The sequence below is a fragment of the Seriola dumerili genome, unplaced genomic scaffold (assembly GCF_002260705.1).
Source record: "Seriola dumerili isolate Sdu_G_001 unplaced genomic scaffold, Sdu_1.0 BDQW01000081.1, whole genome shotgun sequence".
Classification (NCBI taxonomy): domain Eukaryota; kingdom Metazoa; phylum Chordata; class Actinopteri; order Carangiformes; family Carangidae; genus Seriola; species Seriola dumerili.
Genome location: NW_019174336.1, coordinates 4,473,546 through 4,545,634, shown reverse-complemented (window position 1 = coordinate 4,545,634; position 72,089 = coordinate 4,473,546). Strand labels below are relative to the sequence as shown.

General features: G+C 39.1%; 3 protein-coding genes across 5 annotated transcripts; 1 reads left to right on the top strand and 2 right to left on the bottom strand.

Annotated features, from left to right (window-relative positions):
• Nucleotides 1–14,055: 14,055 nt before the first annotated feature.
• Nucleotides 14,056–31,000, bottom strand: LOC111221161 (phosphatidylinositol 4-phosphate 5-kinase type-1 beta-like). Of its 3 annotated transcripts, none has more exons than XM_022744508.1 (16): nucleotides 30,917–31,000; nucleotides 27,104–27,149; nucleotides 26,934–27,005; nucleotides 25,915–26,045; nucleotides 24,532–24,649; nucleotides 24,255–24,407; nucleotides 23,160–23,456; nucleotides 20,934–21,118; nucleotides 20,353–20,433; nucleotides 19,513–19,561; nucleotides 19,298–19,382; nucleotides 19,061–19,201; nucleotides 18,867–18,957; nucleotides 17,182–17,278; nucleotides 16,341–16,410; nucleotides 14,056–15,177 (listed from the first exon to the last, which is right to left on the bottom strand). In XM_022744508.1, exons 3-15 carry the CDS (start codon nucleotides 27,003–27,005, stop codon nucleotides 16,372–16,374), a joined length of 1,539 nt encoding a protein of 512 aa, XP_022600229.1. In that variant the 5' UTR covers nucleotides 27,104–27,149; nucleotides 30,917–31,000; the 3' UTR covers nucleotides 14,056–15,177; nucleotides 16,341–16,371. The 3 variants fall into 3 exon arrangements, with proteins under 3 accessions (XP_022600229.1, XP_022600230.1, XP_022600231.1); XM_022744509.1 differs by having other exon boundaries at nucleotides 27,104–27,146; nucleotides 30,917–30,984; XM_022744510.1 differs by lacking the exon at nucleotides 16,341–16,410.
• Nucleotides 31,001–34,761: 3,761 nt separating this feature from the next.
• LOC111221244 lies at nucleotides 34,762–37,125 on the bottom strand. Its single transcript, XM_022744625.1, has 4 exons — nucleotides 36,728–37,125; nucleotides 36,215–36,415; nucleotides 35,733–35,843; nucleotides 34,762–34,990 (listed from the first exon to the last, which is right to left on the bottom strand). The coding sequence occupies exons 1-4, from the start codon at nucleotides 37,031–37,033 to the stop codon at nucleotides 34,934–34,936; spliced, it is 675 nt and encodes a 224-aa protein (XP_022600346.1). The 5' UTR covers nucleotides 37,034–37,125; the 3' UTR covers nucleotides 34,762–34,933.
• Nucleotides 37,126–51,954: 14,829 nt separating this feature from the next.
• On the top strand, nucleotides 51,955–59,036 carry LOC111221178 (zinc finger protein 436-like). The gene is made up of 5 exons (XM_022744535.1): nucleotides 51,955–52,281; nucleotides 54,479–54,665; nucleotides 54,771–54,866; nucleotides 55,306–55,365; nucleotides 56,185–59,036. The coding sequence occupies exons 1-5, from the start codon at nucleotides 52,051–52,053 to the stop codon at nucleotides 57,528–57,530; spliced, it is 1,920 nt and encodes a 639-aa protein (XP_022600256.1). The 5' UTR covers nucleotides 51,955–52,050; the 3' UTR covers nucleotides 57,531–59,036.
• The last annotated feature ends 13,053 nt before the right edge of the window (nucleotides 59,037–72,089 follow it).

Below are 72,089 nucleotides of genomic sequence, written 5' to 3'. Positions count from 1 at the left end.
AATCTCCTGATAGACAGCTGCGTTGACTCTGGACTCAAAAAAGCACAGTGGACCAACACCAGCAGATGACATGGCTCCCCAAACCAACACAGACTGAGGAAACTTCACACTGGACTTCAAGCATCTTGGATTGTGTGCATCTCCATTCTTCCTCCAGACTCTGGGACCTTGGTTTCCAAATGAGAGCAAAATTTGCTCTCATCGGAAAAGAGGACTTTGGACCACTGAGCAACACACCAGTTCTTTTTGTCTTTAGCCCAGGTAAGATGCTTCTGAGGAATAAGAGGAATACGACATTTGAAGCCCATTTGCAGGATCCGTCTGTGTGTGGTGCTCTTGATGTACTAACTCCAGCCTCAGTCCACTCCTTGTGAAGTTCCCCACACTTTTGAATGGCCTTTTTCCTAACAATCCTCTCCAGACTCCGGTCATTCCTGCGGCTTGTGCACCTTTTTCTTCCCACATTTTCCCTTCCAGCTAACTTTCTATTAATGTGCTTTGATACAGCACTTTGAGAACATCCAACTTCTTTTGCAATTACCTTTTGAGGCTTTCCCTCCTTTGGGAGGGTGTCAACGATGGTTTCTGCGCACAACTGTCAGGTCAGCAGTCTTCCCCATGATTGTGAATTCTACTGAACCAGACTGAGAGACCATTTAAAGACTCAGGAACCCTTCACAGGTGTTTTTGGATTAATTAGCTGATGAGCGTGTGACACTTTGAGCCTATAGTATTGAAACCTTTTCCAAATATTCTAAATTTTCTGAGATTTTGGAATTTGGGTTTTCAAAAACTGTAAGCCATGATCATCAAGATTATAACAAAATAAAGCCTTGACATATCTCACTTTGCATGTACTGAGTTTATATCACATGTTAGTTTACAATTTGAAGTTGAATTGCTGACTTGAATGACTTTTTGCACGATATTCTAATTTTTTGAGTTTCACCTGTAGATCTGTGACGCACCTGTTTTTGTTCTCTTTATCCACGTTTGTTCTGCAGGTGGCATCACTTTGTTTTTATCAGGGCTGCACGATATGCAAAACAAATCATATACGAATTTTGGCATATACTCCGATATGTGATTTCAGTTAAAATGGTTGTTTTTCATTTAATTTCCCTGTAAAAATATAAAAATAATGATAATGTGATTTTGTTGGGCCGTGTACCCACAAAACTGGGGTCTCTCTAGCAAGCGCAACGCTTATAGTGCTAGCAATGCACAACATTTCACCTTTATCAAAAACATTTTTTTTGCAGCTCCTACGATTTGGATACTGCACTTGGCCATATAGCGATTTCAATTATATTTCAATTAATTGTGCAGCCTGACTTTTTATAGATCAAAAGAACAAAAATATAGGAGAGTCTGGTCTGTCTAGCAGCTGAAGAGCTCCATGTTTTTCTCAGGAGTTGCTGGAGAAAAAAGGATATTGAATAGTAATGCTGCTTTTTGTTTGATGAATGTGGACATAGGCCGTTATTTGCTAGTATGTTAATAAGGGTTAAACAATATGCAAAAAAAAAAAACTAATCGCGATTATTTTGCCAGATATTGCAATATTGAGTCACCATTTCATTTGGAATGGTGATTTTTACATTTCATTTTCACAGAAAAAAAAATATAAAAATGATGATAATGTGATTTTTGTTGGGGGCTACACCAAACAAACATGTTCCCTTATGCCTGGAGAATATGATTTGCAGGCCAGGGCATCACAAGACAGCACCACAATGCTTCATTAAGCATGCTGTGACATATTTGACCTTTATCAAAAAAATTGCACATCCTGTGCTTTGGATGCTGCATTTGGCCATATTGTAATTTTGTAATATTTTGATTAATTGTTCAGCCATAATGTAAACCACATAATACGTTCATATGAGTCTTAATAGGCATTTCAACACAGCCAGAAATGTTAACAACTACCAAATAAGTCCAGTCTTCTGCCTCAGTCTGCACTCTTAAATCAAACCTGATAAAACAACGCTGACTGACTAATATCAACATTCACATCTTCCAGTTTAAGTTTGCACAGATGGTTGCATGATGATTGTAGCTATTTCCTGGCCAAGATCTGATGTCTTACTTATCAAGAACAACATGTAAGCTTCTTGGCTTTTTTTTTTTTTTTTTTGGGGGGGGGAGGGGGGCTTTTCATAACTGCAACATGAAACACTTTAACCTTTGGCTTTGCATTTTTCCTATTTTAAATCATGCCTTTTTTTGTTTCAACAGCAAAAATCAAGCCAATATAAAACAGCAGCTAGATATACTTACATGTGGATAATACATATAATTTTTTCTCTCTGTTTTAATCCTTTTATTTATATCTTTTTTTGGTTGACCTGCTTCAGACCTGCAGATTTACTGGTTAAAAAGGCTCCAGTTTTAATTATGAAAGAAGTCGGAGAGTGATTCCCTCTCCCAGCTAATCCCTTTGTCACTGCATGTTTTCGCTTTTAATGAACTCTGAGAAGGCCTTCTATTTTTTCCCTCTTTTTCTGCAGGGCGAGCAAATGTAGCTGGAGTTGTTTGGCTGTCTTAATGCTTTTACATAAGCAGTTTGTTTCTCTGCCCCTTGTCACTTCCACACGTGTTGCGAGTAGCGCTGTGATGCTGCATCACTAAGGCCCAAGGCCATTATGCAATGTCCATATGCAATGCATGTGCGAGCCAGATGGAGGGACACATGCCACTCACAAATCTGTGATGAGAGTGTGTAGAGATGAGAGAGAGGAGAAGAGAGAGCAAAGAGAGAGAGAGAGAGAGACTGACAAACACTAAGGAGAGTCAGTGTGTGCACGTGCCCTACACAGGTATAATTCATTATTATAATTATTATAATTATTATAATCATTAAAATTCAGGGAACGTGAAGTGACGGGAGAGGCAAACTGATTTATTAATAATAACCTATTGTTTCTAGGAATTTGTTGGTTATAACAACCTGAAGCAGCATTTAGACAACAAGTCAGCAGGACAAAGTGTATTACATTGGTTCTCGTTTCCACATTCACTCCCGTGACAGTGAGCTGCCATTCAGAGAACTGGCCTGGTCACCAGGTCAGGACACTTGGACATGTGGTCAGGAGAAGTCAAACCACACAACCAAAACTGTGCTATCAGTGGGGACATGTGGTACCTCGCTGAGCGACAGACCCCACCAGAAGGCTTTTTTTTCCCCATCGAAGACACTTTGATATGCACAGTTGATTAAAATGATTGGTTGGATTCTATTTAGTTGCTTCTGTTTAAGGTTACTGGTATTGTGCATGCTAGCTCGCTGTTAACATGTAATGGCTTCTGGTACACTTGAACTGAAAGGAGCCATTTTAATGTTATTATACACCTATGTATTTCCTGCTATGAAAAGTCAAAATGTTCTCTGTGAAAGGGGACTGTTGCAGAGAAGGCTTTTTCAAACTACAGTGCATCCTACAAAATGACCATACAGTTGAATCTTAAACAGGTGCTACCCTCATTGATATAAAACAGGGTGGACAAAATAATAGAAAAAACTTAGTATAACAGAATATAATTCAACAGTTCCAACAAACTGCAGCCTTCAAAATGACCATAACTTTGACTGGAACACCTCTCTTAAAAACAGTTTAAACAACAACTGAACATTAACCATCATGAAAGCTGGGTTATTTTCACAGGGCTATTGTATTAGACTGTAGTTTTAGCTAGGTGTACCTAATAAACTGCCAACTGAGTCGTATACTAGGGTATGATAGACTTAAACATTAAAAACACTGCATAGCACAAATGAGTAGAATCAAATTTAAGATTAAAATTCAACGGCACCACAAACTCCCTACAAAAATTACCATAAAGTTAACTCAACAACAGTTGAGTGAACAGTTAAAATTTAACATGTGTAACTTTAAGTAAGCAGTACTGTAAGCTACTGGCCTGTGTATTGCTGGGCTGTTATTTTAGCCTGCATTATTTTAGCTGGTAATAAACTGGCAACTGAGTGTACAGCCTGTAACCAGTAACTCTTAATATCAGGCATGTAGTGGAGTAATTAACTATAATATTACCCTATGAAATTAAAATGGAGGAGAAGGTAGTCTAATCAGAAAGGTGTATTTAGTCACTTCATAAAGGTAGCGTACTTTAAACTTTTAAAATAAGTATATTTTCACACATCTGTAAACTAAGTTAAGTTGCTCAAAATAACTGGTTCCTATCCGGTTGAAACACACGCCACACCACTGGGAATACAGAAGACTTTGTGTGTATGTGTGTATGTGTGTGTGTGTGTGTGTGTGTGTACTGGGGCTTGGTACAAGGCATGACATGAGCCACAAAGCAGAAACTGCAACAGCAAACCTGAGGCCTGAACACATCGTAACTAAACATTTGTAGTTTGGCTTCACAAGAAACTGTCAAATAAACGCGGGTAAATAACTGAGTTTTTTTCTCTTTTACACAAACGATAGAAATGCTATGACTTTAAAGTATAGACGAGTGAGCACAGTAAAATGTCCTAATTATGGCAGACAGTGCAACGAGACACCGGTGAAAACATGTCGACATCATGGCGAAACACAGTGGATCAACTTACCAGGTGAAACTCCGTCTGCTTCCTCTTTATGTTGACCACACAGAATAACACAGGCAGAGCTGGGATGAGAAGGAGGCTGAGACGATGCGAGTTGTAACGAGGACAGATTTTTCTGGTAAGTTATTTTGATTTGCCCGGTCCAAATGAAGCGATTTTCTCTGGGTTTCTCGCAGGTATATGGGCTGGTTTAGAAAACTGCAGGTGTGTTGCGTGCAGGCCGCTGCAGCTCTGCTGTTGACTCCCTGGGTGCGAGAGGGCTGTCATTCCTGAGTCACTCATACTGTAACCTAAATGTGAACATATGACTCAGTTTAACGACAAATAAACGGAAATCTCGAGCTGACAACACAAGGTAATTGAATGTTTTCACTTTAAACAAATTCCGCATAGTTTCCTATTTTCACCACAGACTGTGGACTTGACGGGCTGATGATGTTCTGTTATTAATCCCATTAGATAAACAGATGTCTATATATTGTTTTTTAATTCCATCAAAAGATAATATTAAAATACCAGTTTAATGTGTGTTTCATGTGGAGGACAACAGGTGAAAATGAATAAAAAAGCATTCTATCAATTCATATATAATTTGGACACTAAGAAGAAGGATTACTAAAAGATTGACACACATTTATAAAGATTTATCAATCAGCTTTCAGTTTCAGTTGATCAGTTGATAATTAGAATTGGACAATAAAAAGCTTCAAATGTTATCATCCATTAGTTTAGGTAGAAATTAAAAAGGGTTTATGAAAATGAATCTATCACACATGAAGGTGTATTTTACATGTGATTTCTTACATTCACATGTGAAATATCGTCTCATGCTGTATATCATTTGTCCAATTAGATTTTTTTTTTCTTCTTAGAAATCCCTCTGAATACCAAATGCATTTACACATTGAAAGGGACAGGCAAACATTAATTAACCACACATGGTTTCACCTCTGCTGACATTTGTTCCATAGTTGGATACTAATCATGTAGTACCTATGTGCATGTATAAGATGAATGAAACTGTGGGGCTATGATTTTAAATTGTTTGTCTGACTGGTTGAACCTGTTCAGGTTCAGACACTGAGGCATGTCTGATGTTAGAAACAGAAAAGCCCATCCAAAACTGTTATAATGGAAACTTGAGAGATGAATAAACACAGATTCAGTCCTTTTCAAGCCACTGAGTCAATCTGCAGAATTTAAATAAAGCAGAGGGTTACATCCCTGATGTATTAAAAAGGCAGTTTAAAAGAGAAAAAAAAGGCACTTATAGTTAAATTGCTAAATTCTCAACTAAAGGAATGCAGATACTTTTTAAAATATACATTGAAAACAGATGAGGAATGAGGAAAATGCACTCAGTTAAATTTCGCACCTCTGGCAGGATTGTTTACATCCAAGTTCAGATAAGCTACAATCCTCTAAACGTGCGGTGTTGGCTTCAACTCTCGCGCATTAAAACAGCAAGTAGGGTGAGACACACTGACGCAGAACATCACTGCACAAATAAAAATGACATTGTTGGTGAATGTAAGCAGTCAGATCCACACTTTAATAAAAGCTGGATGGACAAAAATACATTTCATAATATTGATAACCCCGAAAGAATGGTGCAATTCACTCTGTAAACTCAGCTGTTTGAAAAAAGATTCCATTTTACAGCCTTTAACCAGGATGAAGTAGTGTCAGACCCACTCAAGAACAAAACTTCATTACCATACTTCTGTTTGTCGTTTGCTATGATCTGTATATCATTGGCTGCCGCCCCCCTTCGTGTCTAATATAAAATATGGACATATTGATTCTTATTATATTACAAATTTCCCACCAAAATGTAAATATTGTCTTAATGGCGTCCAATAATAATAGTGGCTGCAATAGAATGACACCCTTTTTTTTTTACTTCAGTTATATATCCTTTACTAGGAAACTTAAATTATACTGATATTTTCCCATTTAAAATCATTTAAGTCGTAACTGTAATTTAATACTGTATAACTGTTATTGAGGTGTAGATAATAATAATATTTATTATTTTCAAGAAAGGATACAAATATCAATCGTAAGGGCATTAAATATTAGTTTACTTTCACAGATACAAGCTATTGCTATAATACAGTTGTAGACCTATAAATCACCATCAAAGCACACATTGTATACATTCCTTTTTCAAGGCATATGTGGCACAAAAAAGAAAAGACAGCTACTAATATGGTCCATTATTTACCCGCAGGAATTCAGAGTTGTATAACAGTTTCATTAAATCCCAGTGAGACAAAATGCTACATTCTCTAGAGAAATGACACAGAATCACACAAAAAAAACTGAAAACTGTTTGAAGAAAATATGTGAATTATAGCATTTAATTAAGCATATCATTACATCCTGCTAGTTTTGAGCATCGTATTCATAGTACCCTATGAGTAGAATTATGTAAATTATAACATGAAAAACCTTAGAAACGCTTTTGTCATACGACACTGGGTCAGATTTTTTTCATGCTGGCAGCAGATTCTTCATTTTGATAATATTTAAACTAGATTACGTGTATCTGAATATTGATAGATTGTTTTATGGAAATTGCGGATTTAAAAATCACTTTGACATAAGGTTTGCAAGGTTTGTATGGAATTTTTCATGCGGACTGAAACCAGAAACATCTCAATAACATTCTCGTATAAATATATGATTTGAAAATAAACAGGAAAAATGTTTTCTTCTGTAACAGTATTAAGAAGGCAATGAAGACCAGTTATTTCTCAGGGATCCAGACCGTTGAGAAATGTGAACATTTACACAGAAAATCAGACTCCAAGAGCAGAGGACACACTGACACCAGTTTGTTTGTTAGCAGCAAATAGTACAAGAACAGGAGAAAGAGGCAGAATTGCATAGTGTTTTATATTAACACGGGGATGTCAGTGCATCCTAACACACAAAAAAACGCAGTATCTATGTGTTTGACTGTTTCCACATTCTGTTACTGATGGATTTTGGGCAATATTTTAGGTTGCTTGCAAAGGAAAGTCAAAGTGGCACGGATGTGGAGGCTCGCATCTTGGATTGTGTGCATCTCCATTCTTCCTCCAGACTCTGGGACCTTGGTTTCCAAATGAGATGCAAAATTTGCTCTCATCGGAAAAGAGGACTTTGGACCACTGAGCAACACACCAGTTCTTTTTGTCTTTAGCCCAGGTAAGATGCTTCTGAGGAATAAGAGGAATACGACATTTGAAGCCCATTTGCAGGATCCGTCTGTGTGTGGTGGCTCTTGATGTACTAACTCCAGCCTCAGTCCACTCCTTGTGAAGTTCCCCCACACTTTTGAATGGCCTTTTCCTAACAATCCTCTCCAGACTCCGGTCATTCCTGCGGCTTGTGCACCTTTTTCTTCCACACTTTTCCCTTCCAGCTAACTTTCTATTAATGTGCTTTGATACAGCACTTTGAGAACATCCAACTTCTTTTGCAATTACCTTTTGAGGCTTTCCCTCCTTGTGGAGGGTGTCAACGATGGTTTTCTGCACAACTGTCAGGTCAGCAGTCTTCCCCATGATTGTGAATTCTACTGAACCAGACTGAGAGACCATTTAAAGACTCAGGAACCCTTCACAGGTGTTTTGGATTAATTAGCTGATGAGCGTGTGACACTTTGAGCCTATAGTATTGAACCTTTTCCAAATATTCTAATTTTCTGAGATTTGGAATTTGGGGTTTTCAAAAACTGTAAGCCATGATCATCAAGATTATAACAAATAAAGCCTTGACATATCTCACTTTGCATGTACTGAGTTTATATCACATGTTAGTTTCACATTTGAAGTTGAATTGCTGACTTGAATGAACTTTTGCACGATATTCTAATTTTTTGAGTTTCACCTGTAGATCTGTGACGCACCTGTTTTTGTTCTCTTTATCCACGTTTGTTCTGCAGGTGGCATCACTTTGTTTTTATCAGGGCTGCACGATATGCAAAACAAATCATATACGGATATTTTGGCATATACTCCGATATGTGATTTCAGTTAAAATGGTTGTTTTTGCATTTAATTTTCCCTGTAAAAAATATAAAAATAATGATAATGTGATTTTTGTTGGGCCGTGTACCCACAAACATGGGGTCTCTCATTAGCAGCGCAACGCTTATAGTGCTAGCAATGCACAACATTTCACCTTTATCAAAAACATTTTTTTTGCAGCTCCTACGATTTGGATACTGCACTTGGCCATATAGCGATTTCAATTATATTTCAATTAATTGTGCAGCCTGAATTTTTATAGATCAAAAGAACAAAAATATAGGAGAGTCTGGTCTGTCTAGCAGCTGAAGAGCTCCATGTTTTTCTCAGGAGTTGCTGGAGAAAAAAGGATATTGAATAGTAATGCTGCTTTGTGTTTGATGAATGTGGACATAGGCCGTTATTTGCTAGTATGTTAATAAGGGTTAAACAATATGCAAAAAAAAAAAACTAATCGCGATTATTTTGCCAGATATTGCAATATGAGTCACCATTTCATTTGGAATGGTGATTTTTACATTTCATTTTCACAGAAAAAAAATATAAAAATGATGATAATGTGATTTTTGTTGGGGGCTACACCAAACAAACATGTTCCCTTATGCCTGGAGAATATGATTTGCAGGCCAGGGCATCACAAGACAGCACCACAATGCTTCATTAATAGCATGCTGTGACATATTTGACCTTTATCAAAAAAATTGCACATCCTGTGCTTTGGATGCTGCATTTGGCCATATTGTAATTTTGATAATATTTTGATTAATTGTTCAGCCATAATGTAAACCACATAATACGTTCATATGAGTCTTTAATAGGCATTTCAACACAGCCAGAAATGTTAACAACTACCAAATAAGTCCAGTCTTCTGCCTCAGTCTGCACTCTTAAATCAAACCTGATAAAACAACGCTGACTGACTAATATCAACATTCACATCTTCCAGTTTAAGTTTGCACAGATGGTTGCATGATGGATTGTAGCTATTTCCTGGCCAAGATCTGATGTCTTACTTATCAAGAACAACATGTTAAGCTTCTTGGCTTTTTTTTTTTTTTTTTTTTTTGGGGGGGGGGGGGCTTTTCATAACTGCAACATGAAACACTTTAACCTTTGGCTTTGCATTTTTCCTATTTTAAATCATGCCTTTTTTGTTTCAACAGCAAAAATCAAGCCAATTTATAAAACAGCAGCTAGATATACTTACATGTGGATAATACATATAATTTTTTCTCTCTGTTTTAATCCTTTTATTTATATCTTTTTTTGGTTGACCTGCTTCAGACCTGCAGATTTACTGGTTAAAAAGGCTCCAGTTTTAATTATGAAAGAAGTCGGAGAGTGATTCCCTCTCCCAGCTAATCCCTTTGTCACTGCATGTTTTCGCTTTTTAATGAACTCTGAGAAGGCCTTCTATTTTTTCCCTCTTTTTCTGCAGGGCGAGCAAATGTAGCTGGAGTTGTTTGGCTGTCTTAATGCTTTTACATAAGCAGTTTGTTTCTCTGCCCCTTGTCACTCCCACACGTGTTGCGAGTAGCGCTGTGATGCTGCATCACTAAGGCCCAAGGCCATTATGCAATGTCCATATGCAATGCATGTGCAAGCCAGATGGAGGGGACACATGCCACTCACAAATCTGTGATGAGAGTGTGTAGAGAGAGAGAGAGAGCGAGAGAGAGAGACTGACAAACACTAAGGAGAGTCAGTGTGTGCACGTGCCCTACACAGGTATAATTCATTATTATAATTATTATAATTATTATAATCATTAAAATTCAGGGAACGTGAAGTGACCGGGAGAGGCAAACTGATTTATTAATAATAACCTATTGTTTCTAGGAATTTGTTGGTTATAACAACCTGAAGCAGCATTTAGACAACAAGTCAGCAGGACAAAGTGTATTACATTGGTTCTCGTTTCCACATTCACTCCAGTGACAGTGGAGCTGCCATTCAGAGAACTGGCCTGGTCACCAGGTCAAGGACACTTGGACATGTGGTCAGGAGAAGTCAAACCACACAACCAAACTGTGCTATCAGTGGAGGACATGTGGTACCTGCTGAGCGACAGACCCCACCAGAAGGCTTTTTTTTCCCCATCGAAGACACTTTGATATGCACAGTTGATTAAAATGATTGGTTGGATTCTATTTAGTTGCTTCTGTTTAAGGTTACTGGTATTGTGCATGCTAGCTCGCTGTTAACATGTAATGGCTTACTGGTACACTTGAACTGAAAGGAGCCATTGTTAATGTTATTATAACACCTATGTATTTCCTGCTATGAAAAGTCAAAATGTCTGCTGTGAAAGGGGACTGTTGCAGAGAAGGCTTTTTCAAACTACAGTGCATCCTACAAAATGACCATACAGTTGAATCTTAAACAGGTGCTACCCTCATTGATATAAACAGGGTGGACAAAATAATAGAAACACTTAGTATAACAGAATATAATTCAACAGTTCCACAAACTGCAGCCTTCAAAATGACCATAACTTTGACTGTACACCTCTCTAAAAACAGTTTAAACAACAACTGAACATTAACCATCATGAAAGCTGGGTTTATTTCAGGGCTATTGTATTAGACTGTTAGTTTTAGCTAGGTGTACCTAATAAACTGCCACCTGAGTCTATACTAGGGGTATGATAGACTAAACATTAAAAACACTGCATAGCACAAATGAGTAGAATTCAAATTTAAGATTAAAATTCAACGGCACCACAAACTCCCTACAAAATTACCATAAAGTTAACTCAACAACAGTTGAGTGAACAGTTAAATTTAACATTGTAACTTTAAGTAAGCAGTACTGTAAGCTACTGGCCTGTGTATTGCTGGGCTGTTATTTTAGCCTGCATTATTTTAGCTGGGTAATAAACTGGCAACTGAGTGTACAGCCTGTAACCAGTAACTCTTAATATCAGGCATGTAGTGGAGTAATTAACTATAATATTACCCTATGAAATAAAATGGAGGAGAAGGTAGTCTAATCAGAAAGGTGTATTTAGTCACTTCAGTAAAGGTAGCGTACTTTAAACTTTAAAATAAGTTATTTTACACATCTGTAAACTAAGTTAAGTTGCTCAAAATAATGGTTCCTATCCGGTAGAAACACACGCCACACACTGGGAATACAGAAGACTTTGTGTGTATGTGTGTATGTGTGTGTGTGTGTGTGTGTGTACTGGGGCTTGGTACAAGGCATGAATGAGCACAAAGCAGAAACTGCAACAGCAACACTGAGGCCTGAACACATCGTAACTAACATTTGTAGTTTGGCTCACAAGAAACTGTCAAATAAACGCGGTAATAACTGAGTTTTTTTCTCTTTAACACAACGATAGAAATGCTATGACTTAAAGTATAGACGAGTGTAGACAGTAAAATGTCCTAATATGGCAGACAGTGCAACGAGACACGGTGAAAACATGTCGACATTCATGGCGAAACACAGTGGATCAACTTACCAGGTGAAACTCCGTCTGCTTCCTGCTTTAATGTGACCACAGCAGAATAACACAGGCAGAGCTGGATGAGAAGGAGGCTGAGGACGATGCGAGTTGTAACGAGACAGATTTTTCTGGTAAGTATTTTGATTTCGCCCGGTCCAAATGAAGCGATTTCCTGGTTCTCGCAGGTATATGGGCGTGGTTTAGAAACTGCAGGTGTGTTGCGTGCAGGCCGCTGCAGCTCTGCTGTGACTCCCTGTGGGTGCGGAGGCGGTGTCATTCCTGAGTCACTCATACTGTAACCTAAATGTGACATGATGACTCAGTTTAACGACAAATAAACGGAAATCTCGAGCTGACAACACAAGGTAATGAATGTTTTCACTTTAACAAATTCCGCATAGGTTTCCTATTTCACCACAGACTGTGGACTTGACGGGCTGATGATGTTCTGTTATTAATCCCATTAATAAACAGATGTTATATATTGTTTTTTTAATTCCATCAAAATAATATTTAAAATACCAGTTAATGTGTGTTTCATGTGGAGGACAACAGGTGAAAAATGGATAAAAAAGCATTCTATCAATTCATATATAATTGGACACTAAGAAGAAGGATTACTAAAAGATTGACACACATTTATAAAGATTTATCAATCAGCTTTCAGTTTCAGTTGATCAGTTGATATTTAAATGGACAATAAAAAGCTTCAAATGTATCATCCATTAGTTAGGTGAAATTAAAAAGGGGTTTATGAAAATGAATCTATCACACATGAAGTGTATTTTACATGTGATTTCTTACATTTCACATGTGAAATATCGTCTCATGCTGATATCATTTGTCAATTAGATTTTTTTTTCTTCTTAGAAATCCCTCTGAATACCAATGCATTTACACATTGAAAGGGACAGCAACATTAATTAACCACATGGTTTCACCTCTGCTGACATTTGTTCCATAGTTGGATACTAATCATGTAGTACCTATGTGCATGGTATAAATGAATGCAACTGTGGGGCTATGATTTTAATTGTTGTCTGACTGGTTGAACCTGTTCAGGTTCAGACACTGAGGCATGTCTGATGTTAGAAAACAGAAAAGCCCATCCAAAACTGTTATAATGAAACTTGAGAGATGAATAAACACAGATTCAGTCCTTTTCAAGCCACTGAGTCATCTGATGAATTTAAATAAAAGCAGAGGTACATCCCTGATTGTATAATATAGGCATTTAAAGAAGAAAAAAAAAGCTTATAGTTAAATTGTAAATTCTCAACTAAAATGGCAGATACTTTAAAATTACATTGAAAACAGATGAGGAATGAGGAAAATGCACTCAGTTAATTTCCACCTCTGGCAGATGTTTACATCCAAGTCAGATTAAGCTCAATCCTCTAAACGTGCGGTGTTGGCTTCACTCTCGCGCAGTAAAACAGCAGTGGGTGAACACTGACGCAGAACATCACTGCACAATAAAAATGACATTTGGTGAATGTAAGCAGTCAGATCCACATTTAATAAAACTGGATGGACAAAATACATTCATACATATTGATATACCCCAGAAAGATGGTGCAATCACTCTGTAAACTCAGCTGTTGAAAAAGATTCATTTTATCATCCTTTAACAGTATGAAGTAGTGGTCAGACCACTCAAGACAAAACTTTCCATTACCATCTTCTGTTTGTGTGTATGTCTGTATCATTGCTGCGCCCCCTTGTGTCTAAATAAAATATGACAATTGATTCTTATTATTATTACAAATTCCCAAAATGGTAAATATTTCTTAATGGGTCCAATAATAATAGGTGCTGATAGAATGCCTCCTTTTTTTTTACTTCAGTTATATATTTTACTAGGAAACTGTATAAATATACTGAATATTTTCCCATTTAAAATCATTTAAGTCGTAACTGTAATTTAATACTGTATAACCTGTTATTGAGGTGTAGATAATAATAATATTTATAGTTTTCAAGAAAGGATACAAATATCAATGTAAGGGCATTAAATATTAGTTTATTTCACAGATACAAGTATTGCTATAATACAGTTGTAGACCTATAAATCACATCAAAGCACACATTTATACATTTTTTTAAGGCATGTGGACAAAAAAGAAAAGACAGCTGACATAATGGTCATTATTTACCCGCAGGATTCAGAGTTTATAACAGTTTCATTAAATCCCAGTGGAGACAAAATGTACATTCTCTAGAGAAATGACACAAGAATACACAAAAAAAACTGAAAACTGTTGAAGAAAATATGTGATTATAGCATTTAATTAAGCATTAATCATTTTACATCCTGTAGTTTGGCATCGTATTGCTATAGTACCTATGAGTAAATTATGTAATTATAACATGAAAACCTAGAAACGCTTTTTGTCATAGGACACTGGGTCAGTATTTTTGTCATGGTGGCAGCAGATTCTTCATATTTGAATAATATTAAACTAATTACTGTGTATCTGAATATTGATAGATTGTTTTATGGAAATTGGGATTTTAAAAATCACTTTGACATAAGGTTTGCAAGGTTTGTATGGAATTTTTCATGCAGACACTTGAAACCAGAAACATCTCAATACACATCTCTGTATAAATATATGATTTGAAAATAACAGGAAAATGTTTTCTTCTGTAACAGATTAAGAAGCAATAAGACAGTTTATTTCCTCAGGGATCCAGCCGTTGAGAAATGTGAACATTTACACAGAAAATCAGACGTCCAAGAGCAGAGGACACACTGACACTCAGTTTGTTTGTTAGCAGCAAATAGTACAAGAACAGGAGAAGAGGCAGAATGATAGTGTTTTATATTAACACGGGGATTCAGTGATCCTAAACACACAGAAAAAACGCTATCTATGTGTTTTGACTGTTTCCACATCTGTTACTGATGGGATTTGGCACATTTAGTTTGACTTGCAAAGGAAAGTCAAAGTGGCACGGAGTGAGGCTCACTGTGGAGAGACTGACATCAACATGTTGCCGCCTGTAGTTTGTGTCACTTTTACACTGGTGTGAGGTCCTCATGTCTTGATGCAGTGGGACTGGGAGGTCAAAGGTCAGACGTACAGGTGGCTGGAGAGGACCCCATCACTCACTTTCCCTCACTAGAAGACAAAACAAACAAACAAAAAAGATATATTTTTTCCCATTTAGGTAACATAGGACAACAGTTGGTTTGAGAAATGAAGTAATTAAAACTTGAACAGTTACAAGGTATGGTGGTGGTGTCTGCACCCAGGGGCCCATTGTCTCTTAATCCATCCATTCTGCATCCTTATTTTTGCATATTGGAAATTCCAATGAGTGAGAACAATCTTTACATAATTTTAATGTTTAAATAATGCTTCAAACACACACACACACGTTTTTTTGAGAGTCTGTGTAGAAATTAGTCGTGCCCTGCATTTCATCGTTGTGTAATTTAAAGGCCCAGAACATTGTGTTTGCACAATTTAGCAGCAAAACCATTCAGACACTGTTACGATCCTTTAAATGACAATGAAATCAAGGGGTAAAGAACACCACTGTACTTACAGTCCTGCCTTAATGTTTTTTTTGTGGTTAAAGGTTAAAAACAGTGAGGATCATCTGTCTGAGCAAATAGGTAAAAATAAGTGTTAAGAAGACAAGTGGAGGCTGGCAGATAAATCACCATAGTTTACGAATCCCACTGTTTTCTGTCAGAGGCTTTGAGATTAGATTAACTCCGACGTCTGGAGGCTTCCCACAGAGTGAAAATGCTTAATGTGGGCTGAAGAACAGCTCTGTATAAGCCTGAATGAGGATTTTGTGCTTATGTAAGAGAAGTTCTGTAGAAAAGAAACTCATGGAGGTTTCTCAGGCTGACACACATGTAAGCTGAGTCATACAGTATGGACGTCACAGGATGCCAGGGCGGCCTCTAGGAAACCAAGTGCCACTACCACCAAAGAAGAAAAGTTACATGAAGATGAGAGAAATTGCATGCTGGGAGAATGGCAAGCGTTAAGCGGAAAGATGTAATCATTTAATGGATAGTAATCTCTCTAGGGTTAGGGTTGAAGGTCAGATTGTTATGTTCATGTCTACATGTTTCTACAGTGGTTATGATGAGGCAAAGCTCTGTCATCAGAAGGAAGCATGTGTCATTTGTTGATGACACAATCCAGAGGTGAAGCTGACATCGCCCAGTGAAACAGTGTCTTGTCCACAAAAGAAGATCAATAATAAATTTAAAAAATAAAAAAAAAATCAGTAGAAGAGTTTATGGATGTCATTTGCTGCTTACAGTTTATGGATGCTTGGACAGAAACGACTGATCAACTCCAGCTGAGTCGCCTGGGTGAGTCTGTGTGATGCTGAAAATGCAGAGACACCCAGTGACCCCTGAGTTCATCTGGAATAATGTTCCCAAATACACCAGTGCAAAGTATTAGGGCCAATGAAACTGATCTGAGAATATGAAAATGTGTACAGTTACGAGAATGTAGTTATTATTATTATGTAACAAGAAAACAAAAAGTAATATTACAAAAAAGGCTTCACACCTTAGAAAAGTTTTAATATGTTGAGAATAACCAATAATTAATAATTAATTAATTATTATATTATATATATATTATTATAATTAATAACCATTTGAGAACTGTAGAATAAGTAAACAGGTGAGGGCAGTCTGCATGCTCATGCGTCTAAATGAGGGATGAGGAGGACCTGATGTTATATTTGGGTGAAAAGTTTCACCAACAAATACCTCATAATCACTGTTTTAGGACGATAAAAACGGAGATTGATCTCCTCTAATTAGATTTCATTGCAGTTTTGGCAAAAACGATGATGACAATAATATTAATACTAAAATTATCTACAAACTAATGGTTAGCAGATTTCCGGTCAGTAGGATTGTAAAGAATGAGGCTGGTGATGTTCTATATTTTTCTTGGAGCTGAGAGACACAGACAAAGTAGGATGGACATTATTAAAAGTCGGACTTTGTTTCTTCTTCATTGTTCTTTGACTGGTTGGGATTTGTTGACAGTGAAATGAATATAGGATAATACCAGCCTCATCCTTTAAGACCTTGTAACAGAATTTTTTTGCAGATTGTATCGGTATGAAATACTTCCTACCAAGTAGACGTCCAGTTCAGACTCTGATTGGCTTCTGCTGAGGGACGGCAGAGGATCGTCCAGAGCGATTGTTGAACTTGAGGCTCGTCGGTCCTCACTGTAACATAAAAATACTAGTAAATATAAAATATACTAGTAAATAGTACTGATGTATGTTTGAACATTATGCTTGTAGCTTAAATATTGATGATATTCATAATTGTCTTTTACTCACAAATTCAACACAACCTCCAAACTTAACCTGTTTCCTTTCCAAAATGACTCATTTCCTACTGTATGACAAAAAAAGGATTCACATGCCCATTGTTTTTTATTTGCCTATGGATAAGGTGTGGTTAATTTATAAAAACAAGGTTAACAGTTGGTAGGAGACGGATCGCTAACAGCAGTCTCCAGGTTCATGGTCAGACCATCCACCCCGACCTCCTCTCTGAGAGGACCTACGACACTATGACGTAACAGTCACACACTACTTCCTCCTTTGCTTCTGAGAGACGCACAGTTACACGGCCAAAGGAAGTCACTTCTCAGGAAAACGTAAACACAGGTTAATGTAATAATGTTTAAGGGTTTGCACAAACTGATGCAACATTAGTCACCTCGATTCTACTGTATGTCAAGCACGAAGCCAAACCTCAGTTTCAAAATACTGAACCGGTTTTTCTAAATTCTGTATAAAAGAAAAATGGGACTCCTCAAACTTGTTCAAATTCCCCTAATACATGCATTTTCGTTCTGTTGATCAATCTGTCCACCACTTCTGTCCAGACTGTAATATCTTAACAACAAGTCCCTGTGTCCCCTCTCATGTTTTCTCTTTTGAGTTTTGAAGTATTTCCTGTTTTATTTTTGTGTCACTTACCTTTTCCTCCTCGTTTCAGATCCCCACTTCCTGCCTTTGTGTTTCCCACCTCTGGGATTGTCTGCCCCGCCCCTCATTTGTTGCACCTGTGTCTCATTGTCTCCCCCTCTCCTAGTGTATTTAGGCCCAATCCCAATGTCCACCCTCACAGACTGACAGACTTTGAGGTGCCTTCCTGCTAAATCCATGAGGGCTGTCCCACTGTTAAACTGTCAAGTCCGCTACGATTGTGTCTTATGCAACATTTTTTTTTTTTTTTTTTTTTTTTTTTTACAAAGGGAGGAAATACAAAATGTAACATCAAAAGCCCCAAGCCCACAATTGTGCGCACAATGTTTTGGTGTTGTCATAGTAACATGAATGCAGTCCCATTCCTATTATTATTATTTTTTTTTACCATTTCGAGCCCTGACAGCTTCTCACACTCAGTCACTTAACAGATGACGTCAATTACGACTACGAGGGTTCAGGGCTTAGTCTCTGTGCTCCTCTCCCTCTGTGCTACTTCGTCTTCATTCTCCATGACAAGCGTTTCAGCCTTTCCAAGTGTTGCAAGTAAAGACCTTGAATATTTTTGAAACCATGTTTTTGACTCGTGCATTCGTATCCTTGCCTTGTGGTCACCAGTTTTATCAACAACCTTCCCTTTAGGCTTTATGTTTCGCGCTGGTTAAACACATTGCTGAACTTTTATCTTAAATCACCACTGAGCTGCTAGCACGGCTGCTTCTGTGCATGTGAAGTTATCAAACTGTTATGAAGTCCAGATAAGCTCACTTAAAAGATACTTGGCTTAGATCTGAGAGCTGTACAAATACTCTACCTGTTTTCAAGGTCCTCTTCGTCATTTCGGGTGGACTCAAAAGAAACAGCAGTCCTCGGAAGAAGATCTGGTTGTTTGGAGGAACTATAAACTGTTGGAACAAGCAGTTCATCGATCAGTGAATCAAAGCCTCTCCTAAAAAAAAAAAAAAAAAAAAATACAAAAATGTTTGCTAAAATGTCATCTTAGCTTACAGTTTCCATCCAGGTTGTCCATGCTCTGCGCCTTCTTCTCCTCCTTCTTCTCCTCCTTCTGTGGAGACAGAAACTCCTGAGAGGCTGACTTTACTGCGTAGAGGGAACTCCTCTTCCTCCTTGAAGATGCTCCTCTTAAAGCTGAGAGACAGAGAAGGAGAGCATTAAAAGGAAAAACTTAAACCAATCTGTATAGAGAATACAGGACACAGGAGTTATGTTGGTGGAAGAGCTTACGGTGACTCTTTTTAAACACAGTCGATTCCATGAATTTCAGAAACCTGTCTGCATAAAAACTGGGCCTGTGAACCGACACCGTGTCCTGAAAAACAAAGAAAGCTCTTAGATACACACACACACACACACATACACACACGCAAACACAAAGAGATACATATAGTATTGATGTAGCTATATAAAGGTGCAGGTACAGAGGAAGTGAAGTTACATACCCCATCATGCACTAGAGCTTTCCAAGAGTGCTCCACTTTCTTAATGAACCTGCAAATGTACAACGTTAAATGGCAGTAATCATAAATACAGTATACTGTATGACTATGGAGTCAGGCGGGACAGACTCTATTGACATATTATGTCTACAGAATCTGGCATGGGCCAACAGAATAATTCTAGACATTTTTTTCAGTGTTTAAATACATTTAAAAAAGTAAAACTTAATTGATCATGAAATGGTGAATAGTAAATGCTGCACCCGGAGGAGAAAAAACCATGTGGGATAGAATATGACAGGCAGACACATGAGTAAATGTAATAATAAAAAGTGAAAATTAAAAGCTTTCTTCAAATTAAATTTTTAACTCATTTTAGAATTTGAATTTATCATTCATCGTTCAAAGAAAGAAGAAGGATACTAAATCAATGAACACAAAGTAGATTTACATTTTTTAGAATGAAAATGTTAAAATACAGTCTGTTTATTGATTGATTATAATTAAGCATTCAGAGATGAGACCAAACACTAAATGACCTACAGCCTCCGCACTGCCGCGTCTCTGGCGAAATATGAATGTGAGTAAACAGACTAAGGCTGTGTCCAAAGTCACTCACATACTCACTATAAACTCCTCTGTATAGTAATTTGTCATTTTATAGCGCTGCCTGAATGTATAATGAGAATACATTATCATACCCTATATAGTGGACACGTAGTATCCCACAATGCATCGTGAGAAGTAGTGTACAGTGCTCACTAACTAAGCGACATATACCATCATGCATTGCGCTTGTGCTGAAAGAAGGGGGGGGGTGGGCGGGTTGTACTGTGAGCTCACCTGTACGACTGAAGGATGTCGATGATCCCTAAAAAGATGAGCAGGTTCTCATCTTTATGTTTGGCAGGAATTCCACCAAATCTGAAAAGGAAAAAAAGTTTCAATGGATTTTTACAGTTTTTAATAAAAGAGTTCTCGACTTTATGATTTCCTACATTTTGGTAAAACTTTTAAACTTGTTAAAGTTTTAAGCTCTTGCCATAGCGACAGCATCACTACATTCGTTCCCATATTTGATTATTGTCATTTGGACCAAATCAAGTTTTTGTGCAAAATTTCATATGGGAAAGAAATTTGTGTAAGAAAACAGAAGAAAACACAGAAGAAGAGAAAAGAAAGAAAAGAAAGAGAAAAGAGCAGAGTAGACAGATCAGAGAAACACTGACAGACCTCATACACACTTTAACCGTAAAGAAATTTGAGAGTTGTTTTAGCATAATAAAGGCAACACCTGCACACTGAATAAAACATGACTGACAACTCATATGAAATCAAGCTGAAAAAAAAAACTGTATTTGTTCATATTAGAAGTGGTACAAGCACCGCACAGATAGGTAGTGTTCACAAAGAGGTTTTCTCACGTGTCGTCATCGGCCACAGGTTCGGGGTCCTTCACAGTCCCTTGGATGGACTCGAGGGCGGTGGAGTAGAGGACTTTCTGTCCCTTCCTGCTGTCACATCGGCTTCCTCTGCTCAAAGGCTTCCGGTCCAAAACATGAATCCCCAGGAGAAGACTGTAGTCCATGATCTTAAAGCTCTCTAAGACCTGATCAGAGGCAGAAACTGAATGTGATCAACCAAAATGAGAGGCAATTAAACTGAAAGATCAATTTAAAAAAGGCAGGGATGTTTAAGTATTACACGGGAAGACAAGGATGAATCCTCATTTGGAGGCTTAAGTTGTAAAAACTGCTGACAACACTGTTACAGTTTAGAGGCTCCTCCATATACGGAGGAAAAATGCAGCTTTTATTTTGAGCGACAAATCAGTGTATGTTCTACAATCTGGCCTTCAGAAGATGTCCTCTAAAAGGATCCTGTCCCTAAATTGAGACACAGCTTTGCAACCATGACCTCTGACCTCCATGTAATACAGTGCAAGACAAAAGAGAATTTTCCCTGTAGGGGGTAAATGGTCTCTAACAGTCATTATTTTGGGGGTAAGATCATCATCTTCTAGGTATTTGTGCAAATTAATAATCAGTATCTGCTTAATGAAATAAAACAAGATATTTAAAGGGTAAAATAACACCCGCCACCCACCATACACTTCTCTTAAACAAGCTGTAAATCGACCTCTCCGACGTCAAAACTGCTTCCAGTTAAAGGGACTAAACGTGGATCTACAAACCAAAAATACAGTACAATCCCTCTGACCAAGCTTTGATATCCTGAAGTAGCTGCTGTAAACAAAGAGGCCTTTACTTTTCAACTGTGTTACATAACACACTTACGGAGGTCACATACCGAGCCCCGATAAGAGCACATTACGCACAGACAGGCCAGTTTGTGCCGCAGAGTCCAGCTGCTCAGCCTGATTACACGAGTCAGGTGCTTCGCTTTGCTGGGGGTTAATACTCCATCAAGTGGCCACTATTGTTTCACATTAATGAAATAACAGGCAGCCACTAATGAGGTCATCATAACAACTAAAGCCCGAACGAAGGGGGCTTGTCATGGTTGCATAATGTTATCCAAGGGGTGGAGCTGTGCGGGGAATTCAGTTCAGGCTGTGACGAGGAAAGATTTAAAACCACTGTGAGTGGTCTTAGTGCTAAAACGATAAGTTCAATATTTAATCGGACAAACAACAATTTTGATTAGCGATTTATCGCTTAAGATTAAAAAAAAAAAAAAAAATCCAAACATTCTCTGGTTCCAATGTCTCAAATGTGAGTTTTTCTCTGCTTTATATCATTGAAATGATCTTAACCAGCTGCTAGCTGTAGCTTCATATTTAGCATACAGACCTGAGAGGGGTATGGATCTTCTCTTTTAACTGCTGGCAAGGATTGTTTCCCATTATGGGAAAGTGTATTTCATTTAATTCCAGCGCTCTAAACCCTTTCAATCTTAGTAAGAGAATTTTTTCCTTTAGTACTACCCTCAGGACAAAGTCGACATATTTAGTTTCTAATAACACTCTAAGAAATCATCCAGAGTGTCAGCCATGAGGCTGTTATTTTGTCTACTTGGTAGTGTTTAAGTTGTTGTCAGTGTCGACATTTTTCATATATCTTCTAGGATTTTGCTTGTGAAATAAATAAGGTCAGAATGATAAAATCTTCTTTCCAGCAATCATAAATATCTGTAATTCTGCTTAAATGTTAAAATCCCTACACTGTTTTTGCTCAGTACAGTGGTTCCCAACCTGTGGGGCTGTGGGCCGTTAGTGGACTGTGAAGGTATTGCAAGTGAGCTGACAAACCATTTGCAATACATGTTATTATATATAAAATATATAAACTGTACATAAATAATGTTTCCAATGTTTTATAACGAAATGATCTTTAAAAACATTAGAAATGTTTAAAAGCTCCTATGACTGTGATGAGCCACTGTGGAGACTGGAGCCTTCTACATGTTTCCTCTGCTTTCAGTTCAAGTGGTCAAGTGGTCAGAAAACTAATTATTTAGGTTCCATATTGTTATCGGGTCAGATGTGGGCTGCCAACATCTCTGAGAATTTCAAGTGGGTTTGGAAACCACTGGCTTAGTAGAACAGGCATCCTGAGCTTCATATTACCCAGAATGCCAACATCATGGTCTGCTGTGTTAATAGATATAAGATCGTTCTGTGAACACACCCGACAGTCCCTCTGCAGAGTCTTCATCAGGGCGTTGTATCTGTCCAGGTCAAAGTGCAGGCCTTCGTGCATCTCCTGGAAGTCCAGGTCTTTGAACGTGGGCGAGGATTTGGCGCGCTCTTTGCGCGAGGCACGCCGTTTGTACGAGGAACCCTTCAGGTCGTACTTGTAGTGCATCTTCATGGCTCGCGGCAGCACATTGTTCATCACCACCAAGCGGATGGTGGAACCGCTGCACTGGATGCAGTAGAGACCGTAGAACTTGGGCAGCAACGTCCTCCGGTTTTGATTCAGATTCTACAACAAAGACCAATATTTTTTTTGAGTATAATGTTGAACAGAGACAGCTGAGTCTCAGAAACTTATCAAGTTAAGAGAAACCTGAATTCTTTGCATACTTAACAGTGTTATTAACATGGTTTTTTAGATGTGTGTAGGTCCTTGAAAAAGACTTCCAGAAAATGACTAAATCCAAAGCCTGACAAACCTTGAGACTGAAACTAAAAGAGATAACCCTGAGTAACACAGCACATGTTATACATGTTCTCGGATGTATCACCACATCCTTATGTTTCTCAGCAGGTTGGACATGATGATGATGATTATCAGACTTCTGAGAAATACACTTATACACAGAACCAACTGAGGAGAAAAACGTTTTTCACTGGATGTTTATCAAGATGCTCACTCTACTGACAGCAGAGCAAAAATCACAAGCAGCAATCAACATCGTATGAAAATGAAAACTGAAAAAAAAAAATGTTATTTTCAAATATTACTACTGCTGTGGAGAAATGTTTTCTGAGTTAACCGTTATCTTGTTTTGTTATGTGCACGAGGACACACGAGGACAAACATGTGAGCAACGCGAGACTTATTCCTACTGCCAGTTTCATACTGTTCAGCTGATTAACAATTGCCAACAGTAACACACAAAGAACATGGTAATGTGTCAACCAAGGCCCAGACGGAGGAGGACCACAAGCAAGTACAACAAGGATGTAAACTTCAGGTTACAGATGTTTTGTTGTTTGATAAACCTGGGCCTTGGTGTGCTTGTGAAAAGAGAGAGTTTGTGTCGGTGGAGCAGCTCACCATATAGTAACCAGGCAGCAGCTTCTGCAGGAACTCCGCCTCTTTATGCTGCACCGTCTTAATGATGAACTCATCGTCACTGGTGAGGTAGAACCACGAGCTGCTGGCGCCGGGGTTGGATAGCTCGATCAGAGGCTCGTTGCAAATGGAGTACTGAAATTCAGAACGATGTGACACTTTCAGTTTTGCAGTGAACTCGGTGGAAACTTCCACCGCACTGAGCTGAATCAGGATGATGATATGAATGTGACTGTGTCTGAGAGTCCCCCGCACTCACCAGGTAGTCGTCCGGTTTGATGCCAAACAGCTCTCTGAAGTAGCGGAAGGCCAGCGGGGCGTATGTTTTCAGCCGGAAGTCTGGGTAGTGATGTGCTGGAGTCAGGTTGCTGCCCTCACTAGAGGATAAACAAAAGGTGTTATTGTTAGAAAAAAAAAGTCAATATACAATAACACAACAATAGCTGCCTGCTACTTTTTTGACAGGGAAAGCAACAAAATCACAAATAACAAAATGAATGATGATGCTGGCTTACTGTCACACTGGCAGGGCTTGAATACAACAGGGCCGTTATCAGTTTTGTTTTTCCTACTATGACAAGTCATGATTTCTGCTGCGCAAAATGCCTATTGCTGCAATGTGTGGTTTTTTTACTCAACCAGAAATATTCAGGTTGTACACTTCTTAAAGTGACTTCCCTATTTTTCTTGCACATGTATCCTGTGTATCCCTTTATCTTTTAGCACTAAAACTATGTTGAATATACACTATATACACTTTATTTTACAGGTGCCATAGTTTTCTACTAATGTTGTATGGTTTTGTTAAGGCAGCGATTCACAAAGTGTGTAGCGCGCCCCCAGGGGGAAAAGGGGAGGAACTAATGTTTGGACGTCGGAATGTTTTTCACGGTGGAACCATAAAAAACGCGCTTTCACCTGCCTTTTATAGCCACTGCATTCAGGTCTGTTGGTTTTCAGAATGGAGAGATATTTGACAGGGACGAAAAGAAAAACAAGCGATGCTTCTGAGACCAGCAAATACAACGTGCTCAGCTGACGGTAACCGACAAAAAGAAAATATGACGAAGCCTATCTTGCTCTTGGGTTCACAGTGTTGTCTGAAAACTCTGGTAGCTGACAGTATGAGACCCAACAAATTAAAAAGACACTTTGAGACATTACACCCCAGAGTGCTGTCAATAAACCACTCGACTTCTTTAAGAGAAAACTCAGTGAATATCGTCAGCAGGAACATCGGTTTGTAAAAGCTGCATCTGTGAACATGAATGTTCATGTTCATTATTTTGATAAGTCAATAAAGTTAAACATGGCCTATTTTGTAACAATTTTGTTGGGGTGGGGGGTGAAAATGTAGTTTTGGGTTGTGGTCATTAGGAAATATGTAATACATTTTGTGAAAGTGTGTACAGTTTTCTCTTCCATAAAAGACTGAGAAATTGCACACTTACTGCATATATATATATATATATATATATATATATATAGTCTTTCAATCATTTGGGTATACAATCGATCAAGTATGTGCATCATGAAACAAGGTGAAGTCAATGTAAGACATTAATGGATCAGAGGCTCAGCTCTCTCAAACTGCATGAACCAAATGTCAAAAATAAAAAGGTGTATTTAAATGAGTGTGTACCTGGGCAGGAAGACGCTCTCCACCACAGAGAAGTCCTGCATGAGAACATCTCTGTCTGGTTTGGAGCTGAGGTTTCCCACAGCGTAACCGATGCCCAGCTGGATGGCTCCTCTCAGGATGGATGCTGTGGGCTAACAACACCGGGAAGAAGAAAGGAGAAGTTTGTTAAAGAAAGGAGAATTTGCTTAGACCTTATTTTTTCATCCATTGCCATTAGAAAGTCAGAATTTCAGTCTGTTTGATATTTTGGTCTATGAGCAAAGTTAGCATGCTGACATTAGCATTTAGCTCAAAGAATTGCTCTGCCTTGGAACAGCTTCACAGAGCTGCTAGCATAGCTGTAGACACTTCATCAAGCTTATCTCACATCTAACACAAACCAGACACACAAACCAAACAGCAAACAGGACTTTCATGGTGGAGGAAGTAAACACGCCTTTCATATAAAAGTATGTCTTCCTCATTTTTGGTTCTGGGGGTTAAAACTCAGACAACACAATGTACTTGAAAACTGAACCTTCATGCAGGCTTGTTAAATGTACGGTATTAGTATATGTGATTGCAAACTGACACACAGACTTGTCCAGACACATGAAACACTGCACTGCCTCCTTTTACAAATGCAAGATAAAGTCAGTGTAAAATTTCAACAAGTGAAAATATGCGGAAATGCATTGGCATCTTGTGCTGGCAACAACAACAACAACAAAAATTGTTGCTGTAGTTTTGGTGTTCTTTGTTTTACGCAGACTGAAATTTCATAATTTTTTTTATGACACATAGCTCCTTTAAACCTTTATTTCTGACAGATAGACAAGGAAATCTACGTTGTTTGTTTTTTACGTTCCTGGAAAACAACTGTTTTTTCTTGAAATAAAGGTAGGCTACAGCTGAAAGGTTTCATTTATAACAGTTATGATGTTACATGTGTGAGTCATCTGTCATCTGCATCTGTCTACCAAAAACAGGATGTTTGAGGTTTTAAAATAAATTGATGAACAATGATGATGTCCACTTACCTTTTTATGATCCTTTGACATTTTAGAGGTTTTGGTTCCTTCTACTACACTGTCGGTGGTTGCGGTTGACATCTTTTGGACAGAGAGAACTTGATTAGAGGGAAGCTCTGCCATACGTGAGTTCCTTTTTCCCCCACTCAATAATGAAGCGAGCAGACGCAGTGATTTACCTTGAATTGGGCTTTACCAAAACTGCATTTTTCAGGTACACTGCTCCTGTAGATGAGGTAGAGGGAAGAGGAGTTACACAGTGTGTGGCATTTGCATGAATGTCAATGCAAAGCACGCGTCAGCTGGTGAAAAACTGCACAACTACGATCGATCACTCAAGTTGCTTTAGTGTCTCGGGGCTTAAAGCGATCTCAAAAACCTCAAAAACTTCAGCAGTTTGTCTTTTTCCAAAACTCTGATATAACTCACAGACCTGTACAATGTGCAGACCTGTCTGTCTGAGGTGCTGCTAAGTTCTGAAGGACCACCAGTGTTTGCTTGAGTCTTTAACTCCAGAATCCTGCACAACAAAACCTTTGATCCCAATTAAGAGGGATTGAAAAAACCATTACGTACCAAATCCCCCTGTTTTGTAACAGTACGCAGAGGAGACTCACTGCTCTCCCACATACATGTGTGGCCCTCGACTCCCTAAAAGGACACAGCGATGACCAAAACGGAAACAACAAATAACTCACTTAGAAGTATGTGAGGTGATTGGCTGATTGTGGTGTGGTGACAGGGCGTGATATAGAAATGACTGTGGTACATTTACCAAATATGGATGTTCTTTAAAATGAAATCTTCATAGGAATTGTGTGGTGATTCAATCAGCATCATCTATATTTTTACATTATGTTAAATACATGCCATGAATCAAACTGCCACAATGATGGGTTGTAATTTGCAGCATTTGTCACCTACAAAAGGTTTAGCAATCAACACTCTGATAATACAAAGACTCTACAGAGGCCAAAGCAGTGAACACAATGCTGGTGGATTGCTGGCCAATAAAACTGCTAAATGTATTATGTTGATCAGACATATTGAAAAATGTCCACAAAGGAACAGCATTGTTGAAGCTATTAGGGATATGCTCAGTGGCGATTCTAGAGTCCGTTGGGGCCTTAGGCAAAAGATTCTCTCTAATCAGCGTTCATCAACATTATGTAATAAATAATGTGACACCAACGAAAAATGTACAAAATGTAAACATTTCTTATAATTCCAAATGTGTACGTTGGTAGAATTTTCAAAATTTAAATATAAACAAGATAAAAAAAAATTCTTTGAATATAGATATAAAGAACGTGAAAAACCATATAATTTTCAAAATATAGATTATAAAGAACCATAAAAACCGAAATAAATAACTAAATAACTTCAACATTGGCACATTGTAAATAGCCCACATTATAAGGCCAGTGCTCATAAAGGGAGGTTTCCTAATGAGGGAAGTTGGAAATTTAATGATTATGCGTGCTGGCTCTACTGAAAATAGTTGGCAACACTGCTTCTGAAACGTTGTTGCAAATTAACCATTGGTTGTTTAAGGCGGAGGGAGCCACATTTTGACATCGCTGTGGAGTTAACTTTGTCAGCAGCCTATGGCTTCAAGCAGTTGCCTGCCTCTCCTGTTCACAAGCTGTGCCCCTGGATTCTCTTAATTATTAGGGACTGTAAATGAAAAAAATATCTGGGGAATAAAAACATCTCTTAGTGTCTTGAGTGAACCTGCAAAATCAAGCACAGATCCTACCAGACAAGCCCCTGTTTATTTTAAGCACTGCCTCAGGATGTGGTCTTGTGGTCTGACTCATGGAGAATGAAACTGTTTGTCAAGGATCTACCTTGCAGTTTGTTGGCATATTTGTATCGGAGGCGGCTCAAGAGATCAAGAAACTTGCTAAAACTTGCTAAAGATTATTCCTTTTCAAGACTTAGTGATTAGTGGACTGAGTGGTGAATGGGGTTAGTTATATTTACACAGTCTTCAACGGTTCATTTCAGGTTCCCTCTGCAGCGGTTTAGCGAAAACAGACTGAGTGACGTAACAGCACGACGTGGGTGAAAACATGTTAGATTAAGTATTTCTAATACAGCAGTTTGTGTTCTGCACACTCAGAGAGATTAGATGCACGGCTTTCCATTCACAACAATGACAAAAATGAAATCTTAGTCTGCCGAACTGCTGATCAGTGAGAGGGACTCACTGAGGGACTGGAGGGTTTGACTGTCCAGTCACTAACAACTATCTCTGTTAACCTGAGGCCCACACACAGACTGAAGGGGCATTAGTTTATATTCAAATTCATACACATATACCTACTTCAAACCACTACTTTTCATGTGTTTAATATGTTCTACTCTTATACTTTAATAAATCTAATGACCAATTATTTTTCACAGCAATGGTACAAATCTTTGTTTACATCAGTAAAACAGAAGCTGTGTGTGGCCACTTTGGACACAAAGATCATTTCCTCACTAATTAATACTTTGATACTTCACTATAGAAAGCATTGATTACAAAGTTTTTGATACAGTTACAAGGTCCTTTCAGGCATAAAATGCACTTCTGAGTTTTCTGTTCTTCAAATGACAGCTGTATATTTAGCTGTGCATGTATTACACAGATAAGCTCTTTATTATATTTAGTTTAAAATGAAAGTGCAAACACAAGTTTAAAATGAAAACGAAAGATAAAAATACAGTAATTTCTTTTTACATGCAGTACTTTTATTTCGACTAAGAGCCTTCAGCCAGGATGTTCTATGGCACAGCGCTTTAGCTTTCGGGCTAAATGCTAATGTTGACATGCTAACATGCTCACAATGACACATGCTGATATGTTGATGTCCAGCAGGTAAAATGTTTACCATGTTCACAATCGTAGTTTAGCGTTTTTGGCATGCTAACGTTCATCAGCACTACGGACAAAGTACAGCTGAGGGGGATGGGGATGTCATTATAGTTTTGGAGATGTTTAGTCATAATCCAAAGTAATAGATGAAATAAAATGTTGATCTGATGATGCAAGATGAAAAGTGAAGTTATTACCATTTACAATTTATCCCAAGATGGGCATGAATATTTGTACCAAAGTTCATATCGATCCATCCAATAGTTGTTGAGACGTCCTGACAAGAAGTCAGGAGGTCAACAAACGACACAACATCTGAGGACCGGGAATGTTTGTGCGAAATTTAGAGCTTTTGCTGGTGGTACAAGAGGAAAGGTTCGGGGAATCATCAAAGAAATAACCACTGTGAATATCTGTACCAAAGTGGAAAACCAAATAAAAAACTGACCCTTTTTAGAAACTGCACTGTAGTCCTCCCTAAGTGGAAACCGCAGTCTTTTATTTTAATATAAACTTAAAATAGTAACACTGTCAATGATTGTAGACTAGAATAGATATTAGAAACACCTGTCAGTATAATGCAATACAAGTCAACAGCAACACAAACCTGTTAAACAGCTCTCAAAAACACTTTCAACACAAAGTGAACACGGAGCTTCAGTAAGATTCAGTGCAGGGCTGTTGTATTAGACTGCATTAGTTGGGTGTATTCCATACTGACAGTATGTACTTGAGGCTCAGGTGAATAAACCTGCGCACTCTCAAACGACATGCACCGTCCAGCTCCTCCTTTGCATACATGTAAACGATGAGAGCCCCATCCAGCTCACTGTCGACATTTTACTTTCTTTCTCTGACTGGTGAAGGGAAGTGCAGTTAATTTCCTCTTGTGATACCATCATCAGCTCCTCTTCCCCCTGAGCGACACACACACACAAAAACGGCCTAGAGGCTTCATGACAGCACTATTATTCCTCACTACAGGAGATAAACAACGACAAACCTGTAGCTGAAAGCAACTGACGCACAAACAGAAATAAAACTTGGCTCCATCCTCCTTGAATAACAAAGTTGAGTGGAAGAACAACATAGTTTATTGAGCAGGCATGGACGCTGTCTGCCCTCTTACCTGAAGAGACATGGTCGTATGCAGATGGCGGTGAATGGAGGTCAGTGAAGCACCGATGATAGGCAGATGCTGTGTGGTATGAACTCTCTGGCAGACTGACTGAATGTGGTGAGATGAGATGAAGTGCTGCAGCGACTGTAGAGCATCCTCACCACTTCCTCCCTCTCTCTCTCTCTCTCTCTCTCTCTCTCTCTCTCTCTCCGCCTACCTGTTGTATTATTCCACAGACCCATGAATCAGACTGAGTTGTAGTTGTTTGTATTGCAAAGTTTTTATGGTTTACTTTTTATACAGTTATTTTCATTGAACTTTCATTTTGTTTTGTTGTTTTATTTTCATGTCTTTATGTGGAGGTTTATCATTAAGATGATGATGATGACTATAATGTTAAGCAATTTCCTATAACACAAATGTTTGATGGGATGATGATGATGATGATGATGATGATGATGATGATGATGATGATGATGATGATGATACTGATTAGTTATTAGATAGTTGAGCAGCGTATGTTATGATTAATAGCTGCTTACTTTGGAGGGTAGTTTCTATCTTTATAGGAGAGAAGATAACAGACAGATGACAGGAAATGAGGCAACAGAGAGAGATGGGAAATGACATCAACAAAATTCCCCAACTGGATTTGAACCAGTGGTGTAATGTAACTAAGTGCATTTACTCAAATACAATTTCTTTCTTTACATTTTATGCAACACAAGGAATGGACATCTACCTGACAGCTGTAGTTACTAATTAGATTTTAAATGAAAACAAATATAATAAGACTATAAAATACAACATTTTATTAAAGAGGTTCCCAGTTGTTCCCAACCTGACTGGATTGTGACTCCATAAAGAAAAGCAGTGTGTCAGATGGGGCCCTGTTTCATGTTAATTATAGTAATGATTATCAAAATGAATAATAATCATTTTTTATTGTCCGCTGTATATATACAAACATACACACAAATATGTCAAGATATTATATTTTGTACATCATATAATGACAAATTCCATATTAATAATGTTATTATTATTATTATTATTATTGTACTCCTAAACATCTTTCTATGCAAACACCCTTCTACAAAATACCCTACCTAACATAATCCAATCTACACCCCTAGTTCAGTCTATCCATTATGTTTTATATTTTTTTATGTTTTCTAAGTCACCATGTCTCCCATGTCACTACTTGTTCCGTTACTTCACCAATAAAACAAAACAAAACAAAACAAAAAACTATCCAATAATGTCATCTATAAAATGATATATAATCACAGAAACCAAGTACTTTTTTATTTTTTATTTAAGTGGGATTATGAATGCAGGACTTTTACTGTTATTGGAGTATTTTTATATTGTTGTGCTGACACAAGATGGTCAGCTGCTCAGTTATTTATCTCGTTTACTGAAGCTGTTTCACCATCACTGGCCCATTCACAGGCTTTGTGGCAACCAGCTGACTAGTCTTGTTCAATATGGCACATCCTTTTCTGTCAGATCTAACTGCGTGACCTTTCGCTATAACCGGTCAATTCCATAAGTGTGTCAGACTCAACTGTTAATGGCCGCCGCACCAATGTTCAGGCTGTATTGTGAAAGCAAAAATAAAGGTGTGACATAAAAAAAAAAGGGCTGAAGTGCAGAGATGTTACATCTCTACTGGTTCTTCACAGCCTACAGCCACATTGAGAAAACCACAGTCTGCAGTTCTCAAACCACAACATGGTTACAATAAGACAACTGTCAATATGATGTGACTATCAGTGTGACTGTCAGCTCCAGTCACATGTCTGTGAAAAGTGGTGGTAGATACACGACAATCAAATCAACAAACATATTATCTTAGGTATCAACTTATTAACTCCCTTGTTCTCTTCCAAAACAGTGGCAGCAGAGATTTATTTGAATCATTTTTGGCCTAATAATCACAATGACTATTTTTCAAATACAAAAAGCTAAATGGATAAAATAATCTCTGTTACTATTATTAGTGTAAATCAGCAGATGTCAGAGGACAAAACTGATGAACATTTTCAAAAATAGGCCCATATTAAGTCTTGACTTATTAGATTCAAAACAAGCAAAACTATAATACGAATGAAATTAATAGTGATCAAATAAAAGAAAAAAGAAAATTAAATTTAAGGATGAAAATGTCAGTGTTTCAGTGTGACCTCTAGGGGGTGCTGTTGCAGCTCTGACACACCTGCTAAAGCTTCCAATTCCTACGGGATCACTGTATCCCGCCCCCCATATACAGTAACACTGCTGTATGTTAATGACCTGTAATAATCTGAGCTGCTCTGCACCGGTCACATTTTTTAGATCCTTTCTTTCTTTTTTGCAACTGCTATTGTATCATTACTATTTACTCTTGAGAACATTTCTCTATTTCTCCCCCTCTCTCACTACCTTTCTTCCTCTTTTTTTTCCACCCAGCTCTTGCTCTTTTGTCCTCTAAGTGGGCCAGAGTTCAACTTGTTGGAGGTTTGTTTGGGAACACCAGTGGGGACAGAATGCCTGCAAGTCGAATGTCAAGACAGTGACTTGAGGCCATCAGATATCAGCTTAGTCCTCCAAGATTCAGCACACAACCTTTGTCACATTTGGCTGTGAGACGGCTTATGATGGTGCAGAGCTGGTGGTTTGGATTTCCTGTTTGCCCCCCTGTTTTTTTAATTTTTCAGTATGTGTTACTTGTGGACTGTGCATACTGAGCAGATAGTAAACACACATCTGCAGCCAAAAATCAGTAATGAATTGTGTACACCCTCTGGTAACTCCTAACAAAGACAAAAGAAACTGAACACATTACATCAGTCCTCAGGTCTGATGTGCTGGCTTCCAGAGTTTAAATGACTGCTGCTGGTCTGTAAGTCTGCTTTAGGACCAGAAAACACCTCTGACTGTCTTTTACCATATGTATCCTCTAAGGTCTTCTGGTAGCGGCCTACAAACTGTTCTCAGAGTCCAAGCTCAACATGGAAAAGCAGCATTTATGCACCAGAGGTGGAACAAACTTCCAGACGGTTTAAGAGTTGACTTGTCTCTTTAAATTCAGGCTACAGGCTCTACAGACAAGAAGCTCAGGGATGCACAACATTAGTCTGCTGTTAATGTCAGTACAACAACAATGCTAACATACTGATGCTAAGCAGGTATAATATTTATCAGGTTCACCAAGTTTCACATGTTAGCGTGACGACCCATATTAGCGTGCTAATATTGCTAATTAACTACCTAACTAGACACAAAGTAGATGAAGCTGATGGGGATTTCATTAGCCTAGTTTTTGCTCAATAACCAAAAAGTATTGGACAAAATAACATTTTGACTTAATTGACTTGGCGCTGTATGAAAGGAGGGCAGTCTGGACTAAAATACAGGACTGTCGGACAGACCGACAGGCTAGCATTAGCATACACTGAGCCACGCCTGGCTAAAAACCTTACATTCTGCACCGCTGCTGACTGAACCTAAAGGCCTGTGTGTGAATTCATTACACATTAAATCATAAATTTAGCTTTTCGTTACATTTTTATACTCAATAATCCTGCAGAGAACTTCAATGACAGTTTTGGTTCTAAACGCAATTAGCAAATATATATATTTATATAGAAATGTGTTGGTTGTAAATTCTGACTTCTAACTTTTTTTTTTTATTGTTACAAAAACTGTGTGTTGTAGTTTGAAGGTTTCTCTGCCTCTAGTGTGCGTCTGTTTATTTGGGTGTGTATGAGCAAACTCTCTTCACACAACATTTCAACACCGGCGTCATCAACCACAATATTGTGGAAGTCAGAGGCACAACATGATGACTCAAGTACAGGAGCGTTTTATTTCTGAACCCTTTGTGAACAGAGCTGTATCTTGTTGAGGACAGAATAGTAGTCCCAACAGTTTTCATCTCAACCTGCACTGTAGTACAGTTCATTCTTTACAAACTCATTTTCACTGCTGCTTGTGAGTGAATTTGTTTCGAGTGTGTGTGTGTTGATGCAGCTGTCCTCATCAGACACAGTTGGAGTCAGAATCTGCCCTCAGTGCTGCTGGGGCGCTGTCAGACACCTAAAACACACACACACACACACACACACACACACACATACACACACACACACACACACATACACACAGGTCAGAACTGCAGGCTGCACTGTCAGAGCATCCTGGGTATTTGGGTAACAGCACTTATCAGGGAACAGGACTAAAACAAGGGCTACATTTAGCTCTTTCTGTCCTCAAACTCTGGAACAGCCTCGCTGCAGAGGTGAGAATGAGCATCTCACTTTTCAAAGAATATTGAAAAACCATCTTGTCAAACTTTTACTGTGAAACTTTTACTATGTTGCCACCTCACCCACAGTATTTATTATTGTAACTCATTCATTATTAACTTCAGGTCTTAGAAATCTTTAATCATTAACCGTTTTTTGCATGTTTTTTACATAACACACATTGTTGTTTCAGGTAAAATTTGCAATATAAACATAATAATATAACATAGATCATAATTATAAAGTTGAATTATTGTCATCACATAACAATTACTAAAATTTCAGAAGTTAGTTCCTCTAATTTCTCAAATGACAAATGCAACTACTACTAATTTTGAACAAGTTTTTACAATGGACTCTAAAGACACTTAGGACTAAAATACATCCAAATGTACTACTACGTCTTATAATAGCAGCAGTAATAAAAATGGGACTGTGCAAGACTTTCCTCTTTTTCTTTGACCTTGTTTCCCTTATGGATTATGCACTTTGATAAGAATAAGATACAAGTTGTCAACCCCAGGGTTACGTACCTGTTTTTCCAGATGTTGAATGCGCTGCAGGCGTCTGTCGATCAGCCTGTCCTGGGCTGAAACCACTGAGGTCAGACTGGCAAGCTGTTGGGCCTGTTTATCCAAGATAACCTACAACACAACAAAGAAATCAAAGGTCAAATCTGTTATTTCTGACACTGACAATTGTCTGTTATAATAGACAAAAGAATTCACTGGTATTTTATGTTTGATTGTGTTATTTACTAAAAAACAAAATTGAGCAAAAAGCAAGTCCACTACATGGCAGAAAGTATGTGGACACCTGTCTAACTCAGGCCTGGATCTAGTTCCAGTGAAGGGAAGTCTTAATACGACAGCAACATTTTCAACAGTCTACTTCCAGCTTTGTGGTAACCGTTTGGGGAAGGCTCTTTTCTCATTTAACATGACCATACCCGTGTATATGTGTCACCAGAACAACTTCCTGGTGGTTTACAGGCTTAGGTCATTTTTTTTCTCACCCTCATGAAGCCAACGCCGAGCTGAGTCTGACCTCCTGACCTCAGCTGAGTCAGGCTCTTCACTCTTTGGAGGATCTGGTTCATCCGGTGCTGCGTGGCTCTCTGCTCTGTCTCCAGATCCTCCAGCCCCTTCTGCAGATCTTTGACCGCCGTCCACACCCTGTCCCCCCGGGCACTCAGTATCTGCAGATCCCTCCTCACCTGAAGGACAACACATTATAATACATGTACATTACACCCAATATTCTCTTGGTGGGTGACTTTTTTTTAAATGATTTTTAGACCTTGACTCATAGTCTACTCGGTCTTCACAGGACTCTCATTGACATTAGTCTTGTACTTTTCATTCCCAATATACAATTAAATATATATGTCCCTCTTTCAAACTACAAAGCTGTCTGATTTCAAAACAAAAGCGTTTGAGCCTGTGAGTCATAAAACAGGGCAAAGATTTTATCTGCATGACTGGCTCTGAAAAGTGTATTTCCTTTGGAAAATGCGATTCCTCCTCACCTGCCTGCGAGTCCGTCCTGACTTTAAACTCTGCTTATGAAGGCTCTCCAGACTTCTGGTGGCCCCGTCCAGCTCTGCCGCCACCTGCTCTCCCTGCTGCTCCAGCTGCTCGGTGTTCTTCTCCACCCCGTGCAGCAGGTGAGCCAGTCCCAGTGAGAGCATCCTCAGCTGGGACACGGGAACCTCACCTGACTCCTGTGATGTGGAGGCGTCATCTGTTGCCAGGGCACGATGGGCCTGACAGAATCCCATCAGCAAAACAGACAGCTGCAACACCGGGTTCACCCTCATACTCCAGGATTTCATCGGGTAGAGACTCTCGGGTGTAAAGATCTAGATCCTAAATCTTGAGAGTCCAAGAACCAGATCTGATCACATACCAGGTCTGTCTCTTCAGACAGTGGCTGCTTAATTGCTCAAGAGTCAAGTAGAGATGAATCCACATCTGCCAGGCTTCTAGAGTCCTGATGTGGCTCAGATGTTCCCTGAGGTCTGGGGCTCAGAATGGTGAAGGAAAGAGGGATGAGGAGAAGGAGGAGAGGCAAACGGAGACAAGGGGGGAGTTCCCAGACTGACGTATGAATTATAAAATAGGAAAAGTTAACCAGAGCTCTGAATATTTGAGTTAAAATCAAAACCAGGATTGTGATTCTATTCTATTAAACACTGCAATTTTATTGCTTTTATCTAATTAATAGATCAATAGGCTACAATCTTGTACACAGACTGTGTGCACATAAAACATTATTGAATGATTAACTGTAGAATGGTTCAATAAAATTCTCTGCTGCTAAAATTCTAATAAATTGTATAATTTAAAGTGAAAGCTGCAGATTTACAGAAGTCAACACTTTGCTGTCAACACTTGGACACTTTTTCCTCAGGCAAATGTGTTACATAGAACAATAGAGTGAAGCAAGAGGGACATCTGCTGGCTGTGTAAGGGGCTGCAATAAGCTTCCTTCTTGTTCTGAAGGTGTTAAAGTGTAAAAGATTTCTTAAATTCAGCCATCCTTCCAAGCCATTATTATTATTTTTCTCTATAGTTTACATGTTTCATGGCTGGATGTACTACTTCATTTCTTGACAACAGACCATACACTAATTTTAGAGCTGCAGGGGGAGAGAATTCTCTATTGCTTCCTAACTATGAATGACCTGAATGACAACACACTCATTTGATTCATTGTGAATACATATAAATAAAATCCATTATAGTGAAAACTTAAAAAAGTCAAAAACTGAGATTTCCTATTCAGGGATCATTTTCTAACAATTTGCTAAAAATGCTGATAAATTTCTTTATATTAGTTCCAATATAAGGTAAGAAAACTCAACTGGAAATTTAACCTTATCTTGTGACAAGCAGTGTCAGCTTTATAAAATTTTCTATTATAAATTTTCTATTCTACCACATATAACTGCGACTGACTGACTGACTGACTGACTGACTGAGTGATAGAGATGAGTGATCATAGTTATTCGTCAGCCGAATGACATGTGACTGAGTTGGAGTTTCCATCAGCTTGCAGCAGCTTGGAAATGGCTTGGAAGTGTTAACATGTAGACTTAATGGGCCACGTTTCAGTCACAATGTCAATTATTGCATACACAATTGAAATACTGTAAATGTGAGCACAGAGGGGAGGAGAGAAGCAAATAGATAAAGAGCTGAAACCAGCCAACACTAGGCGGAATGCAAATATGACACAATGATGTCAGTTGTTTACAGCGGCTCCACAACAGTTTTAAACTACGTCCTTATTTTGCACATTGGCCATAAACGATCCAGCCAAATATCAGGTTTTGACCTTGTCTTGTTAAAATCTATTATACACAGAATTTTTCATCTATATTTTTATGAATCAGTGGTTGTTCGCACTCTGTCTACATTCATTAAGAGTAATTATTTGTCTTTGTAGCCTACTTTTTATGTATTCATTGTATTTATTTTCTATTTCCAAACATTTTTTTTTTGTGAATATTGTGCCAATAAAGCTTTGTTGAATCGAAATGAATTGAGAGAATTGGGGTAAATGACTTCCTACACTCAGACTCAGGCTGAATGAGCGGCTTTGTGCCATTGAGGGACAGACCAACAAACTGTTCTTTGAATTGTTTTGGAGTTGGGGCCGGCCCAATGCACAAGCGACACTATGTGAACTCATAAAGCCTGATTTATAAAGGAGAGAAAGGCGTCAGTCTCAGCCCACTCCTTCCTCCTGGCATTTAAGATACACAAGAAAGCTGCAGGAAGGCAGTGTCACTGGGTCACTGCAGGAGACAGGGGACGGAGCATGTTACACAGTAAGTCAACAAGGTTTTGTCATTTTTACAGATGTTTGAATCATTTCTGATGAGGATTAAAAGTAGTAGAGCAATTAATGGCAGAGAGTTTAATAACAATTGTTTAAAGATAATCAAGTCATTGTTCTCAAGTGTATCTCCAAAATATTACCTTTCCAAAAACTTAAATAGACTTTTAAAAAACTTAATTTTTGAATGCCTACAAACTACTTTACATTGTTGAGTTGGAGTAGTAAACCAAAGCATCAAGGGAGTTTTTTTTTAACCTTTTAACTCAATTTAAAAGTAAGACTAAAACTAAGATCACTTGATGAAAAATAACAAAACAGAAACACAGAAAGTGGTAAGTCTTAAGATGCACTAATCATCAGTACATTTTTACAAAATATCACTTCTTAATTTAAAGTAATGGTTCAACAATTTGGGAAATGCAGTTATTTCTTCCTTTTCTAGAGTTCAATGAGAAAATTGATGCAGGGGTAGGTGATTAGTGAGACTGTCCTCTCACAAGAAATAACCCAATAAGTTGTTTGTGTCAGCAGCTTATTATGACTCATATATGTTTTATCACTAAGCAATATCTATATTCATAGTAGACAGCATCAGTCTTTCAGCAGATGCCCCAAAACATCAGTTTTACATTTAAGTGACAAAACCCTTTAGTGGCTGTAATAGTTATGATGGGTGCAAAGGAGGAAGTCAGGCTACGTTGTATAAAGAGCAATGAAGTCCACACGCAGAAGAGGTCGGATGGATGGTTGGGTCGACATAAACATTGAACTGGAGACTGTTGTTCATTTCCTGTTTTCAACCAAGTGTCATCTCTATCTCTTTTAACCACGACCACGATCGTTCTATAACCTTGACCGTGAGTTTATTATTTCAACCGTGATGATGGATGTCCTCTTACCTTAACAAAGAAACATGTTTAAAGTCAAGCCCTGATGTTTCCCCAAACCTAACAAAGTTGTTTTTATGCCTAAACTTAACCAAACCAAAGGAGGGCTAATTATTTATCTTTCAACTATGAAAGATATGAAGTTAATCTGTGGCATATCTGCTCCTGCTGTGGCACGCTAATTCAGGAGACGCTCCTGCGGGTCATACCAGAGTGTAGGGACCAACAACCTATATGGTCGTTCAGGTTGGAGGACTTGTTGTGATTAGCCTAGCTTAGCTTAAAGACTGGAAACAGTGGGAAACAAATAGTCTGGATCCGTCAAAGGGGAAACCATGTGCCTCTCTGTGCCACCTGTACTGCTCATGTATAAACTTGCTGTTTCCGTACACAAATAGAAATGTAAGCATGGCTAATTTCCTCCCGACTTCAGCTCTGTACATAAGAGTCCCATCTTCTCACCAAATTCACCCAATTTTTATTGAGTACAAAGTCAATATTTTGATCTGAAACTGGCACTAGAGGAGTGATGACGGAGTACAGTTAACCAAACCGGACCACCAACATCTACAGCAAATTTCATGTCAGTCTGGTTGAAGTGATTCTCAGGTGGGCAGATGGACTACAGCTGACATCATCACGTTTATGCCCCGCCCCCAGCAAAAACTCTTGGTATACATGAAACAAACAAGTTCACACAACGTCTTGTCCAACGGACTCTGAAGGCAAACGTGTCCACACATGTTTCGATAATAATAGTGAGATGCAAGAAGAGAAGTGAGACACGATCAGTTGGACAAATGTGAGTAATAACGCACACGGCACTCTGTTGAACACATAATCTTGCGAGGCAGCTGGAGCGAGAATCCATCCTGCCAGGCTCCAAGGTGTTCACTTGTGGCTGATAAAGGAACTACTGGTAGCTACGGAGAAGTGACTGTTTTGGTATTCATCTTTTATGCGCAACCTTTCCTTGCAAAGATGGCAAGATTCGTCTAACGACATGCTAACTAGGTTGTTGTTGTTGATTTGTGTTTCCTCTTTGGCGCTGTCCTACTACATCATATTATACGCAGATGGTTCATCCAATCAACCGCCAAGTATTTCTCTTTTGAACGTGCCTATGCCTTTTCCTCTGTGTAACAATCCATGTGGAGTGTCAGGTCATTGTACACATGAAAAGTGATGTAAGCGTATGAAGAATGATCCAAAGGGAGCTGGAGAGAAAGGTTCATCGCACACTTGCATGCAGGCCGTCTCAGCGTCACACTGTCATGGCAGCTGAATAGAGCAGAGCCATTGATAATTTTATGCAGTGACACTTGTGCTTCTCCTACTATGGCAAGTCTTTAGTCTACTATGAACAAGGCCATTATACAAATGTATGCTCTTTCAAAATGTGTTGTTAAACATGGCCCTGAGATGGCCTTTCCGTGTACAATACGTGTGTGTGTGTGTGTGTGTGTGTGTTGAACTATAGCTTTTTAGCCTCTCTGAGTCAGTGGTGAGTCATTAGGGAGGAGCAGTGTAGAGTATGAAGGACAACATCTGGAGACTGTGAGTGAAGCGCTGCAGCAAGTGAAAATGACCTGAAACAAAGTACGTTTTTGTTGTTGTTGTTGTTGTTGTTGTTGTTGTTTCTTTGTCCCTGCATGTTTGCTGAAGTACTTCTGTCATTCTGGCCATCCTCACGAGCAAAACAACTTGGAAAAAAAAAAGCGGCAACCGCATGAGATGGGATTAGCAGTGACTGTGTGATGTGATCGGTGTCACTTGTAGTTGTGAATCCACAGAGAGTTATCACCAACTCTGCAGTCCTATGGAGCATTTTAGTATCTTGTAGCTTAGAGTTTTGATTTTACTTTTTTTTGCTTCAGTCTCAGTGCTCTCATCAACCTCATGGCTATAGCTAACATGCAAAGTTAGCAGCTATCTAGAGAAGAAAGTGGCACATTTAGCAGCTACTGAGCCTAATATTGGTCAAGTGATGCTGCTTCACTTTAGTAGGTTTGAGCAGCAGGAACAATGGGAGAAAAGACACAGGTGCTGACCGATGACTGTATATGAAAATGGACGACATGACAGCTCCCTAAAGGTGAAGCCAAAACATCTTGATTTTCCCCTTTTTTTGCGTGATAATAAACCCCGCCCCCTCAATATTAGAGACATTGGATAGAGACATGGGCCAAACTAAATAATCATGAATAAGTTTGGCTTTAATTAGGTATTTGATGCTATAAGATTTATTGACATCTGTGATTGACTTGCAACTGAGTGGGTTGGGTGTGTGGGCAGGACCTCGATACTCTTGCCCCCCCCCCGACACTGCGGCAATACATACTCTGGCTCCAAATGACGTCACCAGCGCAAGATGGCAGCTCTCATATCTGGGATATTTTGGCTTCATTTTTATAGAGTGGGAGGAAGTTGAGACGCGTCTTCCATCTTTATTTACAATCTCTGGTGCTGACATGCAGCAGTGATGATGATCTGTTTACAGACGTCCCTCGCTGGATGTGAACTTTAACCCTTCGATTCCATGATTACATGATTAGAGCACAGGAAGTGGATTAAATTAGTGGGTCGGCCACACAGGAAGTGTTGCTCAATTTGTGACTCTTTAGTAGAAGCATATACACTTACGCATGAATGCTGCTGCAGTTTGGCCAGAACGTCAGCACATAAATATCCTGTGTGTTCATGCATAAAGCCATGCTTACATGTGTATATCCTGATGAATATATCCATTTGTGTGTGTATATGTTTGAGTGTGTGTGTGTGTGTGTGTGTGTGTTTCAGCTGTGTGGGCAGAGTGAGACGGAGCACAGAGCAGTGAGGCCGGCATGCATGCCTGTATGCGCTGGTCATGCTGTCACACGATCTCATGGTGCCCACAGGGGCTGATGATGGGTGCAGGGCAGTGTCCGCTGTTCAGGGTGGAGCCTTCACTGTTGGTGGAGAATGAGGAGCAAATGTGGAGTGTGTTGAGTTCAGACATGGGTATTTAAATCCAAAATGCTGTGCAGTCATCAAAAACAAAAAAAGCTGATATTTATTTAGAGAACTCTGTGGTGTTAACTCCATTTCCTCCACATTCCTCGCAACAATCTGCAACATGTAGGAAAAGTGTGTTCAAGTGTGTAATGACTCAAGAAAACAGGTTGTTGACTCAAATGCACGACTCGAACAAGGCAGGTGAGGAAAAAACAAAATTTGCTGTGTCACTGATGGAAACAGGGTTTGGCAACAGTCAGTAGAAGCAGTGTAAGACGTCCAGAAAGGCAGGAACTGGTCAGAACAGGGCAGGCAGGCAGGCAGGCACAACAAGAGAGCACGACAGCTGCCAGGGAACAATGGCTAAGGAGCAGTTCTGGGAGCTGATGAGGAAATTAGGAGCAGGTGTGCAGACGGGTGGAGTTTAGGAGATGAAAAGGGGAGAACACAGCGAGGACTACTGCACTTTGTCGTATTAACATGGCTGAATGCTATTTATGCTGTGCTAGAACACCTGAATAGAATAGAGCCATGTTAATTTTTTAGTTATTTACACCTGTGATTTTCCTGCTGTGACTTGTCTTAGCAAATTCTGAAAAGACAAGAGATATTAATGACTGGTAGGCCGACAAAAGGGCGTGTGCAAATTGTTATTTCATGGATCTCACCGTGACACTCAGCTTCTCATCTCACATAAAAATAAGATATAAAAAAGGGTCATGGTTAGGGCCATGGGGTGGGAAGTGTGCCTAGTTGTTGGGTGTGTGATTAGATTATGGATAAGGGATTCATTGTGTGAACAGGACGCTCCTGAAATGAAGGTACAACAAAAACAAAAACAAAAACGATGCATTTTGAATGCAATGCATTTTGCTGTCAGGGACTACAGGTGGATAGCAGCTAAATTTAGTGCAGCGACCCTCTTCTGATTGTTTGACACTAAAGGAAAAATATTTGAGGAAACTTTTTTGCTGTAAGTTGGATGAGAAGATCAACACAGCTGTTATATCTGAGTGTAGAGCAAGAAGGTGAGTAGCTTAGCACAAAAACTAGTTGCAGGCGGGAAGTTAGGGTCAGGGGTTTCTGTTTCTGTGTTTTTTATATATATATAAATAAATCCCACAAAAATAAAATAATACAACACAAATTATAACAGATTGTTTATATAGTGGAGTCCAAAGTCTGAGACCACTTTGCCAGACCTTTGGACCCCACTGTACAGCACTTTCCTAACAATGTGCTTGACAGCTGATCTGGAGCTTTCGATCACATCACATGATCATCACCAGCATAGAGAGTTTGTTTAGTCAAATTGTGGATGTTTGTTTTCTCAACTGCTGCGTCCATGGTCAAGAATGAACTTTGAATGTCAACATTAAGTCATTTTAAAAGCGTACTGAACAACAACACTCACGTACCAGAATTCACTGCAACTCAGGACAGTAAAATCAGCTCTGACATAAATGCATAAAAACAATAGTAAAGAAAAAAATTGACAATGATTGAATTTTTATATCATCACTCTATGAATGAAGAAATAACTGTCGATTGTAACATTAGCTTTTAACCATAAACGTATATGTGTTGTGTCAATTCAGGAATTTCAACCTCTTCTTCCACTGAGTTGCTCTAATGCTCTGATAACACAATCTTTCAGTCACCGCGCCTCCACCTCTTATAAAGGCCCCACCAAGTCAAGCATGGTTTGACTTTGACTCCCAGGGGTTTGGAGGGTCAGAGGTGGGGTGGCTGAACAGCTGGCGGGGGGTCACATGCCAAGATCATACTTGGTATGTCATGCCTCTGTGGATCAAACATGTAAAAAGTGAAACCCCAGCAAGCAGGATCAGGCGTGTTATTGTAGTGTGATTCCCATTAAGTCAGCTCCAGCGGTCACACACACGCACTGCTACACGTTCAGCATACAGCAGGGTCATGTTATAGTTTAGCACGAGCCTGAGCATGTCGTGCTCACTTTTAGCTCGAACACGCTCAAACTCTGTGTATGATGCCTCGCAGGGAGTTGAGATATTCTTCTAAAAAATCATACATGACAATCTGGGATGAGTGATAGGTTTAAGAGGCAGCTGTGGAGTGCAGACATTAACCATAAATCATTAATGATTAGCTGAAGAGATAATGTATTCCCTGCTGGCACTGTACTGCATATGCATCATACTGTATATCTTCACAAGAGGACACGACGTTGCAGGATCCAACACCAAACGTCTAGCAGAGGTTTTGACTGTGTGCTCTTTCTCAGGAGTTGATGGAGACCAACCCAGAGCTAAAGGAAGAGTGAATGTTGAGCTGTGGACACACACATGGCCACACATATGAATGATTATGTTGCGGCATAGATCTTTTGAACTTCAAAACTTAATAGGTTGGACCTCACACAGATGAATTAACCCATTTCCTAACACTAGATCTTGTAATCAAAACCATGATGGTTCCAGACTTATTCTTCCCCGACCCCTGACCAAGACATTTTATGCTCAAACCTAATTACATGGATGGATGGATGGACCTTATTGATCCCGGGGGGAGGGGGGGCCATTGCTTGCACAGACTGGGGGGAACAATAGTTAAAGACCAAAACCCAAACTGCAAGAACTGCAGACATACAGAGCCAGATACTGAAGAAAAGCACAGACAATATATACATCAGAAACAGCAGGATGATGTGCAATTCAAGAAAGGTTGGAGTGCAATAAGAGTATGAAATACAAGTAAAGACTGCAGTGCAGCAGTGTTAATTAGAAAATGTTAAAATGCTAACACACTAAGGCTAAGGCTAAATCATTTCTTATTCCCTCACACTACTGAGTTGGATTAGGCCTGTGTATTTATTTCTGCCATGTTGGCAAGTACACTGTGGCCAGAAAATCCAAATTTAAGCAACAAGGAGGAAATATAAACCTGAACTGAGCAGCCAGCAGCAGCCACCATAGCTAACAGCTGGCTGACACAAGTCAGCACAGTCTGAAATTTGGCAAATTGTTTGGCAAATTATAAATACAGACTGCTGAGTCCATTTCCTTTCACGCAGACTTTCAAATGTGTGACCTGGATTTCCATGGAATTGCCTTCGTAGGAAAGTTATTGAGGATTCTTCCTCCTCCTCATCTTCTTCTCTCTCCCTCAGAGTACAGTCTGGAGTAACCTCTTGTCAGGGACATGTGTTGCCACAAAGGCATTTCTCATTGGGTGGGGTAGATACAGCTCCTCTGGACTGTGAGTCTCCTGTCAGGACCAATAAAAGGCTGTGATAGGAGCCAGGGACACGATGGCACGTCACTCTGTCTCTCTTCTCACTGGGGAACGCAGGAGGAGGCACAGATGGATTTGGCTCCATGATGAAACTCTGCAATTATTGCTGGTATGTGGCAGCAGAATCATTTGTGATAAATGCACCTCGTCCTGTTTATCATTAGCTGAACAGCCACTTCAATTCAGTGTCATATGTCATTATGTTTGTACAAACAGTCCAGTATTTTGGGAAAATGCTTCATGTCTGGTCGGGTATAGTGTAAAGCTTGTTAAGCCCATAGCTCAAGGGTGAGGACACAGCCCTATTTAATCAGTGTCTTCAAAATGAAAAGTGTATTTCCTCAGCATGAGCAGCGTGCTAACTGAAACCCAAATCCTTTCACACCTAAATGCATAGCATCATTTAGGCTGCTGTGAGCTGCACTTTATGAGGTGGGGAAGTTAACCACATGTACATATTCTTATGTATTATATGTTATCTATCCTACATACATATCGTACGTACATATCCTCTCACTGGTGCATCGAGCCAGAATAGACTTCCTGCTCATTGTGGCAGATGGGATGATTATTGAAAAGTAAAGGATCAGATCAAGTGCAGTTGAGCAAACCACGCTGGACAGATAGCATTGAATAATGTGTTTTTGCAGAACATTCTGATGTCACAGAAAGGCCAAAACTGTGTTTTGTGAGGTCACAGTGACCTTGAACTTTGACCTTTCACCACCAAAATCTAATCAGTTCATCCTTGAGTCCAAGTGAATGTTTGTGCCAAACTTGGAGAAATTCTTACAAGGCATTACTGAGATATCTGGTTCATGAGAATGGGCAAACAGACAGAAAAACATACCAAAAACCCCAAAACATAATGTCTCCGGCATGGAGGCAATAATAACAACAACAATTTAGAGTAAACTAAACTGGTAGTGTATTACAGCTGGACTGGACCAACACACTAACTATTCCTATGGATCACGGGAGATACAAGAAATGCCGTAAGGAGACCGAAAACCTAACGCGAGGTAATGCATAAGTATCGTGAGGGAACACGAAAGTAGTTCAGAAAGAAAAATTCCTGCTGTGACACTTCAGCTGTGAGCTGTGATTTATTGTTGGGAGTTAAAGGGTTAAAGTGTTGGTATGTAGCTTACATACATTAGGCTTTGTAGCTGCTGAATGATGTTACACCTCCTCAAAACTGTGACTGCATGTCAAGGCTTCGGTGGCTGTGAAAACACCACGTGGAGCCTGACAGAGCAAGTGGTTTCTCCCACAGCATAGACGCAGTAATCCTCTGCTTCTCAGCATCACACGTCCAGCAAAGCCATCGCGCGGCAGATCGTCACAGTGAATGGAAGAAAGTAAAACAGACGTAACCTCCGGCTCTAGAAAAACACAGAACCAACGAGTACAGTTATTATAGGGACCGGAATGAAAGCGTGATACGATACATCCACGTAGCGCTGTGTGATAAAAAAAAACCAAAAAAAAAACCTGCGCTACAAGTTTCTCTGAAGGCAACCCCATTAACCTCTTGCGTGACCTACTCTTTTTTAAAAGATTATTTCCATTTTAAGAATTCATCTATGAAAATTAAATTCAAAAAAGACAAACAGATGGATGCAGAGAGGGGTTTTCTCATTTTTGTCCCAGAATGCCCTCACACCTGCCGACCTACCAACCCAGCAGAGCAAGGAGGTGATTATCGTTCGTTACTATCAGAGGAGCACGCTGTCATTTTATTTCAGAGCCAGACTTCCTCGGGCCTCTCCGGAGTTCCTGATATAGGCGTAGCAGTTAATGAGGGAAATACCCAAAGTTAAACCGAGCATGGGAGCCTGAGAGGGTAGAGAGGGGGAGGGAGGTCCGGAGAGACTGGAACGTGAGAAAAAAAAAAAAGGAGCAGGAGAAAGGAGAGAGATGACAAGAAGTGGCAGAGTTGTGGGTTTTCCTGGAGGACGGAGAGTCGTCGTATCTCTGCTCTGGCTGTGTGGGTCTCTGGCATGATGATTTGAGACAGAAAATGAAAATCACATTGCCAGGGATTACTACACTGCTATGGTGTCTGCTACTGCTGCTTCTGGAGCTGGAGGAAGATATGCAGGTACTTGTTTTTGTCATTCCAGAAGCGTGTCTGACTTTTTTTTTTTTTCTTTTCCTTCCTGTCCTGTTCTTATTAAACATTTCTAAGAGGAGGGAGTTTGTCCAGCTGCCAGTCTGTGAATCACGCTCCAAGAAAAACTTTTTTTTTTCTGAGGCAAGATCAAAAGAATAGTGTGTTTGTGTTGTGTCATGTGTGTATCTGCTGTTTCTGATCAGGTGCAGAGCTTAGTCGACTGCTGAACAGGGAGTCTTACCAGTTTGTTCACAGTGGCTAAGTTCTTCACTTGTACAGAGATAATTGGGATGTATGACAAGAAGTCTGTAGTTCCTGACCTACTAAAACTGTATATATATATATATGTCTTATCATACAGCATATGTGGTATAATTTTAAATATTTTCATTCGCAAAACTAACAAAATCAGAAGATTGTGTTGTCAAACTGTAAGATGTGATATTATGAAGATTTCTCTTTTCTTCCCTTTAGCATATTGAAATATTTAATCTTTATATCATTATACTCTTGTTGTGTTAAAGGATATGGTTGGTAATAATTAGTTCTTATTGTAAACAAATTAAAAACATTAAAAACAATGACCTGATCCTACTAACAAGTATTGTCTGTGTAGCAACAAGCTGATGTAATATATTTTGTTCTTCTGTGCCACAGAGCTCCATAGCAGCCAGGTGTCCGTAGCCAACAATGCTGTTTGCATCCGGGGCGGACAGCCGGTGTGGCTATTTACACCCAAGCATTAGGCTCTCCTGGACCACTTCAGTGAGTCAAATGGAAGAAGTTCAGGCTTTCTAACGTGGGGTTGCGGTGAAAGGGTCTATTTTAACCAGAACTATGTTGTTATATGTTGATATGCTAACCCTGACTGTTTGGGGGGAAAAAAAACCCCAAAACAAAACAAACAAAAAAAAGAACGAACAAAAACAACAAATAAAACAAGAGGCTTAGAGAGCCACTGGGTGCTCCATACGGGTGTGAATAGCCAAATAGCTGCCCTGTGACTATTTTCACCTGGCTGACATGTCCTTTCATTATCATGAACACACACACTGCAGTTTGTCTCATTCCCACCTACACCTTCCTGTTGCACTAAATGTGGATCAATCTGCGGATGAAAATAGTCCCCAGCAGATGCACTATTTACTCCTGTCTGAGTAAAGTAAACTGCTGTGATAGGAAATTACTGAGCAATTTGTGAACCATTCTCAAAGATTTACATCAGATTTACATGCTGCGAGCAGCAGACAGGGCAAGGAAGTCAGAAAGTATCAAGAGACTGACTGTAAAGTTGGTTTTGGTCTTTTCACAGGATTTGTTGACAAAAGGATTAATATAGAATAACACCAGCCTTCTCCTTTAAGTGGTCCTCACTGTCATATGTCATCATGGTCATGATCTCAGGTTAAACAACCTTAGAGGTGTGATATACTGTAAGCCCACACTTAAACCTGGGGTAAATCTTTTGGTTAATTTAATGTAGGAATGTGGAGGAAATCTTGATCTATTGTAGATCTGTCTATGGAAGGGGACTGGAGTTAAGCATACGTTTAGTCTAGAAAGTTTTAACACAGGATCAAAAAGCTGATGGACAGGACAACACTATTTTTAGGTTTTGTACTTAAAGGAATTTGACCAAACAATCCTGAGTTATTTTGTTGAGAAAATATATTGGAAACAAACAAACAACCAACTTAACAAAACAATCCATCAACTATTGCTGAAAAAAGGAATGAGCTATTCTTATATAAATAGCTTTCTTTTGTATTCTTTTCAGCTTCAACATTATGGGATGCCTGTTACTACAATAAAGATGAAGAACATATTTTCATTTGTGCATATACTTTGTAAATATATTTGAAAATGTATCCTTATGTTGCATGATAGAGTAGCGATTCCCAACCACGAGTACTAAAACTAAGTCCGCACTGCTGTGCTTAGGACAAGACAAATCGGGTTATGCATTGGCATGAGTTTTTTCTTTACTATATTGACATATACAAAAAACAATTAACTACCAGCACAACTTGGTTTAACACTGACCTGAGACAGTTGTGACACCTTTACACGACACGTTGCTGTTGTGTGGGTATGAAATAGTTAAAACAGCTACTGGCAATCCAAATGGGACTGAAAAAAGAAAAAGAAAAAGAAAAAGAAAAAGAAAGAAAACAAAGACCAAGCTTAAATCTGAAAATTTCAGTATCTGCTCTGTATTTTTCTGTTTCCCCTTACAGTGAAACACGCTGGATAAACTGGGATAGTTATTTTAATGTAAATAGATCCATGAAAGGCTCTGTTCTACCCTCTGTCTGCTTCAAACAGCTACATGAAGCATTTGCTTTATTGGAGAAGATAAATATTTATCCAATGTTTACTTGAGGTTTCTTAACTTCTGTCCTTTGTTGTGCAGGATAAGTGCTAATGTCGAACGTTGCCAGCTGAACTTTTTCTCCCTTTGAACAATTAGAAGATCACATTGAATGGCAAAGTTGTGTTTACTTTTCCTTAGGGCTGATGTTAAAATATAAACTAATATCATAATGTTAAATAAGGTTCACTGGAAATAAAAAAAGACTGTTGCCTGCGAGTAATTACATAGAAATGAATTTCCCTAATGCCACATGTGCAGTCTCTAGACCGTGGCTTTAACATTACTCTGAGGAAACATCTGGCCTCCCTCTTGTGCCTTCTGAGCTGACAGCAGTTTGATCTAACACACTGGCTCAGTTCAGCAGGAACAGGAGTCTAGTCAACACACAGCATTTTGTCATTAATATCAAGGAGATGAACTGTGGAGACATCATGAGGGGGAAAAGTACAGTGAACCTGTGACGTGCCATGAGGAGACCTGAGCCCATCAGTGTCTATAATGGCACAACTGATCCCTGAGTGAGTATGATGAGTTATGGTTTTATATGTTCGTTGTTATTTAACGGTAGTTTATGTACAAGTACAACATCAACATCTATATTATAAGATTGTCTGTCTGCATTTTTTTTTACCATATACAATGGCAACAGAAGAACCCAAAGGCAGCTGGTGGATTTGATGGTTGTTCAGAATTCACACTCATGGGTGTTTGCTGCCTCCTACTGGCTACGGAGGGGAACTACTACAACTACACAATATTAATCTCTGTTATGATAAAAATTGGATTATGCTCAAAGTTCAGAGGGTGATATATTCTGTTATTGGTGTTCAACTTCGTACAGATGTAACTAACAAAAATGAAGCAGTCAAACAGTTTAACCTGTCAACAAAGAATGAATAAATATTCACAATTAATGTTTATATAAAATGTATTATAAATGTAAATGTTCTGAACATAATTTGTGGGGATTAAAAAAATGTGATAGCACAAGAACATGGGAGCAGACAATGTAGAACAGGAACCAGACAGGATTTCAATCCCAATAGTATTCCCAAACTTGTTTCTAAATTTTCAGGGCTATTTTTAATTTAATTAAAAATTTTCCAAATGAATGGTTGAGAATAAAAATTTAGGGAGCCCCAGGATAACCCTGCTGTAAACATGCGGTACCACTTCATCTCTTGTGGAGGGCAGAAGTCCAACTACTACTAGAATGCAACTACTCTGGTGATAATCACACGAAGAAGAAGAATGAGGAACTGCAACATGACAGTAGCACAACTTGTCCAGTGCAGAGAAAAAGATTTCCATTTGGGAGTACTATGAAAAACTAAATTAAACCGTTAGGGCTACTCACAAACATGTTCAGCGTGGAGACGTTTCAGAGCCACATATGTGCTATAATGAAGGCTCTGGTGGAGGCTGGGGTGACGGAGCTCAGCGGACTTCTGGAGCAGCACTGGGCTAACGTCATGGCCGCCGCTCGGTACCGCTCTGCTCCGGCGGCAGAGACGGTGGTAAAGAGCGAAGAGGAGGAGGAGGGAGAAGTGACTCTACCGGAGCAGAGACAGCAGCTTAATACAGCTATAACGGTAACACGTGCGCGCACACGCATACACACTGTTGTCTGATGTTAGCTTACATGAGAAGGAGCAGTTAGCCAGGGTTTTTATACAACACTCGTACATTAACAGCAGGTACACAGAAACTGTCCAAACAAAGTTACAAGAGAAAGAAAAGAATATTAAGAAAAATTCAAAACTCATTTCAAATTCAAAACATATATGTCATTAAAAAAGACCAAACACACAATTATTTCCTAAGGTAAGGGTCTATCTATTTAACATATTGACATGTTGATGCAGTTCTTGATGCTATTTGCACCCACCTATCCACAGCAAACAATGCTATTTGCACATGTATAAGTATGACAGAGACAAGCACCCAGGTGCCCATAGCCTATATGGTATTTGGTTATGGTATGGTATTTGCACTCAGGAGTCTGTAGCCAACAGTGGTATTTACACCTGGGATGGATAGCCACCCTGTGCATGACACTTATTAAAGGGTGCAGTGCAACAATGTGTGCATTAATGGTCAAATAGCTGCCCTGTGACTATATACATACACTATATATATACATACATACATACATACATACATACACTATATATATATATATGTGTGTGTGTGTATGTATATGTATATGTTTATGTTTATGTTTATGTCTATGGGAGGTCCTTGTCCGACTGGAAAGCCAAGCGGAATGTTAAGTTTGTGTTTCCAGTCGGACACGGACCTCCCCGACCAAGCCTACTGTTTGGCTGTCGGAGAACATGATGTTTAACTGCACGCTATTGTCGTCTTTTTTTTTTTTTTATCAAAGTATTCCCCGACATCAGTTTCCCTGGTCCCGGCTGCGTACTGGTACCCATCCCCAGTGCAAACAGACACATAAAAACAAAAGCCCAAAATTTGGTTAGGTGTAGCCCACGTCTTCTTGTGAATGTGGAATTTACCCAATAATAAAATTAACTGCATAAAAAAATAATAATCTCATTACCTTCAAATATATTTAATGTCTCATATGTATGTACATATGTCTTATTCTGACATTTAATTGTTTTCCCAGTTTTCTGTTTTATATAATACTGAACCGCCACCTAAAATGTCATGGTACACATCTTTTATTACTGAGACAAAATTCATCCCCAACTCACTCAATTTTCTGCCAATTAATTTCTCCATAAAGCGAAGCCCAAACGGATCTTTCTGGGGGCAGAGTTACAGCTTGTGTGTAATTCCTGATGTTTTTATTCAAGCATTTATTCTTGGTAATGTCATCTTCTGCAAGGAATATACCAGAAATAAATGGATCGATCATTGAACCGCTTGGCAAAGAATAAAAAAACACTGCATATTCTTTTGGCATAAATTGTAACCTGAATTTGGAATTCATTATACATTAGTAACTATATAATTATTGTAATGTTATTATTTATTTTTACATCGAATATTCTTGTTATTCTAACTGTATTAATTAGTTGGTAAAAATTATGTTTGTAAATAAATTTCTAGGCCACCAAAGCTTATTTTTATTTATTTTATAATGAAATGTATTGATATCATGTACAAAAATACATTAATCTCAATAGAGAATAAAGATTCTTTGTACCAGATTTAGCGAATAGCTAATTTCCATCTGCAGTCCCTGGGCAGGGGAAGGAAACAACAAAACACAGAGCAAAACCTAACATCACCACTACAAATAGGCCAGCATCCTGTTCAGACATTCACAGACATACACACACACACAAACACAAACACACAATAATGCACTTCATTGGAACAAAGACAAAACATGTAACTTATCAGGTAACTTATCAATTTTGTAGTAGCACTTTAGTAGAAATCAGACTCCACTCATTAACCTAAATACATAATGTAATGTTGTTAATGTTGTCTTTTTCTTTAGTGAAATTAAAAGACCATTTCACTTTGAGAGTATTATATAATGTTTGAAAACTTAGTACCTCCAGATGATCCTTTCTTTATGTTGCATTAGATGTCCTTTCTTAATAAAATAATGACATGTGGGTAATCAGAAATTCAATGATAAAGACACCTAGACAGATCTGGATATTCCCTCAGCTTTAGATAGCAGAACTCAACCATTCGATGAAAGATCCCTCATCATGAAATTATTTTCTGTGGGTCAACAAATCAGTTAATTACTTTTAACTAACTTACCTTGTTTCCCTTCATTCGTTCTTACCTATGACTTTACAGAACCAGTTTGCATTGCTCATGGAAGCATTGACCAAAGCAGCAGTAGAGAAAATATTGATGATCTTAAAAGTGTCCATGTGTGAAGCTCAGGGTGGTCCTGCTGCAGAGCAGAGACCCGGACTGAACAACAAGACTCAACAGACAAGCAAGAAGCCGACGGGAGGGCGAGGGGCCAGGCCCAAAAAGCGTAAGTTAGCAAACAGCTCAAGTGGCTATAGAGAGACTTTTGGATCTTCACACTCTTGTTGTTATGTATTTAACAACAAGGTTTTATGCTCTTGTTAAATCTCAGAATCAGAAACCAAAATTTGTCGTCAGAAGGGGAAGAAAACTGAGGGAGGACTTCAACCAGCGATAAGAAAGGAGAACTACCACATGTATTACCGAGGTATTACACCAGCTGCTATGTGATGTGATTTCTTATTGAAATACAAATGATACATGAACCAAAAAGTTCAGTTTGAACACAGTGAATCATTGCTACATGTAAGCACTGTAACACTATTATATTTCAGTAGTTTCAGGTCATTATTCTAATTGCTGCATTTCTGAATCAGTGGTAAGAAATCGTCAACAAAACTCTGTTGCTGTTTGAAGGGTTGCAGCAGATAAACAGATGGATGGATGAAAAGCTAGATAGATAGATACTTTATTTATCCCCTAGGGGAAATTCATGATAAATAATGGGCCCGCTCTATCAAATGACACTCACAAAATACAATGTGATCAAATAATACACAATGATCAAATCTTGTTTTGAATCCCTCAGTAGATATTATATCTTAACTTGAGATTCACTGATGTTGATGTCATGTTTGTGTTTTTAGAAGAGCAACAGACTGAGAAAGCAAAAGCAGCAGCTGAGTCAGAATCAGTGATCGAACCAGGTAACTACTGATTCTTTACAAACCAGCAGAGCGGTAACTTTCTCTGTGTGTGACAACAAGTTCATATTTATTCATTCATTAATTTAACCAGGAAGTTTCTTGGGACATACAGTATTATGTATTTTGCAAGACAGACCTGAACAAAATGGTCTGGTAGAGTAGTCTACACATGTAGTTATCTTACAACACACACACATAGCATGAAACGAAAGGACCTAAGAGGCATAAAAGAAAGACAACACATTGTGAAACGTGCGGATGTGGCGTTTCAATGTGTGATGTTAAGTCCAGGGTGTTTAGTACAATATTGCAGTCTAACTGAGTTCAGATCAGACTCTGGGAACACTGATGGTTGTCCATGTAGTGGGACAGCTGTTAGAAACAGGAAGAATTTAACAGTAGACAGTAAGATCACCAAGTGTAAAAAGTGCATATGAATCCGCCACTGTATTTTTACTGAGGTCCATCCAAATGAATCCAGAATAAATGATAAAGATGAAAGATAGACAGGATCAATCCTATGTGGTAATGTATAATGTCTGTGAAGTATACTGCCATTACTTTTGCCATTTGTAATTTTTTCTGTTCCCTTTAAATTCACACTGAAGTAAAGATAACTTTTGTTTTCCTGCTTCTCACTGAATCACTTTCACTTCCTGAAAAACAAAACATTTATTTGGTAAATTCATTGCAGCATGTCAGTAGTATTAAAAACATTAAACATTAATGTTTTGAAATAATATTTTAATCTGTTGTGAGGGGCTGTGTTTGTTTGTTCTGTGTGTCAAATCCCCTAACAAAGCTTTCCTTTTGTTTCAGCTGATGTGGCCACACATAGAGAGAGTAACTCTGGATCCCTGTCTAAACATGAAGCCTTGTTAACAGAGCCCACGTCAGAGCCGGCCCCTGACCCGTCTCCTGAGCCGGCCCCTGAGCCGGCCTCTGATGTCAGTGAGGACGATGTCATCCAGGAGGATAGAGACACTTCAACTACCGCATCCAAGATCAAAAAGAAGAAGACCACAGCGCCTTTCAAATGTCCTTCTTGTGACAAAACATTTGCTCTCAAGTGTTTGATGGACCGGCACTACCTGACTCACTCCAAGCCTCACCTCTGCTCCGAGTGTGGCAAACGTTTTGCCGGACTCCGGGGGCTCATCGCACATTCAAGACGCCACACTGGAGAGAAGCTTTACAAATGCTCGGACTGCGGGACAGAGTTTGCTTACAAGAGCACCTTCGAGAGACACATGCGTCAGCACAGCCTGAAGAGACCGAACACCCACACGTGCACGCTGTGTGAGAATCAGTTTGCCGGGGTGCTGGCGTTTCAGAGGCACAGGTGTTGTGCCCTGAAAAAGACATTTGTCTGCTCTGTTTGTCCAGAGATATTTGAGTGCAGAAAGAGTTTGGCAGATCATGAGAATCTACATTCAGGAGACAGAGATTTTGTCTGTGAAAGCTGCGGTGAGAGTTTCTTCTCGTCCTCATCCTTGGCCATTCACCGGGTGACTCACATCCAAAAGGAAAACTGCTGCGAAGTGCTCGGCCTCGGATGCAGCGACATGAGCGTCCTCAAAAATCACCTGAGCAAACACACCGGAGAAAAACTTTTCATCTGCGAGGTTTGCGGTAAAGGCTGCAGTCACCGGAGCGCGCTGAAGCACCACATGCTGACCCACACGGGAGAGAGGTCGTACGTCTGCGAGACCTGTGGCAAACGCTGTGGCCACGCCAGCGCGCTTCAGAACCACATGCGGATCCACACGGGGAAGAAACCGGGGCAACAGCCGGTCTGCAACGTGTGCGGGAAAAAATTTCGGTGCACGGTCAATCTCAAATATCACATGAGCATCCACACGGGGGAGAAGCCTTATGCCTGCGATCAGTGTGATAAGAAGTTCAGCAACCCCAGCAATCTCAAGCTGCACATGAGGATTCACTCTGGAGAGAAGATGTACGGCTGCAACATCTGCAGCAGGAGGTTCACTCAGTCCAGCAGCCTGAAGCTGCACAGGCGGATCCACACTGGAGAAAAGCCGTATTGCTGCTCGGTCTGCGGGAAAGGATTCATACACAGCAGCGACTTCAAGAAACATCAGAGGGGTCACCTGCCAGAGGAACCTGGGGATGGACAGTCTGAAAAAACTGCAGTGAAAACTTAAAACCTTTCACTGCAGCACGCTCACTTATTGCACTGAGCATTGATATGGATTGTTTATGTTTGCACACATTGGAGTTCAGGCTGGGCAATGTGACCATAAACACTGTGAGACAATAGAAATTTGTTGAGTGCCAAAGATTTTATAATTCTGTTTTGCTGATCAGTCAGTGGGACTGTTTTATGGCAGTATAATCTTCAGGAGTTGAAATGGTTATTTTGTTTCTAGGAAGTTTTCTGTGGGTAAAACACTACATGGCCAAAAGTGTGTGGAGACATTGTAACTCTTTAACATGTCACTCTATAATCGTGAGTATTAATCTGCTGCTATAACAGCCTCCTCTTCTGAGTTCAGGCTTTCCACAGGATTCTACAACCTGGCTCCAGGGATTTGATCCCATTCAGCCACAAGAGCATTAGTGAGGTCCAAGACTGATGTTGGATGATAAGACCTGGCTCACAGTCAGTGTTCCAGTTCATCTCAAAGGTGGTAGATGGGGTTAAGCTCAGGGCTCTGTGCAGGCCAGTCGAGTCCTTCTACACCAAACAGGAAAAACAGTTTTTTTACAGACAGTGTTTGCTTCTTAAGTTAGAAGCACACTGCAGTTCATGTATAAAACATCATTGTCATGCTGTAGCAATAATATTTGCCTTCATTGGAACAACGAGTCCAAACCATGAAGAACAACCCCAGATCAAAAGCATATACACCTGAGTGTCCACATACAGCTAGTGTATACTATGATTGAACATTGTTATTGCCCACAGACTTACATTCGACCAAATGTAGCCAAAACTTGAAATGACTTTGGTAACGCATTCTGTTACAGAAAATGATAAACGTTGAAGTAATTTAGCTTTTCCTGGAAAAAAGTTCTGATCAATATTTCGCGGATTAACTAATAAATTATTAATAAAGTTACTATTTTCGTTCACAGTGACTTGTAAAAAGTTAAACATGTCTGAAAAGTTTGTTCTCTGCTGTTTTCATTAGCAGCTGTTAACTTTACAGCTCTGTCTTAAAGCAATTTAATGTTTTTTTTCACTTGACTGGTTTTACTGGAATCACGGAAATTACTTACATGTGGCTAATTTCCTTTGTCATTAAACAAAAAAAGGGGAGTAGGGGGTAAATGAGGTCAATAAAATTAGCAGATAACCCGTGGTAATTAACACTTCATCAGAGACTTTGTATAAAAAGACTGGACAGACAGTGACTTGAGAGAAACACTGAGACTTAGGCAGGAGCTGCAGTCATACATACAGCATGAAGAATTTATGGATGGATATCACAAGATTGGAATAAAGAAATTAAGATGAAGGCAGTACAATACCGTACACTCTATTTGACTGTTGCTGTCTTTGTACATGATTAATATATAAGGAAAACCTGTCATTAAATTTGAGGTCATTTATACAGAATCCTCTGCATATATGAAGATGTAAGTTTATAAGATTTATTAAATACCCATAAAAAAAATAAAAATTTGAATTATCAAAAATATCTATCATGAATTTTTCTATAGTATATCATGTTGCAAGCCTATATTTTAACAATATATATTTGATATGTCAATTCAAGTTTATTAAAACAATGTACAAATAAAAATTCTATATGCTTATATGTTTTTCTTATTAATTTCTTCTTCTTCATTTTAAACATGTCATTCTCCCCATTCTGGGAAAGTGGTCTCAGACGTTTGGGACCGTCTGTATATGATATAAATATATATGAACAAGCTTTGGGATGGATATATATCTACAATATAAGCATACATACATAAACATACATATTTGTATGGACTAGACATTCATGTAAATTTATGAAATTGGAATTTCTTATAGGTTTTATCTATAATTTTTACATATGGTTTTGTTTTGTATGTACATAGATTTCATATATGGAAATTCAATATATGTGCATATGTTACATTTGCATATACTGTATACTGTACACATCAGAGTACTACAGCTGGTTTTATCGATCAGATACTCGACTGTGATTCCAACAGAGACTATAAGACGCTCTGTTAAATCATCCACTAGATGGTGTTAGAGGATCAACATATGTGAAACTGCAGTATCAATATTCAGCTCAGCTCCTATTGGAGCTACAGGATAATACATCAAATACAAGTATATATTATCAGCAGGTACGCATACTGACAGTTGTTCTATATTTTCATTCATCTTCATCATATCTCTGTATGAAACCTATAGTGCTGTCATTAATTTTCAAGAGGATGATGTTGAGAGACTTTATTCCCTGTTTTGATCAACAGCTAAGAGATTTGAATGGGAGAAGATTGGAGTTACCAGAACCTCAAGGTATTTGTCATGTTTGTTTTATTCATTCATCCATCAACTTTTAGACTCAGAGATGAAATTAAAAGAAACACAAAAAGTCAAACAAAAGAAATAACACTGCAACAAAAGCAAAACAAGATGTGAGACAGCAAAAACAGACAGCAATTCAAGCAATGTGTCAAAATCAATAAAAATTAAGAACCTTTGAAACTCTCTGCTCTCTCTGCTGCATGAAGAAATAAAATCTGTTACTGAACTCAAACCTTTCTCTTCATATGAAATGTGTTGAGCTCAGTGTTGTGACCATTTCCCTGCGTGACTTTGTCTCAAGCTGCACTAAGCAGGTCACACACTTCTAATGCCAGTTTATTGCATCTAGTATAACCTTTAGGCCAGCTGCGCTTAATGCTGCTAAGAATTCAGTGTTTTTATGGAGATTAAACTCACGCTGAGGTGAGGCTCGCTTTGCAGGAAGACTTTTCAAAATAGTTCTGTAAGGCACACAAAAGATTAGAGTTATTTAGCTTATTATTAGAACAGCTAAAAAATAATCATGTAAAGACATAAACATGAGGAGAGGCTGAAGAAACAAAGATGAACTTGTGACAGTTAACCGAAAAATGAAAAACAAAATGATAAGATAATATAGATCAAAATGAAATGCTCTCTTGGATTTCTCTCATTCAGGGGAGTGAATGGTCTCTGATACCAGGTCAACGTCGGACAGTTGTCTCATAGATGTTTCTTGCTGGAAAATGGCTGGAATTTCAATAATGAACTGGAGCTGGTTACTGTGGTTGTTGGTATTCCTAATTAGTGCTTGTTCTGTTTTGAATGGACTGTGCTACTTATTGTTTCATTGCATAGCTGGTTAGACGAACAGTCATATCAGCAACAGCGAGAAGCTTTTCAGCATGTTGTGAATTTTGCATAAGGGCCAAAATGTATTTCCTCCGGCGACAGGGAGGGTTGGGACTGAAAACTGAACTGAAACATGAAATGTCTGGTGAGATTATGGGTTTTTGTTTATATATTATTCAGTCAGATATTTAGTGATTTTTGCTTTGTGTTTATACATTTAACATGTGAGACTTTCACATTGTTAAAGCTGCTATAATCAGTATTTTCAAGAACCCCACAGATTATCGTCACCTGACTGCAGTTCTCTCTTCTCTCTTCCACCCTACATAACTCAAGTATAGTATAGTATAGTATAGTATAGTATAGTATAGTATAGTATGGTATGGTATAGTATAGTATAGTATAGTATAGTATAGTATAGTATGGTATAGTATAGTATAATATAGTATAGTATAGTGTGGTTTAGTATAATATAGTATAGTATAGTATGGTATGGTATAGTATAGTATAGTATAATATAGTATAGTATAGTATGGTTTAGTATAATATAGTATAGTATGGTATGGTATAGTATAGAAGCTCATTGTCTTGGTTTTCTGACCCCCAACTTTATTGTTTTTTACTCTCCACGCTCTCGCTGCATCATTTTCAGTTGCAGCATGCAGCTTTTTTCTGCTGCTTGTGCAACACCAAACTGGAGACAGAACAAACCAGCAACTAACTAGTGAACACAGAAGAACATTTAACAGCTAAAGAGCCAGATTTTTTTTCTCAGGGAGATTTTTCTAGAGACCAAAAAACAAGCTAAAAGAGAATCAATAGAGGACTTATATTTACCAGGTGGCCAAAAACACAACATCAAATAAACAGAGCAATTCCAATAGGGTCCTCACACTAGATCATGTCACGACTGAACAAGGAAGTGAACCCAAACGCACGACTCAAGACCAAAAGATCCAAAAATAAACAATCTTTATTGATAAAGTAACAACAAAAAAACACTCTCTTAGGAGGCAAAAAACTACTAACAAAAAATCGCTCTTGATAGAGGAAAAACACGTTCATGAGAAAATAACAAGGATAACACAAAAATTCAAAGGTACCTGACGTGGCTTGGCTATGGTGTGAAATGGCTTGGCTGACTGTAACAAACAAGATGAACTAGCACGGGACAAAGGGAGACACAGACTCTAAATACACACAAGGTAAGGGGACACAGGTGGAGACAATCAGGGAGGGGCAGGCAATCAGACAGGCGGGACACACACAGGGGGGAAGGAGCCAGTTATCTGAAACGAGAGGGAAGTAAGATTTCAAAATAAAACAGCATAAAGACAGGACAACACAAAAGTAACTTAACATAATTTCTTGGACATGACAGATCAGTCAGATCAATGCTAATGTTGCTGTGCTAGATGTGTAAATTATCATTTCTTTTTCCCAATAGGTTCACTATATAAACTAAAAAGGTGCTATGTCAGTGTTGTGTTCACAGCTTTGTTTTCCACGGTCCCCAAATGGACAAAAAATCTTATCTAATCTGCAAATTTAAATCAGAAATAAAAAGGTTGTGTTTGTATTCTTGTCTCGCAGAAAGTATCTGAACCAAATCTCAGGTTTTGTATTGGCATTTAGTAGCCTATTGGAAAATCAAACAGCAGCTATCCCTAGCATGGATGTATTAAAAGAACTGAGATAATGTCTTCCAAGATGGGGACCCATTCATCCTACTGAGACATGCTTACTGGGTACATATACACTGAAAATGGGTCCAAAGAACATGCAAGTCAGAGACTTTATTTGGTTGAGCTGGCTGACTTCCTGCTCACTCCCTGTGAATCATTTTAAAGTGTTTGTGATTTTCAGAAGAATTTATTCATCATTTATTCATCAGTGATTCATCATTCATTTATCATTCATTCATCCCTTCCTTTTGTAATAATTGTGTAGGGAAAATATGGCCCAGTAGGTGACATGTGGCCTGCTGTGCCCACTATGCCAAAATTGCCTGTTCCTGGGGGGCTTTATCTCCAGAGTTGACTAGATCCGTTTGCATAAAGACATAAGTTATTGCTTTAGTTCATTTCAGAAGCAGCAACACCATTGATACCTTCAAATGAACCTCCTGCTGCCTGCCAGATTGACCTCCAGCAGCTTTCATTTCTCGATAACTACAGCTCCCTGTGCATTGTCTAACTGTGATTAATAGAAGACAGTTTCAGGGGTCACAACCCTGACGTTCAGCTGGAGCTGTGTGGTGACAGAATGGCACTGACTGCAGAGTGATGAACTGTATGGACAGAGAACAGACGATCAGCATGCAGAGGTACTCTCCCCCCGATCGTTCGATCCAAGGTCCAGATTCAGTCGCACAGGTAATCATACCTTCACTGTCAGAGCTCCAGGACTCTGAGGGGAACCTGTCTGTGGAGCTCAGAGCAGCAAATACTGTTTCTTCTTTAAGCCTCTTTTAAAAACTCAATTTTACAAATCAGTGCAGCCTTCTTCATAATTTTGTTATTTTACTATTTTAACATATTTACTTTTACCTGACCACAGTTTAGTTTTTTTCCTCATCTCTTTCTACATAGGATTCTTTTATCATTTGACTATTTCAGCTCATTCATCAGATACATTTGTTTCACTGTTTTAATACTTTGTTTCTATGTGTTTGCAATATGTATGTTATACTGCCAGGACTAGCAAGGCAAGTAGTAACTGACCAGTTAAAGCTCAAAACAAACACCAACTACACAGAAGTGAAATCTCTCCTCACACCTCAGAAAGACGTCCTGTTTGCACTGCCCTCTAGTGGCCGCAGTAGGCGGTTGTCTGTGGAAGTTGACTACCAGTCATTGCAGGTCATTCTGGTCGCTTTCATGGGCATGGGCGTGTCGCGTGGACTTGTCAGCCAGAGGAGGGATGTGCATTGTGGATAATCCTGAGATGAGACTAGCTACAGCTAGCTACAGACAAGTGTCCTTGTCACGCTGCCCCCGATTCAGCTTCAACTGTTCTGAGATCAGTTATGTATGCACACATTATTTTACACATGCGCAGATGTGTATGGAAACTGTTGTTGTGCATTAGAAAACTACTTCAACAGTCTTAAGAGGCAGGAGTTAATCATTTTGTAAGGAACGCTTTCGCAGACAATTTATTTCAATATTACAGTTAATTCTGGTCTGCTTTGTGGATATCATATTGACATATTTTCCTTTCTGTTAATCAAGGTGTTAGTTTCTCTGTGCAAGCTCTGCAGTAAGTTTGAGAAGTATGAGACAGGAAAATACAGGATTCTTTGTATTGCATTGTCACTGGAGCGTGTCATGCTCAGTTAATGGTAAATATTTTGAAGATTACCATAGAAGTGATTTTTAGATTTTTATTTTATTCTATACTGCACATTTGATATACGTTTCATGTCAGTTCAGCCAGGGAGGAGTGCAGAAAGCTAAAGGTAGAGAAGGTAGGTGAGTAGCAAGATGCAGGAGAGAGACTTTCTTCAAAATCATGAGACGGGTCTTTTCTGGTCCATATTTGACCTCGATATAGGAAACTGTTATATGATTATAACAAACTCATGCTAATGGAACAAAAGATACATGGATAGGTGATTAAATGGGTGGATGTACTGTATTGATGGATGGATGACAATGGCAGGATATGTGAAAGGATAGATGATAGATGGGTGAATGATTACTCAGTTGATGTAAAGATAATTGGTTGAATGGATAGAATAGATAATAGATGAATGGATGGCAGCATGGGTGGATGAGTGGATAGATAAATGGTAGAATGGCTAAAATAATGGATGGATGAATAATGAATAAATAGATGGATGGATGGTAGAATGGGTAAATTAACAGATGGCAGGTATGTATGGGTAGATGAATGAATGGATGAAGGAATGGTAGGATGGGTAAAATAATGGATGGGTCAGTTATATAATGGGTTAAAGAATGGAAGGATGAATGGTAGAATTGGTAAAACTTGGTTAGTTGGATGGATGAGTGAATGTTAGAATATGGATACCGATACATGAATGGAAAAATGATACAATTGGATGGATGGATAATGAATCAATGGATGGATGGATGAATGGATGGATGGATGGATGGATGGAGGGGTGGATGAATGGAGGGATGGATGGATGGATGGATGGATGGAGGGGTGGATGGATGGAGGGGTGGATGGATGGATGGACGGACAGATGGATGGATGGATGGAGGGATGGACGAACGGATGGATGGATGGTTGGACGGATGGATGGATGGATGGATGGATGGATGGAGGGATGGATGGTTGGACGGATGGATGGACGGACGGATGGATGGATGGACGGATGGATGGATGGACGGACGGATGGATAGTTGGATGGATAGATGGAGGGATAGATGGAGGGATGGATGGACGGATGGATGGACGGATGGATAGTTGGATGGATGGATGGATGGAGGGATGAATGGATGGAGGGATGGATGGAGGGATGGATGGATGGATAGAGGGATGGATGGAGGGATGAATGGATGGAGGGCTGGATGGATGGAGGGATGGATGGATGGATGGATGGAGGGATGGATGGAGGGATGGATGGATGGATAGAGGGATGGATGGAGGGATGAATGGATGGATGGATGGATGGATGGAGGGATGGATGGATGGATGGATGGAGGGATGGATGGATGGATGGAGGGATGGATGGAGGGATGGGGGGATGGATGGATGGAGGGATGCATGGATCTGGAGTGATGGCGCAGGCCACAGACCCAGATCAATGTGTGTCACCTGACTGTGCATGTGACAGCGTGCGAGCAGAATGTGATCAATCAATTGTGGGGCCACAGCTCACTGACATGATGACTCTGACCTTGGATAGACACCATTAATTAAAACTCTGTCGAGCTCTTTATCACTTGCTGCTCCCCCTCATGCGGACAGGCCATCAGTCAGCGGCAGCAGCTGGCTGTCAGCGGAGAGCAGAGTAATGTAAGCATTCAGCATGCCAACATCGCTGCATTATGCAACATTATCAAACATATGTGGTTGAAATTGTAAACAGCAGGCTGCGCTCAGAGCTGAACTGGTGTCAGGGATGATGTGGGCTCACAGCTCACACATTAAATCAATGCTGAGTCTGCAGAGGGGCGAAAATCAATCAAATGTGGGGCTGCCACAATAAAGGCTTACAGTTTGTAGTCTGAAAATCAGGATGTTTTTCAGACATGGTTTTCAGTTTGTGCACAAAGCAAAGCCTGATGTTCATGAGTAAAAATGAATGAAAATAAATAATAATAGTAATAATAATAATAATAATGATAATAATAATAATAATAATAATAATAATAATAATAATAATAATAATAAAATATCAGATCACATATTGGATCAAAACATATCCAATCGTAACTGGACTGGGATTGTGATGAAGTGCAAAATAAATGTTTAGGTCATCTCATCCCTGGACCTGTGCCTGGTATACCTGTGTTGTAATGCATCCATATATTCAGGTCAGGAGGCAATATCATAAGATGTACCTAAGTATCAAAAGCAAACACTTATAGTGAAGAAAAGGACCCTTTGGGGATTTTCATGCTTCTGATTAGTTGAAGGAGGATAAAAAATAGAAAGTAAATAAGGAACATAAGAAAGAAAAAATAAAGAAAGAATGAAACAGAGGGAATAAAGAGGGAAAGAAAGGATAAATCACAGAAGGACAGATTGTATTTTAACTGAAAGAAGGATGTTTTTTTTTTTTTTATACAACCCATGGAACATTTGTCTTCTGCTTTCTGCTGCACTTTCATGCACTGCAGTGAAACCAATAATAGCGAAACACCAGTGATGAAATGGCCCAGAATCAATGGTTTTATAGCAAAATGCAGCAGCAAATGATGCATTAATTTTTCCTGTGGGTCCCTCTGATGAAAGTAGGGTTCATTTTATTGACTGACAGGGAAAGGTCAGAATGGGGGAATGCCACCCCTGGGCCTTTAAAGATGGAGTGATATTTCATGTGAAGAAATCAAAACAAGGCCTCTAAATGGAGCCTATGGGGAACGGAGACCCAGCTGCACTATTGACAGGAGAAGAAGAAAAAATGAAGCTCGCTCAGAGACGAGAGCTGGAGAGGGATCAAGTCTGACATTCTAACTGTCATTTAGGTGATTTCCCTCTTGGCTTACATTCCCTCTTACCTGCGGTTCATCTATTATGTAGGCAAATATAAAATCATTATTAACGACTGAAGAAGGCTCTCATTACAGATAGTAATTCTTATGTTGTATTTTCAAAACTTGGTTTCATGAAACTTTAATATGTAGTGGGTAGTATATGGCATACAAAACCTAATTCTTGGAACATTATCTGCAGAAATCGTATATAATAAATAAAGGCATAATACTTAAAAACAACCCGTGCAGATTTAACAAACAATGTCACAAAATATTGAATCTGCTGGAGGCCAAAAATATGAGATAATATAGCATAAGAACATGGCTCATAATATATTCTGACCACCAGCGGTTAATGTTATGGAGCCTGGTATTGGGGTTGGGCAAATTTATTGACTGCACAAATCATTAATTTGTGCATTAAGCATACTAACTTAATTCCCCCATTTCCCTACCGTTTAAGAGCTAATCATTTTAAAATATTAAAATCGTGGACTCAACGACACTGCCAAACAATTAACTGATTAATATGTGTGAGTTTACTTATTTCACTCCCTCAATCCTACATTAAAAAGGTGCACCCTTGGAATACTTGATGTTAAGGATGCAGAGCGATGTGTTTTACAACCAAACATTAAAATCATCTACTTGTTGAAGTCAACATGACTAGATCAAAACCTTAGGCTGTATGGCTGGATTTTGTAGGTTATTTGCATTCAGGTTAGGGTTTATCTGTCTTATCTGTTATCTGTTTGCTTCTCTCCTCTTCTCTGTGCTCACATATACAGTATTTTCATACAGCAGAATTCCCAATAAAGCTGTTCTCATTTACATGTTTTTCTGTTTCTGTTGTCAGACATCGGAATAAGTTTGAAATAGAAACTGAAACTTGGCGAACTGAATCGACATTTTAATTCACTTCCAAGCTGCTGCTAAAATCCTGATTTTGTAACCACGACGTCATCCGGCGAAATCACCAAACACATAAATTAAAGACAATGACTGTGTTGTGATTTTGGCTATATTATAAAATGATCACTCAGAGAGAAAGTTAGAAGCTCATTAACATCAGCAGCCATGCAGTCAGAGAGGTAAAAAAAGGTAAACTAAGTGTCTTAAAAGTCAGTAAATCTAGCAACCAAGGCGCCAAAGGCCAAAGGCCAAAGGCCAAAAAGTTTTAAGAGAACAATGGCCAATTGCGAAACTCCAACACTCGGCCGGGCGACCAATGGTGTAACCTTATCACTCAGTCAGTCACTCAGTGACCATTCTGTCTACAGGGCTGGCCCCACTGTTGTGGTTCAGCCAAAAATGAAATGAGACTGTAGTAAACCAAAGCGTCCACAGTGTCAAGGGGAAACGGAAAAATACTACAAGCTATTATTTTGAGGAAACTAATTCAGTAGTTTGGGATCATAATTGAATAATTCAAATAATTCAACAGAATGCTTACATAATGGTTACAGCAGGAGATCTGGTTGGTGACAGGACATACAACAGATGACAACATGTTCTTATGTGATATATTGCTTACTGACCCATAAACGTTTTCCAGTAAAAGCATGAAAATCACACCTGGAGTTACCTGACATTATCTTCAAGAGCTCGTCTATTAAGGTAGCTGCCACAGCCCAGCTGTAATCCTCATCTTTTAATGCAGTGTGACCTTTGATGTTCAGGCATGTTTGATTCATATGTGCTACAGCGAGTCTGTACACCTGCACCACATCACAAGTCATTTCTAAAAATAGAAAGAAAATAGAAGCAAGTTTGGCTTTTTGCCCTGAGTGAATCTGAGTGAGAGCTCCTACTGAGCGGCAGAGGCTCGCAGAATCACCATCATCTTCTAAATAGCTTTAAGATCTTTCTGCTTTTATTTACTTATGTTTCTATCTATAGATGCTAATAATGCTAAAAGAGTTCTCCCCCTCTTCTTCCTCCACTTGATTCTTCTTGTTGTTATTTGTTTGCCCAGCCTCTACTGTTCCATTACCACAGACTCAATGATTATTATTATTAGCAACTGTCAGGTTCACTTATATCACCATATCAGAACCTTACAGGACTTTAACTATATTAGGAATCCCTCTAAGTTCATCTTTTCTTTTCTTTCTGTTTCTGACTGCCCTTGCAGCATGAACGTGTAACTTAGTGCGAGCACATGTGAGCGCGCCTGCATGTGTGTCTAATCTACCTGCTCTAATGGCGCCATTAGAGTGTTTCACTGCGGCCCAAATAGGCTGAGGCCCGCTCTTAATGGAGACTACGCGTCTCTAAACCGAAAGCACAGTCCAGTGGCTGAAGAAGGACATTTTGCTCCGGCAATAATAAGGCATAACAAGATCTGCAAAGTGTTCAAATGGTAAAATCAATACTAAACTGAAATGTTACCATGGACACGTGGAAGCTGGAGGAGGAGAGGAGAGAGGCGCCGGTGATCTCACGCCGGAATATTAAGGGTGAGTGTTGCATGGTTTTATCTTCAGTGATGGAACAAGAAAAACAGCTGAGCTGAAAGTGCAAAAAAGGTTTATAAATATCTTGCCTGGTCAGAACTGAAAGACCAAAGCACTTAACATGCTATAATTATGAAAAGACTTAATTGAAAATTATGCCATGTCCTCTATGAAAACACTATCTATCTATCTATCTATCTATCTATTCTATCTATCTATCTATCTATCTATCTATCTATCTATCTATCTATCTATCTATCTATCTATCTATCTATCATAATCATCGATATCGATACTGATACTGATACTGATAGTTTTTATTCTTAAAAGCAGTAGTAGTAGTAGTAGTGTGTCATGATTGATGAGGTCTATGTGTCATCAATAGGCTAAATTTAAATACATTTTAAAATGAGGTTCTATGATGTGGGGTTGTGTGAGGCCCTGATCTACAGTCAGTGTATTACCTGCAGTAGATTCAGATCAGTGTGCTCTAGAGGAGCAGCAGGAGCACTGACACAGAAGCTGAGTGATGAGCTTCTGTGGACAGGGTCAGCAGAAAAACGTGTTTAAGCCACTTTAAAAAAAAAAAGAAGCCCACAGATAAAAACTAATATCAGTTGAAGTGTAATCTTTATTTGGCCACTTGGCCACTTTATCTTGCCGTCAAACAGCCCTCTCCTTTGGACCTACATTTTTCAACCATTGAACTGCTGTATTCCAATGCACAAGCGCAACTACGCTTAGCTCTGTCTGACTCAAACATCTGCTCTGCGGAGTAACACGGTGTTGGCTGCAGGTGCGCTTGTGTGTAGTAATACGGTAGTTCTAGGGTTCACAAACTGTAGTTCCAAAGGAAAGGGCTGTTTGATGGCAGCAGATCACTGGCACTGCACTGATCTGGATCGACCGCAGGTAACACACCGACTATAGATAATACCTCACACAACCCCGCGTCAAACAACCCAATGTCATGGGTGACAGTCTTGTTATCGGTATATTGTGTTGCTTTGTTGTGGTGCCATTAGTTCTGCTCCATAGGTTCGGATGACGTCACCCTCTCGTTAAACAGGGGATTCCTCTGCAGGTTATGCCACCCGTCCTCGGACCGCCCACCTGCACATAAGCCAGTCTTCCCTATTTGTGCTTCGCCCCTCCTCTCTTTCCTCTGTACCCTGTCTACCAATCCCCAGCCTGCTGGCTAATGGCAGGATGTGATATGAGCCGCAGTGTGCAGAAGCCAGTGGCAGGGGTGATTTGATGTGAACAGTCCGCCTCTGTGCCTCTAGTTTGATGTCAACTGTGCGTTGAATTAATTATGAACTGCGATAAGTAACTCAAATTTTGTGATTGAAAAATAGTTAATTAGTTGAGACACTTGTTTTGGGATCATGGAGTTTTATTGGCTGTAGGTTAGTTATTTTATTTCCATACTCCTCAGTTGTGCACCACACACAGTTTGCCCTTGTTCATTTCACACCAGGTCATGGTGTGAAATTCCATGTTTCAGTTAATAAGTCTAGAGTAGAAAGGTAAGGTAAGGTAAGGTAAGGTAGGTATTTACTTACTTTAATATTGGTATATAAGCCAGTGTGTGTGTGTGTGTGTGTGTGTGTGGGGGGGGGATAACCCGCTGCCCTTCCCTTTGTTCCTAGCCTCCTCTCTGTGTTCTCTTTGTGTTGTGGAATTAGTGACCTGCTTGTACGTTATATTTAAGTTGATTATTAATTCATTAAACAATAATAGGCTTTGCTTGCCAAATGTACACAGGCCTATGTTGCTCCCCTTACCCCTAGACTCCTGCTGGGCTGTAACACCTGAACTATAGGGACCACAAAAAGGATTTGCCAAAGGTTCCCAAACATTTCATGGAGTGGCAATTTATACCTGCCACTTGTGAGACCTGTTTTACAAAGTGCTACATAAATAAATGAAGCCAGTTTTCTTTCTTTTTTTGCTTTTTAGCCTAATTATTTTAACACATTCATGTTAAAACATGGGAATTTTTAACAGGAAATAACAAAAATATTTTTTAAAACTGTAATTTGAAAGTGTTTTTGTTCAGAAACAATAACATGTTTATATTTTTCCTTTTCAGTGAACTTCTCATCTGTTCTGCCTTGTAGAAAATCAATATTAGCATTTTCTATTGTAAATTGAAATGTGCAAACATGTATAAACTGTTTTTTGAATAAAGTGCACACAATAATAAAACGTTTACAACTTTCAAGTGCAAATAAATATACAAAAGCAAAAACTACCCTCAACTTTCTTCCCTGTCACTTACAGCAACGGTTCCTTTTTATCTGCTGAAGCTTTCTCTGTCCTAGGAAATATTCCCCGGGGCCCCGGCCCCCCTGTTGAGAGCCACAGAGTCAGAGGTTTTTGTTCGGAAACAATAACATGTTTACATTTTCCCCTTTCATTGTTCTTCTTCACTGGCTTACCAACGGTCCTGCCTTTGAAAATCATTTCTGCAGGTACAGATGATGCAATGACTCCCAGGTATTTCCTGGCACGCCAAGAAAGGGAAATGTTTGCTCACTCTTTTTCCACCAAAGTAGTGGGTCTTGATCCCGTGGAATTACCTTCTCCTATGACAAATTTAATTTAAGACATTAGTGCCAGATGTGCGATGCTGCTGGGATGCAAGCTCTTGAGTGTCAAACTCTGTCCATATCCCACCTTTTGCTGCAGGTTGGGCTGCAGCAGCTTCTGCAGGGAAGCTTAAGGCAGTCGCAGGAGCTGGCACTAAAGTCGCTGAGGTCT

Coding starts and splice junctions, on each gene's coding strand:
- LOC111221161 (XM_022744508.1), bottom strand. CDS start 27,005: ATGTCAACCGCAACCACCGACAGTGTAGTAGAAGGAACCAAAACCTCT. Junction 19,562..20,352: donor GACATCCTTCAGTCGTACAG/GTGAGCTCACAG, acceptor GTACATTTGCAG/GTTCATTAAGAAAGTGGAGC. Junction 19,202..19,297: donor TGTGTTTAAAAAGAGTCACC/GTAAGCTCTTCC, acceptor TCTGTCTCTCAG/CTTTAAGAGGAGCATCTTCA.
- LOC111221244 (XM_022744625.1), bottom strand. CDS start 37,033: ATGAAATCCTGGAGTATGAGGGTGAACCCGGTGTTGCAGCTGTCTGTT. Junction 36,416..36,727: donor CAGGACGGACTCGCAGGCAG/GTGAGGAGGAAT, acceptor GTTGTCCTTCAG/GTGAGGAGGGATCTGCAGAT. Junction 35,844..36,214: donor TCGGCGTTGGCTTCATGAGG/GTGAGAAAAAAA, acceptor GTTGTGTTGTAG/GTTATCTTGGATAAACAGGC.
- LOC111221178 (XM_022744535.1), top strand. CDS start 52,051: ATGTTCAGCGTGGAGACGTTTCAGAGCCACATATGTGCTATAATGAAG. Junction 52,282..54,478: donor AGCTTAATACAGCTATAACG/GTAACACGTGCG, acceptor ATGACTTTACAG/AACCAGTTTGCATTGCTCAT. Junction 55,366..56,184: donor AGAATCAGTGATCGAACCAG/GTAACTACTGAT, acceptor CTTTTGTTTCAG/CTGATGTGGCCACACATAGA.